This window comes from Vicia villosa, unplaced genomic scaffold (assembly GCF_029867415.1).
Source record: "Vicia villosa cultivar HV-30 ecotype Madison, WI unplaced genomic scaffold, Vvil1.0 ctg.000832F_1_1, whole genome shotgun sequence".
In the NCBI taxonomy this organism is placed as follows: domain Eukaryota; kingdom Viridiplantae; phylum Streptophyta; class Magnoliopsida; order Fabales; family Fabaceae; genus Vicia; species Vicia villosa.
This window is the reverse complement of record NW_026705366.1, coordinates 601575-673663: the sequence shown is the minus strand read 5'-3', so window position 1 is coordinate 673663 and position 72089 is coordinate 601575. Positions and strand designations below refer to the sequence as shown.

At 33.2% G+C, this 72089-nt stretch overlaps 4 protein-coding genes across 4 annotated transcripts; 1 reads left to right on the top strand and 3 right to left on the bottom strand.

Annotated features, from left to right (window-relative positions):
* Positions 1 to 33310: 33310 nt before the first annotated feature.
* LOC131631481 (uncharacterized) lies at positions 33311 to 34500 on the bottom strand. The gene is made up of 4 exons (XM_058902274.1): positions 34391 to 34500; positions 33928 to 34305; positions 33737 to 33813; positions 33311 to 33377 (listed from the first exon to the last, which is right to left on the bottom strand). Exons 1-4 carry the CDS (start codon positions 34445 to 34447, stop codon positions 33311 to 33313), a joined length of 579 nt encoding a protein of 192 aa, XP_058758257.1. The 5' UTR covers positions 34448 to 34500.
* Positions 34501 to 34528: 28 nt separating this feature from the next.
* LOC131631480 (uncharacterized) lies at positions 34529 to 36031 on the bottom strand. Its single transcript, XM_058902273.1, has 6 exons — positions 35929 to 36031; positions 35421 to 35492; positions 35068 to 35318; positions 34775 to 34981; positions 34607 to 34689; positions 34529 to 34532 (listed from the first exon to the last, which is right to left on the bottom strand). Exons 1-6 carry the CDS (start codon positions 36029 to 36031, stop codon positions 34529 to 34531), a joined length of 720 nt encoding a protein of 239 aa, XP_058758256.1.
* A 1013-nt stretch (positions 36032 to 37044) lies between these two features.
* On the bottom strand, positions 37045 to 40743 carry LOC131631479 (uncharacterized). The gene is made up of 4 exons (XM_058902272.1): positions 38471 to 40743; positions 38228 to 38374; positions 37902 to 37989; positions 37045 to 37806 (listed from the first exon to the last, which is right to left on the bottom strand). Exons 1-4 carry the CDS (start codon positions 40741 to 40743, stop codon positions 37045 to 37047), a joined length of 3270 nt encoding a protein of 1089 aa, XP_058758255.1.
* Positions 40744 to 44148: 3405 nt separating this feature from the next.
* Positions 44149 to 48819, top strand: LOC131631487 (cytokinin dehydrogenase 3-like). The gene is made up of 5 exons (XM_058902282.1): positions 44149 to 44926; positions 46451 to 46578; positions 47186 to 47449; positions 47825 to 48093; positions 48187 to 48819. Exons 1-5 carry the CDS (start codon positions 44272 to 44274, stop codon positions 48488 to 48490), a joined length of 1620 nt encoding a protein of 539 aa, XP_058758265.1. The 5' UTR covers positions 44149 to 44271; the 3' UTR covers positions 48491 to 48819.
* Positions 48820 to 72089: the final 23270 nt, after the last annotated feature.

Genomic DNA, 72089 nt, shown 5'->3' with positions numbered 1-72089 from the left:
TCGAAGAAGGTGGTTGCACAGTATGGGGACAGCTCCTCGATGTACCTTACAAGTCCGTTAAGCTAGGCCTGGGCTATGCTAATAGAAATCAAAAGAACGATCAAAATCCTCGTTCTGGAGTAAATGCTATTGAAGACGATGGAGTATTCTTGAACCATATTATTCAGCCATATCCAAATGAAGTTCCACCTGTTTCTATGGAAGTTTGGGATACTTTGGGAGAACCAAGCGGCGGGTATGATTTTCTAGTAAAGTATACTGCACCTCAGAGTTCTTTTATTGCTATGAAAGACATTACCCCAACCAGATGGGGTGATCAGTTTGAAGATAGCAAAAGTTTCACAAGTTCCATCACCGAGCAATACCAAGGTCCACCTAGTCCAAAAGAAGTTTGGGATACACTAGGAGAACCAAGTGGCAAGTATGACTTTATGGTGAAGTATTCTGCTCCCCTGAGTTCGCGGATCGCCATTGAAGATATCACTCCAACTGGATGGGACAACCATTTCGAAGAACATATGGCATTCACAAACCCTGACACTCTTGAAGAAGTTGGGGAGACACCAAATAATGAGAATGATTTCCTGACACAATACCCTTTTCCCCAGGATGCACAAGTCTCTCTTGAAGACATCATTCCAACTGGATGGGACAATCTTATCGGGTATCTCGCTCAGCCAACAGAGGTATCTCAGCCTGGGCTCTCGTATCTAGCAGAGTATCTTACTTATCTCGAAGGATCAACAGCTCATTTCCCCACCAAAGAAATCAATGTTGTGGAAGATGAGGAAGACAAATGCAACTGGAGCAGCTGGATACTCCCTACTCACAACAATGGATTGACCAACTGGGAAGCTGAGGATGTGATCTCCTTTGATCAGGAGTAAAATTTCCTGTTTTCGTTGTTTTTATGTGCAAAGATAAAAATGGTTCTTGTACTATCGAACCATGAACTTGAAAGTCATGTGCCTTGCCCGAAGCACACTGGTCCTTTTATAAGGGTTTGTCATATCATGATCATGTTCATTCAATAAAATCATGGAACGTTTGCATATTCAAATTTTGTGATCCTTTTTCTTTCTTTGCTTTATTCATTTTTCAAATTGCTGTGTTCTTACACACACCCACATAAATAAATGCAGATTCACATTCACTCTGGATCCTGTTGATAACGATTCTGCTATTGCCAGTCATGACTTCGAAAATCCGATTTACCAAACTGAGGACGAAAGTGAGGAAGATTGTGAAGTGCCAAAAGAACTTGCAAGGATGCTATAACAAGAAGAAAAGACTATACAGCCGCATGAAGAACCAATTGAAGTTATCAACTTGGGTAGTGACGAAGAAAAGAAAGAAGTCAAGATAGGGGCTGATCTAGAAGACAGTGTCAAGCAAAGACTGATTCAAATGTTACAAGACTACGTTGAGATATTCGCCTGGTCCTATGAAGATATGCCCGGCCTTGACACAGATATTGTGGTTCATCGCCTGCCGATCAAAGAAGGTAGCACTCCGGTTAAGCCGAAACTGCAGAGGGGTAGGCCCGATATGTCAAAGAAGATCAAAAACGAGGTTGAGAAGAAATTCTATGCTGGCTTTCTGAAAGTTGTGAGTTATCCTCCTTGGATAGCTAACATAGTGCCTGTGCCTATAAAAGACGGGAAAGTCAGAATGTGTGTAGACTACTGAGATCTTAACCGGGCAATCCCCAAAGATGATTTCCCTTTACCTCACATCGATGTACTAGTTGACAATACCGCACAATGCAAGGTATTCTCCTTCAGGGATGGATTCTCAGGGTACAATCAAATCAAGATGGCACCCGAAGACATGGAAAAAACAACCTTCACAACACCCTGGGGAACCTTTTGTTACAAAGTAATGCCCTTTGGTTTAAAGAATGCGGGAGCTACATATCAGCGTGCAATGGTAGCTCTGTTCCATGATATGATTCATCAGGAGATAGAGGTTTATGTCGATGAAATGATTGCAAAGTCCAACACCGGAGAAGAACATCTGGGTCATCTGCACAAGCTGTTTGACAAACTCAAGAAATACAGGTTGCGACTGAATCCGAACAAGTGTACCTTTGGAGTAAGATCCGGTAAACTTTTAGGTTTGATCGTCAGCAGCAAAGGTATTGAAGTTGATCCTACCAAGGTCAAAGCCATTCAAGAAATGTCTATACCCCGTACCGAGAAACAATTCAGAGGATTCTTGGGACGTCTGAATTACATCGCCAGATTTATTGCCCATATGACTACTACTTGTGTGGCGATCTTCAAACTGTTGAAGAAAGATCAAGTGGAAAGATGGAATGACAAATGCCAGTTAGCCTTTGATAAGATCAAAGAGTATCTCCAAAAACCGCCAATCTTCTTACCACCAGTGGAAGGAAGACCTTTGATAATGTACCTAACTGTGTTAGAAGATTCGATGGGGTGTGTACTGGGGCAACATGACGAGTCCGGCCGGAAGGAGCATGCAATCTACTATCTTAGCAAAAAGTTTACCGATTGTGAAACAAGATACTCACTGCTCGAGAAAACTTGTTGTGCCTTAGCATGGGCGGCTCGCCGACTAAGACAGTATATGCTAAATCATACCACTTTCCTAATCTCCAAAATGGATCCTATCAATTATGTGTTCGAAAAACCTGCTCTCTCTGGAAGAATAGCAAGATGGCAAATGATCTTAACAGAGAGTATGACATCCAGTACACTTCACAAAAAGCAATCAAAGGAAGTGTGGTAGCTGATCATCTGGCTCATCAAGCAGTAGATGATTATCAAGCATTAAATTTTGACTTCCCAGATGAAGACATTATGCAAGTTACCAACTATGAACAACCAGGACCGGAGGAAGGACTCGAGCCAGGATCCCGATGGACTATGGTTTTTGATGGAGCTTCTAATGCACTTGGCAATGGCATCGGAGCTGTGATCATTTCCCCTGCAGGAGGTTATACACCATTCACTGCCAGATTATGCTTCAACTGCACTAACAATTTAGCCGAGTATGAAGCATGTATTCTGGGTCTCAAAGTTGCAATCGATCTAAGAATCAAATTCCTGGAGGTCTACGGAGACTCGGCACTTGTGATTTATCAAGTCAAAGAAGAGTGGGACACGAAGCACCCGAATCTAATTCCTTACAAAGAATATGTGCTGAGCTTGATTCCTTACTTTGAAGAAATCACTTTTGAACACATCCCGCGCGAAGAAAATCAACTGGCTGATGCCTTAGCTACCATGTCATCTATGTTCAAAGTCAGGTGGGACAATGAGGCGCCGATGATCACCATTTACAGACAGGATGAACCAGCCTATTGCAATGCGATCGATATCGAAGGAATGGAAGAAAAACCATGGTTCCATGAAGTAAAAAGGTATCTCGAAGCTCAGGAATACCCTGAAGGGGCATCCATTAACGACAGAAAGTTTCTAAGAAGATTTTCTGCCAAATTCTTTCTAAGTAATGGAACCTTATACAAACGCAACCATGACTCAACTTTGCTTCGTTGTGTAAACAAGAAAGAAGCAGAACAGATTATGGAAGACATACACGATGGTGCCTTTGGTACTCATTCAAGTGGACATACAATGGCTAAAAAGATTCTGAGAGCAGGTTATTACTGGTCTACCATGGAGACAGACTGCCATCGTCACTCCAGAACCTGTCACAAATGTCAGATATATGCCGACAAAGTACATGTACCTCCAGTCCCGCTAAACGTCCTGACGGCTCCTTGACCTTTTGCAATGTGGGGTATTGATATGATCGGAGAAATCAAGCCTATTGCCTCCAATGCACATCGTTTTATCCTAGTCGCTATTGACTACTTCACAAAATGGGTAGAAGCCGCTTCATTTGATTCTGTCACCAAGAATGTGGTGGCCCGATTTATCAAGCACAATCTCATTTGTCGGTATGGCATCCCTGAAAGGATCATCACAGACAATGGCACAAATTTAAACAACAAAATGATCATTGAACTCTGCACACAGTTCAAGATCAAACATCATAATTCATCTCCATATCGACCAAAGATGAATGGCGCGGTGGAAGCTGCCAACAAGAACATCAAGAAGATCATACAAAAGATGAAAGTAACCTACAAAGACTGGCATGAGATGTTACCTTTTTCATGGTTATCGCACATCAGCGCGTACTTCAACAGGGGCAACTCCATTTTCCTTAGTCTATGGTATGGAGGCAGTTCTTCCAATTGAAATTCAGGTTCCTTCCCTAAGGATTATGAAAGAAGTTGATCTAGACGAAGACGATTGGATTCAGACTCGGTTGGACCAGATAAACTTGATTGATGAAAAGAGGCTCGCAGCTATTTGTCATGGTCAGTTGTACCAGAAACGTATGATCAAAGCCTTCAACAAGAAAGTCAAAAGTCAGGCATACCAAACCGGAGGCTTGGTTGTCAAACGCATCATCTTACCACAAGGTGACCCCAGGGGCAAGTGGACTCCCACTTATGAGGGACAATTTGTAATCAAGAAAATATTCTCCGGCGGTGCCATGTTGCTTACCACTATGGATGGCGAGGATTTCCCACACCCTGTAAATGTGGACATAGTCAAAAAATACTTCGCTTAAAGAAAAGCTCGCTAAGTTGAAAACCTGAAAGGGCGACTTAGGCAAAAAATGAGCGTCTCGGTGGATTGAAAACCTGAAAAGGCGATCCAGGAAAAAATTAGAGACTAAATAAATATTATCCCGGTAGGCTGAAAACCTGAAAAGGCAGCCTAGGCAAAAGTTAGGGAATAAAGCATACAACTATGTTCCGATCACCTGCCTACTCACCTTCAAGGTTCAACACATCAAAGACACCGATCAGTCCAACTACTTTCTTCCAACAAGTGAGGGATGAGATGCTCGAAGAAAGATTGGCAATAGCAGAATTGAAACTTTACTAGATTATTTTCACATAGCTATTTCCCTACTTTTCAAAACTTTATGACAATTTTCTACTACTAGGATTTTTGTCTCCTTGTACTAATCAGCCTATCATGGCTCTTTTTCAAAAAAATCAATACAGATCATGCTCAAAATCAACATTTTCACTTTTTCTGTTTTGAATACGTAAACGTGCCAAATGATAATTTTGAATGAACATGTGCATTTGAATATGATTGATGTTTACCAGAAAAACAGGAATAGTATTCAGGTAATGTCCCAATCATTTGGACATCATCCCGAAACCAGCATCAGAAGAAAAATCCCCAACAGAAATGCATTTCTCAGCAAATTCCTCAATGAGATTTTTCTCTCCAACAAAGTGATTCGAGAAATCTCATTCCCCAGCAGGGCTGTTCCAGAGTGCTATCCCCATAAAGTGTGGTCTCACGCCAGGACTTGGTCAAATAGTGCATCGAAGGATTATGCATCTTCCTCATTCCCACTTTAAAGGGCATCAAAGTCAGAATCTTCAAATTACCTTTCATCCCCAAGCGGTAGTCAAAGATCCTTCAACAGAGCACCCCGGTCCTCAAAGAAGGTCCCCAGCCGAGTGTACTCGAACAAGAAGGCAAAGATCTTCAGCAATCGCAATGCCTTCATTTCCAAATGGCTAGCAGGGATTTATTTTCCCAACCAGAAGCTTGATACGCTCATACATCATACATCATACATCATACATTATACACATATTCATACACAGCATATACATGCATATTTCTCCTTTAGTTCAAAAATCGCATACATTACATACATCATAAACAATGCATATCACTAACTTGATTTTTTCAGGCGGACGGATAGCTTCAAAGATATTCTCAATTACATGCAGTATTCCCCTGAATTCTATTCAGACAATCGGTCCTCTCAGATATAATCAAGCCGAAGATTCATTCTGAAGAGATCTCTCTTTCCAAATCACCTATCAACTCAAAAACAAGCAACACAGATCTAAAGCTGATACCTCAGACGGTTCCAGAACGATCTACCATCAAAGATCTAAAGTCGATACCTCAGACGGTTCCAGAACGATCTACCATCAAAGATCTAAATTCGATACCTCAGACGGTTCCTTAATGATCTACCTTGAAAGATCTAAAGCTGATACCTCAGACGGTTCCTCATAGATCAACTTTCAAAATCTAAAGCGGAAAAACTTTGGACAGTTCCGTAACGATCATCCTCTAAGATTTAAAGCGGTAACCTCGGACGGTTCCGTAACGGTCAACGCAGAGGTTTTCAAATCCTTCATGAAGATATAATCAATGGATTCATTCTGGTGAACAAACCATCAAATACATTTGCCAGATGGCATCTGAAAGCCCATCTCAGGTAATGTTTCAATCTGCCGACAACATGTCTCAAACAACATTCAAAAGCAATTTCCAACATCTCTTCCGGTGGAGGTAAGTGCAAATTTTCAGGGCATCTAAAATATTCAATCATCTTCTACCTTCAGATTTCAAACAATCTCTTCAGGTTTAAGAAGATTGAATAGGGGCAACTGTTATACCCCAAAATTTGCCCGCATCTTTTTTCAAAGAAAGAAGACAACAGACTTCTGTCTAAAAATTGGGAGTTTCATATAATCTTGGATTTTTATTCCATAAATATCCTGATTTATGAATACTTGGTTTTTAGAATTTTTCTTATACGGTATTTTGGCTCGCTGTTGAAGATATTCTTACACAAACGCCAAGTACTGTTTATTACTTCACACACGCTGTTTATTTGAGATTTATTTGCAGATAAATAGTACTGACGCAATTAACACAACAAAAAAAACAACAAAAAGAAAAATTAACTTTGACTATTGAATTTTCACATTAATACCTGAACAGTCAGTTGACAGTCAAACCCGCTGACAGTGCAATTCTCCGTGTTTTGTACCATCAATCAAATCAATATTTTGCATTTCAAAATTCCAAGATTTTTGTTCTAGAAGTCTTCTGAATATCACATGATTAGCAGAGACTCAACACTGCACAAAAATCAGGTACGCTTAACTGTCTCCTACACGAACAATCCCTAACTAGGGTTTCTTGTTTTTTCAGGAGAACAAGTTTTTGAGTCCTCAAATGGATTTCATGGACCTCCATATATCTCAAAGTACCACCATACAAATTTTCAAACTTCAATTCGCTCAGACGCACAGTCAGCAGCTCAAACAGTCAACAGACGACCCGTTTGACCAAAAAAGTCAACAGACAGTCAAAAATGAAATTTTTTGTCAACATCCATATTTTGTCAAAAGATTCATCATTTGATAATTAGTTGATCATAATTCATCAAGGAAAGATCAAAAATCAACAAAACCCTAAGTTTCAAAATTAGGGTTTTCTCCTAAAAAGTCAACTGAACTTTGACTGGTCATAACTCTCTCATCCTTCATCCAAAAAATTCAAACCAAAGCTCATTTTGAAGGAAATTCAATTATCTTTCAAATTCAATTGGTCCCATGGTCATTAGATTCACCATTTCAAAAATATGAACCAAGACATTACAGGTCATTTTCAAAGTCAACAAAAGGTCACTTTTTTCAGAAGGACACACAAGAAGCATGGAAAATCATTTTGGTATGAGACCAAATACATTTGTTAGAGGACTCTCTGAGGTTTCTAAAAAGTACAAGAACTTCTTCATATGATAAAAATTGAGGGATTTATGCCTTGTTGAAGTTGGCCATTTTTTGGGAAAATGCATGAAATCAACATTGATCAAAAATGTTTTTTTTTCAAAAGGGTCCAAGTTTTCATGATCCAAACATGTTCCCCATAATGTGAAGGGCCTCCCACGACCAAGCCAAGGCCCATAGCATTTTTGTTTCTTTTTTGGTTTAATTTTATCATATTTAAAGTTAAATTGAAAAAGAAATGATGCAAGATTCTTATCCAAAGCTTTGTCCCTTGCATGAGTCATCAAGATAGCTTATTTTCTGCAACAAAGGGAAGTACAAAGTGGGCTTGGAGCAAGAGAAGTGAAGAAGAGGAAGCTTTGGTCAAAATTTCAAAGATTTTTAATATTTAAAAATAAAAAATTCAACAAAAGCAATCAATGCTTCTTGGCTTAGATTTTAAGCACATTTTAGCTTATAAATAAAGTAGTATGCTTCATCAATGTAACACACACGAAATATAGCAAGGAAATAGCATAAACTCACTTCATATTTCAAAGAAAAATCAAAGAAACTTTAAATTTTCGTGTTTAAATTTGTAGCTAGTTTCAAAACAAACTAAGTCCATAAATCATCTCCTGGGACTTGTTTGAGTAAGTTTAGATCAATAGCCAAGTTCATAAGGGCCTGAAACTCGAGCTCTCTCACTCTCCGATTTGGTAAACTTTCATTAATTTCAAACTCTCCATTTATGCGTTGTTATCATGTCTAACGGTTATGGTTGAGTTTATAATGATCATTAGACCAGGTTTGAACCCTAGCATGAGAGTTCTAACGTCCAGAACATAGGTTGCCATTGTCAACCGTGTGTTCATGTTCTTCTTCGAATCTCTTGAACCAGGCACTTTCAGTCCAAACTAACCTCACCAATGGATTCCCAGACCTCGATTTAGGGGGGTAGGGTCTTCCTTTGGTATTTATCTAACGTATTTTTGCAGTTGGAAGATGCCCTAGCCGGAGAAGATGACCGGAATCACTGTTTCGGCGGTCAACAGATCCTGGTGTGGTTGACTGATTCACGTGGCTCTTTCCAATCGTTTCATTGGCCAGTCAACAAGTCCAGGTCTTGCGTGGCGGAGGGAAGAGCTTTGATTGGTTCGTTTGAATAAAGCTGGGTCCCACTTCACTTAAGTTTAGAAAAAACATGGGTTGGGCCTGCACGCGTTTGCTTTTCACACACCCCTCTTGAGCCCAGTTTCCACAAAAACAACTGATTTCAGTTCAATATCCAAACTGCTTAATATACCTCCCTGCATATTTAACTAATAATTTTAATTTTTTGCATTTAATTTAAAATCAACCAATTAAAAAACATAAAAAATATTTTCTTTTTACCATTAATTTGATAAAATTCTTAATTAATTTTTTCCATAAAAATATTTTATTTTTCGTAATAATTAAAATATTTTGCTTAATTAATTAGTATATATTTATATATTTGCTTTTTAATTATTTCAACCAATCAAAAAATCATAAAAAATTTGTTCTTTATATTAAATTTAGTTTATATATTTTAGACTAATTTTGTACATATTTAGAATATTTTTCTCTTTAAGTTATAATTATTTGTATAATTATGTATTATTTAACTTAATGGTTTTCAAAATCAATTTCAAAAAATCCAAAAAAATTAGTTTTATTTTAAAACTAATTGACAAGCATTTTGAACATATTTTAAACTTAATTTTTAGGTTTAAATTTTATTTCCACCTCTTTCTCATTTTAATTAAATTAATCATGCACTAATTCTAATTAAAATCAATCATCAAAAAATCCAAAAAAAAAGAATATTTCTTTTATCTTATTGCAATTTAAATTCCTAGATCAAGTGTATAGGTTGTCAAATTCATGTAAATAGCGTAGTTTACATTTCCCGCACAACCGATGTAATAGCGTAGATTTACTTTCCGCATTTTACATTTCCGCATTTTAATTTCTATACATATAAAATTGTGTGTATGTCAAAGATAAAAAATTAAATCGTTAGGTCACTAACTTCAAAGATAAAATATCTGAAATCAAAACACAATCACACTTGTACCTCTTAGGGTAATCCCTCTTTTACTCTTTTCAAAAATCAAAATCAAATTCTACTGTTTCAAATGCAAAATCGAACTTTCGTTTACATCCGGTGAAAGGAGAATTTTCTAAAGGAAATAGGAAAAGACCTTATAACTTAGGGTAGACCTCCTAATTTGCTTGCTCAAATCAAAACAAATAAATGTCTCATATACCGTTGTTTTTCAAAATAAAACTTTCAAAGAAAGACAATACTTGGTATATATCCAAACAAGGATCATTACGAAGTTAACGTTCTTTTTTTCAAAACATCTTTCGAAAGATAAAATACTTTGTATACATTCGTGTATCTCTCCACGAGAGGTACGGTAAAAAACCGAGGGCGACACAGTTCAACTAACAGCTACTGATTCCAATAAAAAATCACCCAAAATCTCATTCCAGGCCAATTCCAACACATATTAGTGATACCTAGCATGTTACTACTCATGGGCAATCATTATAACATCATTCAACACAACAATTCATAAAAACCTAATTGATTTCACTCAAAACCTAACATTTATCAAGAAATGATTCAATACATATAACCCCTAAATCCCACCATAAACTATCATCATACATCCCTTTAGAATGAAAGAACCCCACCCTTACCTTGGATGGATTGAAGGAACCTCTAGATCTTCAATGGGTTCTCCTAGTTTCTCCTCTTCCTCCTTTCTTTTATTTCCCAAATAACCTCTATTTCTCATAAAACCCTAGTTTTGTTAAACACCTTACTATTTTATTATTACTAATGGGCTCTAATTAACACCCCACTCTTACTAATACAAACTTAGGCCCAAATGCCAATTGTCTTACTAACTTAAGTTATTTACTAACAACATTATCTTAAAACAAATCAATTAATCACGTAATCACTTAATTCACATATAATCACACAAATAATACGAAAATTTACCAATCATACAATTAAATAAATAAAGCAATTAAAAACGGGGCGTTACAACTCTCCCCCACTTAGAGTATTTTCGTCCTCGAAAATACCTGAAACAAACAACTCGGGATAAGACTCCCGCATCTTGCTTTCCAACTCCCACGTCATACTCTCGGCGGCGGCACCTGACCAAACAACCTTCACCAAGGCAATCTCTTTGCCTCAGAGAATCTTCGTTTCCCGATCATCAATCCACTCCGGCATAGTCTCCACCGTGAGATTATCCCACACTTGTACGTCATCCATACTAATCACATGAGAAGGGTCAGAAATATACTTCCAAAGTTGCGACACATGAAACACGTCATGCAAATTCGAAAGATTTGGCGGTAACGCCACCTGATACGCCACATTACCAATCCGGTCCAAAATCTGATACGGTCCAATGAAACGTGAAGTAAGCTTCTTTGATTTCAACGCACGTCCAACACCAGTCACCGGTGTGACTCTCAAAAACACATGATCACCAGCTTGGAATTCCAAATCCTTCCTTCGCTTATCATGGTAACTTTTCTGCCTACTATGAGAAGTCTTCATCTTCTCACGGATCAACTTCACTTTCTCGGTAGTCTCCCGAAAAATCTCAGGTCCAAGATCTACACCCTCACCGGATTCATGCCAACACAATGGAATCCTACACCTCCGACCATACAATGCCTCGAAAGGTGCCATACCAATACTCGAATGGTAACTATTGTTGTAAGTGAACTTGATCAAAGAAAGATAGGTATCCAACAAATCTCCATGCTCAAGTACACAAGCTCTCAACAAGTACTCCAATGGCTGAATAGTTCTCTCCGTCTGACCATCCGTTTGAGGATGATACGCCGAACTCAACTTCAACTTAGAACCAACGCTCCTTGCAAACTATTCCAAAAATCAGAAGTAAACCACGGATCCCATTTTGAAACAATACAAAAAGGAACGCCATGTAACTTAACAATCACACTGGTATAGATCTTAGCCAACCTCGAAATAGGATAAGTAATGTTAATAGGAATAAAGTGAGCCGACTTTGTAATCCTATCAACAATCACCCAAATTGAATCATGTCCCCTCGACGTATTCGACAAACCTGTCACAAAGTCCATAAAAATGCTATCCCATTTCCGTTCCAGAATTTCCAACGGTTGCATCAATCCTGCAGGTTTCTGATGTTCAACTTTCGATTTCTGACAAGTCAAACATGCACACACAAACTGAGCTATGTCACGCTTCATTCCAGGCCACTAAAACAACTTTGTCGCAGGACTCAAGGTTCTAGACAAAGGTTATACTACTGCTGATCATGTTAAGAAGATCATTAGAAGTCAACCTAAGAAATGAAGACCTATGGTAACTGCGTTAAAACTCGCTAAGGATCTGAACAACATAACTCATGAGGAACTTGTCAGTTCTCTAAGGAGTCATGAGATAGAGCTGGAAGAAAACGAACCTCAAAAAAGAGGAAAATAAATTACTCTAAGGTCAAAATTAGAAAGGACTAAGTCTAAAGAGAGCAAAGTCCTTCAAGCTGAAGATTGTGGATATTCTGACGATGGAGTTTCTGATGATGAAGACGATGGACATTCATTCTTGAAGTGTCCTGGTTCTTTGCATTCATAACATACTATGCTTTTCTTTCCAGATCTTTTGTGTCTAGAAGATTTTCCTTTTTCAGCTTTCTTAAAGCTTTTAAATCTTCTTTGCTTGTTTTTCCAGAGTTGATTTACTCTTCTAGAAAGAAGAGATAACTCGTCTTCTTCTTCAGACTCTAAGTCGTCAGATCTTTCTTCTTTAGCCTGAAAAGCGTTAGTACAATTTTTATTGTTAGATTTTAAAGCAATAGATTTACCTTTCCTTTGAGGTTCATTTGCGTCAAGTTTAATTTTATGACTTCTTAGAGCGCTTATGAGCTCTTCAAGGGATACTTCATTCAGATTCTTAGCTATCTTGAAAGCTGTAACCATTGGTCTCCATATTCTGGGCAAACTTTGGATTATCTTCTTGACATGGTCAGCTTTAGTGTAGCCTTTGTCTAGAACTCTCAGTCCAGCTGTCAGAGTCTGGAATCTAGAAAACATTGCTTTAATATTTTCATCATCTTCCATCTTGAAAGCCTCATACTTCTGGATGAGAGCCAGAGCTTTGATCTCCTTGACTTGAGTGTTCCCTTCATGAGTCATTTTCAAAGATTCAAACATCTCATGATTTGTTTCCCTGTTAGTTATCTTTTCATACTCAGCATGAGATATAACATTTAACAATATGGTTCTTGCTTTATGATGATTTTTGAAATCTTTCTTTTGTGAATCACTCATAGCTTGTCTGCTGATTTTGACTCCACCAGTTTCTGGATGTTTGTAACCATTCAACACCAAGTCCCATAGGTCACCATCTTGACATAGAAAGTAGCTCTCTAGCCTATCTTTCTAATATTCCATATTTTCACCATCAAAGATTGGTAGTCGGTTGAATCCGTTGAAGCTATTTCTACCATTGTTGTTTTGTTCAGTAGTGGTTGGTACTGGAGTTGCCATTTGCGTGTTTTTCTCCTGAATCTTTTGTCTAACATTGTTAAGTATTTGCACCTAGAACTAGGCTCTGATACCAATTGAAGGAGTGAAAAACACTTAGAAAGGGGGGGGGGGATTGAATAAGGGTTGTTTCTTTTCTGCAATTAAAAATAATGAACACAATTATTTTTATCCTGATTCGTTTGAACTCAAACTACCTCCAGTCCACCCTCACAGGTGATTTACCTCCACTGAGGATTTAATCCACTAATAAAATAAATTGATTACAATGGTTCTCCACTTAGATCAACCTCTAAGTCTTCTTGAGTCTACAGATCACAACTTGATCACTCAAGGAAATTTCTTTTACAAAGATATAATCAAAAATACAGAGATAATAATGCTTCTAAAAAGCTGTAATCACTAAGTTATTTTTCTCTTAAGCTTATGATCTAGAACTCACTAAATATATAAAATTAGGTGAGCTTGAAGATGAAGATGCTTGTTGTGTTCTAGAACTTAGCGTGAAAGAATGTTATGCGTTATATGTTGTAACCTTTCTCTTGGGCAGAACAGATCCTTTTATAAGTGTTGAGAATGTGACCGTTTAACAGTTCTACATTTAATGCTTTGCGTGTACAGTACATACTGCATTTAATGTTACATGCTTTTGTCAACTACCTCGAGCCTTGCTTCAACTGCTTTTTCTGACTATGCCTTTTGTAGCCATGCTTCTAACGTTCCTTTTATCAGACAGACAGACTGGCCTATTTAGCATTTCATCATTTACTTTCTTCTGGAATCAGACTTTGTGATTTGCTTTATACATTAGAGTTTCCAGCGTTTGGTGCAAGTTAGAACTTCAGCGCTTCAGACTATGGAAGTTCCTTTGAGCGTGATACTTTTAGACTAATAGACATGTTTTGACAACTTCAAGACCATGTTCTGATGTCTTCAAGACCATGTTCTGATGTAGCCATCTAGAACATCTGGGTTAGAGCATCTGAAGGATAAGATATTGCATACTCTTTTACACTTTTCCTGAAATGGAAAACGTAATTTATTAGAGTACCACATTGTCTTATACAAAATTCATTTCTAATGTTATCATCAAAACTAGAAAATATGATCAGAACATTTCATGTTCTAACAATTTGTACCTCACAATGAAAGTAAAGTTGTTAGTATGATGTGTAAATATGATGAATGAATATTAGGCACAAGAGTTAAAGTTCATACAAAAGATAAATTCATAAGTATGCATCCACATAATCATGCAAAAAAATAAACCATACAAGTATTCATGAATTAAAATGCAATCAAGACTAAATGCAATTATGATGCAAATGTGCTAATGTTAAATCAAGATCAATTTTGTAATGAATCAAGCCCAAGTTCTATCAGCCCATTATAATTAATAGTAGTGAGTCACTATCCTTTAGAAGGATCTAGATAATGGAATTAGTTTATGTTTATGTTATAAATATGTGATTGGTGAATGCAATAAGCATAAATGAAATGAATGAAAAAGTTTGTTTTATGGTTGTTAGCATTTTTTAGTGTAGTTTCTCTTAGTAGAAAAATCATGTTCATAACAAATGGTGCTTTCATTGCCATGAATTCTCCTCCTTACCATTCTTATCATCACTACCAAAATGATTCTACAACTATCAACACCCATACTTTGTTAAAACTCACAACCTCCATGGAATCACCTCAAAACCCATGTTCTTACACTAAATCCATTATTCAACAAATTTTGGATTCTCAACAGATTTGTCTCCAAACAATGTCCAATTGTGTTAACACACTTTCTTCCATTAATGCTGATCTATCATCATTAAACCATCACCAACACCTCAAAAATTATGCTTATCTTGTTCGTTCTCACGACTCTATACCAGATCCAACTTCGTATTCACACACACCATTTTTCAACGACAACCGGAAAATACTCACTCAATCAGCAATCATTATTACCATTCCCATTCTACCTTATTCTTGGAACCAATTGGTAATTGTAAGAACAAAGCAGCAACATTGCAACACATAGAAGAAGGGAGGAAAACAACAAGTATAGAGGATTTACAAAGAAGTCAACCCATGCTTGAAGAAACGACACCAAAATTAAAGTGTGGTGATGATCTGAAATATTGTGAAGTGTTTGCAGGTGTAGAAACTCAAGTGGTGGGAGAATTGGTTCACTTCGAACCAGGAATTAAGTGAAGAATAGAAAAGGAAGTGAAGCATAAGATGCACAACCAACCTCCACTTCCGAAGCCACCCGATTCATCTTCGCCGGAACCACCTTTTTCCGAAACTTCTAGCCACAGCGTCTCTCACGGATGTGACCTTGCTACAACATGGACCACCACTAATGCAACCAAATATGGTAATTTGTAACCCAAATCATCCGGAACCAGAACCGTCGGACACTGGTCAGCTTACATTGTCAATACCATGGCGAGTCCTAACGCAATAAAAAGAAATACTATGAATATCACAATGAACAGGAAACCAATTCTTGAAAGAAAAAAAGAGTCAAGGGTAATATTGGAAATTCACGAGTGGGATCACATTCTAACCCTACCGGATCATCAGAACCATTCTTGGAAGAAAATTGCAAATTGGGCTAAATCATTGCTTAGCCCAAATGTTGCAAAAAATACCTTCCACACGCGGGTTACCCTTGTCCTACCCAACCCAAGCTAGTACCAAATGGAAAGCCAATGAGAAGGCACAAATCGATTTTCCTTCAATCTCGTCCCCTCAACTGAACACTTCACCTCCGTTACGATAATCTTGGAATAGGACATCGTCTCAACCTCCAACTATCCCGGTGAGTTTGAACCTTTCTCTGCAAATTTCAGTTACTTACATGCGGCTCCCTCCATACAAGTCACTTCCACAATATTTTGAAATCATATATTTTGTATCTTTAATAACTCTCATGGTCGGGCCTCAATTCAACAATAAAAGGTTTCATGATGATGTCGGTTTTGCGATTCTGCCTAACCCCCCATATCATATTGTTGATGGGCTTTTGTGTTGTGGAGAAAGTGAAGTTGAAAGTTTCATTAAGAGTTTTAGTCTATCAACATTGAACATTCAACATGTTTTTCACTATGATCAATTTTCATTTTCTTGAATCACAAAATTTTGGCTTGCAAGAAAATCAAGTATAACTCCAAATAGAAAAGCCTGTGTGAATTTCTTAATTAAAAGTGGTGAAGAGATCTTTTTGGCTCTTATCAAATGTGATGCTTTTGAAGGTGAGAATAAAACTTCAAATGTAGAAGCGTCTTTAATAGAAGTGGTTCAATTTCATGCTAAAACTTTCCAAATAGTGAGTGAAACTGTGAAGAAAATTAAGAAGAAAAATTGTCCTCTTAGAAGAGATTTCACATTAATACTAGAATTGGATTGTATTCCTAACTTAGAGAAGGACGAAAAGGAACATAAAAGGATATAGAAGGAACGAATCTACCAGGGTGAACGGAAAAATGGTGATGCATTTCGCATGTTGCTGAAAGAATATAACGCGAAAATTAAAATGGTGATGCATTTCGCATGTTCTTACTACTAAAACACAATGGGGAAATTATTTCGTGAAGGTGGAAAAGTAGTCTTGTTATCAAGCCATTGTATCAAATACATTTGATTCTACTCTGAGAGATTTATATGAGAATATCTTTGAAGATCTTGAAAAGAAGTATCATAAAAGCAGTGCGACTTTTAGAGGGATTTGTAGCAAAATGATAAATGCAATTAATACTTCTCTTTCCGGAGTTTATTCAAGACAAGATGGATGGTCTATAATTCTAATTCGAGGTAATAAGGTAGTTCAATCACAAACTGATGTTGTGAAGCAATATTTTTCTTTGGTGATCAAGAGATTTTTCTATGAGCATATTATAACATGGATCAAGTAAATTATTTTTCAGTTCTTTGTGGCTGTTTTAGGAATTCAAGAAAAGGGCTCAATGAGCTTCTCTTTGAACTATGATTTTGTATCAAGATTAAGACTAATAGAGGAGTTCCTTAGCAAATACAAAAGCAATTACATATTCACATGTATCAAGGATGTTGGCCATAGAAACATAGGCATGGATTACCTTGAACATGTGGTTGGGACATGTCTACACTAGAGGAGTCTTTCTCTTCATAATAAGAGATCTATGATAGTTTATCGTAGCGAGAAGGCTCTACAACCTTGAGGACAAGGTTATTTTTCAAGATCAGTGGAATGTAATGAATCAAACCCAAGTTCTAAAGATCAGTGGAATGTAATGAATCAAACCCAAGTTCTATCAGCCTATTCAAATTAATAGTAGTGAGTCACTATCCTTTAGGAGGATCTAGATAATGGAATTAGTTTACGTTTATGTTATTAATATGTGATTGGTGAATGTAATGAGTATCAATGAAATGAATGAAAAAATTAATTTTACAGTTATTAGTATTTTTTAGTGTAGTTTCTGTTAGTAGCAAAATCATGTTCATAACAAATTCAATCTAAAAAAATGGATACTAAATCCTAATTAGTAGAAGTATTCTAAAAATAAATTCAAGTAGAAAAATTTAACTAAAAAAATTTTAGTTATCAACAAGTTAGAAATAAACATAATGGACTCTAGAGTTCTAAATTATTTTTCAAAATAGTCTATGAAATTAAATTATTTCTCAAAATAGTCTATGAAATTTACTGACAAATAGGTAGTGTAATAATAAAGGTCACCTGAAACTAATTATCAATGTTTTGATTGAAACTTCACTTATCAATGGTTAGGAATTGATTTGGGGATTAGTTGCGGGTCACCTTTTTCGACTCTTGGATCAAGTGTTATCAATGGTGGAGGTTTGTTGAGAAATTGGTAGAAAATTTATTCGATTTTGTGTTAGTTTGGAAATTTTAAGGAAGTTGAGGTTGGTTAGGGAAGTTAAGGATAAATGGGTAAATGCATGAGTTTGAGAATAAATAGGTAGTTGAAGGAAGTTAGAGGCAAAATATATTGAGGTTTAACATAAGCACCAAGTCTCTATGTAAGACTAATGGTCACTTAAAATAACTTGATTTTGTATTGAATTTGCATTTGAATTCCACACTTTTTGCCTTGAGTTTTTGTGAATTAAGCCATGCCTTTGAATGCTTTGTTTGAGAAGTGATTTTGTTGAAAAAAAGTGCTTTTGTTGGTGGTAAAATTATGATTTTTTTACTTCAGCAAAAATTAGGGAATGTTGCAAAAACAAACATTACCATGCCAAAAAAAAATTTAAGTGTAAAATACTCATTTTTTCTTAACTTTCGCGCAACTTTCGGATGACTTTGATTCATGATACTTGCTGACTAATCGACGTGTCTTTTCTCTAGTAGAAACGTGAACTTCACGGTGAAAGAATGAGCGCAAACCGATGTGGGAAAGTGGAGATAGAGCCATGTCAAGAAGGCTTGATGAAAATTGTATTTTGTTGGAAATTCTCATGTAACATAAACATGACATAAGTCATTTTTCACATGAATGCTGATGAATCTTGATTGAATCATCATGGGATAGGTCTAGGAAAATTAGGGATAAAAAATAGAGCCGGTGGTGAAAAGTTGATTGAAAGTCAATAGTTGACCAAAAAGTCAACATTTGACCAAAAAGTCAACAGCTGACTAAAAAGTCAGCTGAACAAAAATGTATTTTTTTTAATCCTTTTTTCTTGTAGCTCTCTCTCATGACTTGTATCCCAAGCGATTCATTATGTATCTTGAATTTAATTCCAATGAATGGAACATTTTCTTTTATTCCAATTTTTCCTTTTTCTTCAAATTCGAGCAATTTTCCGAATTAAGTGATAACTCTGACAACCACGAATCTCAAATAAAGAGATGATATGCACCACACGTATATATGGGAAATAAACCTGAATAATTACCAGATAACATCTACCAAGAAAACTACTTCGAACCGATTAAAACCAAAATTATCGAACCTTGATTTGAGGATTGTGTTATGCAAAATACGATGCATGGTGTCATAAATGCACGACCTAATTGAATGAATTGATGTAGATGATTTTAACTTAAGCCAAATGAATTAAAAAGTGTAGGAAAAATTTGGGATATGACTGTAGGTATGGAGATAATACCATTGTTATTAAACTAATGATCCTGATGTTATTGATTGTCTTAGTATTTTAATCATGACAACACTAATAATTGTTGAACACGGTGGTGATATATTTCCAACTCTCAGATGATGGTGATTAACTTAAAGATATATCAAGCCTCATCAAGTAAAATATTTAAAGTTCTCGTGAAGTGTTTATATGATTGTTGAATCTGGAAAAGGAGCTTGAAGCTCTAGAGTTGTGAAAGAGAACAAGTGTGAAAGCTCATCTAGTCGCGTATATCTAAGTGACTAGAGTCTTATAAAAATAGAGTAAATCCTAAGCTACTAAAGAAACACATACACACATACTAAAACCCTCGAGAAGCCTTTCTTGATTTGATAAACCACATTAAAATGTTTTAAAGGCCTAGCCAATTGATTAGGAAATTGTCTGGTTAATTATGAGCTACTTTACCATTGAATAATCGATTACCCTAGTGTTATAACCAATTATTTCACTTTGTAACGCAAAAAAAATTGATTGGAACAAGTCTCTAAATGATTGAAAACAACTAGAAATCAAAACATGTCATTTGTGACTTTTACAATCGACTATTCACTTGCAATAATCGATTATGTTAATTAACCATCACATTAAAATGTCCCACGAATTAATTCCCGTTTGATCGATATTTTCTCCTTTATAAAGGAGGATTCTCCTCATTTGAAAATATATCAGAAATCAAGTTTCTCCTATGTCTTTCTATATTATTACTCTCTTCCTCTCTCTTTGATATTTTTCTTTACCAAAAGTTGTCTCAGTGCCTTATGAGTGAAAACAACTTGTGGGGAAGTTTGTACAAGTGTTGTGCCCTTGTTTTGTTATTTCAAGAGTGTGATTCTCTTGAAGGTTCTTGTTTGGTTCTAGAGATAAACTTGTGAAAATATCTATTTTGTTCTATAACTTAGCAAGGTAAAATTTATTTTAAGTTATTGAGATTAGCTGCTAAAATCTCAACTCAATTTGTGAACTCAGTCCGTGGAAAAGCTCTTGTTTTATCGGGGGATATGCTAATGTAAAATATCCCGATATGCTTGTAGTGAAGGTTTGTGGGCATAACCTAAAAAAGCTCAAGTAATTATTAAAATTTCCAAAAGATCTCTTGGGGAGAGGAATATGCCAAGATTCGGCCAGACCTCTATAAATCTCAGTGCCATCTCACTAACCACAACATTTTGTTTACTATCATACCAATAGCAACAACAACAACAACAACAAATATAAATTCAGTGAGGTAATTCAACTAGTATATGGTATTTAAGTTTTTTTTACAAGTAAAGATTTGTTTTTAAATTGAGTACTAGGGTTACTCAATCTAAATACAAAAAGTGAAAAGACTAACCAACATAACTAGATAAAACAAATAATTGGATTGTGATATCAATTCCGTAAGACAAAACCAACATGCCCTAATTGACTTTCTCACAGCCAATCCCTAGACAAAATCTTATCTAACTTTAAAATATGAGAAGGCCTTTGATGCCCCCCTTGAATGGAGTATTATTTATAACCAACCAAATAGCTCAAGCCACTACTAACAAAATAATGAACCTATATTTTTTCCGGATTTTTCCATTCAACAAAGAGCCAAAAGCTTCAAAGTGGGAATGCAAAACAAGTTGAGGTAAAAAGTGATCTAAACCTATCCAATCAAAAGTGTTCTTCTAAACTAACTCAGCCACAGGAAGACAGAAAAAATATGAAGAAAAGATTCGTCTTGACTGAGACATAGAGGACAAACAAGATCATGAATGCCATGAAGCACACCTCTACTTGCCAATTCATCTTTAGTTAGAGTCTTCTTAACATAAGGCTCGAGGCAAAGAAATGAATATTGGAAAGAACCTTAGAACGCCAAATGAGACTAAGAGTTGCATCTAGATTAGAATCAAAAGGAGAAGAATGAAAAGCATTTGTTGAACAAATTGAATAAGTCGACTTTATTGAGAATCCATTGGAATCATGCCACAAAGTAAAAGCATATGCTATTATAACATTTGGAGAATAATTCATGAGAATAGCTTGCAACTGTTTCCATTCAACCTTTGTGTATTCCGGAACAAGAGAAGCATCAACGATGCAGTTCCAACTCCAAGAACCTATCATCAACATACATGCATTATTAATCAACAGTCTATTTTCACCAATGGTTCGAAACAAAATTGGAAAGACATCTTTAAGCGGTTGAGGATCGATCCATATGAACCTCCAAAAATTGATTTTTCCCCTGAACCCTGTTTGCAAGATAAGCTATCAAGAAACCATTCAACGGATCCATCCTTTGAGACAAACATCAAATTCAGATCATGCCACCATATGGAAGTAAATCTATAGCAGCTAACTCGGTTTTTGTCAAGCTTAATTCATATAGGGTCACCATATTCAAAAGAAAGCAGATGCAACCAAGGTAAATTCTGATTCGAAATGATTTTACATGCCCACTTGCATAGAAGAGAATTGTTGAATGATTCACAATGTTTGAGTCTGAGGACTTCATCCGATTTGGGTCTGCACACAAAATCCCAGGAAACCCAATTTATTCTTCTTTTACCTTTTCTCCTTTCTAAAGAAAAGTTGACTAAGTCCTTATGATTTCCTTTATCACTAATTTGGGAGCCTTATAGAAAGAAAAAGATACAGGGGAATAGATTTGAGAACAGAATTGAGCAATACAACCCAACCACCAAAGGATATGAATTTACTCTTCCAACTTAAGAGCCTAGCATGTATTATGTCTAACATAAGAGTCCAAGAACTACGTCTTCTTGGATTAATATCAATTGGGATACCGAGGAATTTAAACGGAAGTTGAGACACCGAACACAAAAAAAAAAACTGAAACAAAATACAAGAAAGCGAAATTAGTATTGAACCCCAAAGTTCGACTTTTCTGAAAGTTAATTCTAAGACCGAATGCCATTTCAAAACTTCAAAAAATAACTTTTAACGACCAAATATTATCCCAACCAAAATCCCCTAAAATAATTGTATCATATCCAAAATTTAATGAATGTAAATTGTTAGGTTATACTTCAATTCCTAAACATCAATATTTATTTTTATTTATGTATTATTATAAAAAAATTGTTAATATTTATGAATCAACCCATACAAACTTTGTGTTTGTTAAAAAGGGACAACAATCAATAGAATCAAACAATAATTAATATTTTTAGACATTTTTATCTTTTGATTTTCTTTTTAAATCTATTTCTTAGTTCACTTGCTTAAAATTCTAAATATTGTATTTAACATTCTTTTGAATAGTTAATAAATTTATAATCGAAGGACATAATTGTTTTCTTTGAAGAAAAATATATCATTGAAAATCAATCTTTAATTTCCCACCAAATTTAAAGCCAACAAAGGAACATAATTATGGCACCCCTCTAAAAATAAGGTTGCTAATGTCTTCTAATGTCGCTTTTGATACTCATATCTAACCACCACAGCTTGATACCATGGTAATTAACAACAACAAAAACTATGATTATTAATTTGATTTAATATTGATACATTGCACACACACATACATTGTATCCTAGAGCCCCTGCATGTGTAATGTTTTTCTTAATTTATCATGAATCACTAGTAATAAAAAGTGTTGAGGATTCAGTCTCAGTCATTGATGGTGGCAACACATTACATCTATCTTCTATTAATATTTTCCATCATATGGATTGTGGACCTACATGTCCAACAAGATGTAAATTAATGTCTTGTCGTATTTATATAGAACAAACAAAAAGTTATTTAACAAATTTATTTATTTTTCTATATTTGTTTGAAAAGATAGGAGATATTCGTTTTCATTAGGTACAAGACCAAAATAACACTATTACAACATGTGGGAGGGTAAACATACTTGTTTCACATCAAAAAAAAAAAAAAAAAGGTAAACATACTTGTTTTTTACCTATCAATTTTCATTTAACGTGAGTAAACATACTAATTATTATTAATTACAACAACCCCCACTTGTTTTAATAATGACCAGATCAATTCCAACAAAAGAGAAAAAAATGTAAATATTGGTAAGTATCTTTCTATTTGAACTTAACTTTAGTAAGGACAACAAAAAGTCTAATCGGGATGTTAGGTAGCAATGCTTTGAACTGTTATTCCTTGTGATTAGACCTGTAACACCCTTCTAAACCCCACGGAAATTTATAAAATAATTTTCAGAGTAAAACATGAAAACAAGGGTGCCACAATTCAATTTAAAACAAATTATCATAAATTCATTGTCATGCTTTCACTAAGGAACAATTTGTCATGATACATAAACATCTCATGTTTACACAGCGGAAAATTCAACATACGGATAAGCATAACATCATCTATGCAATATCCCACATATTTTAATACAATAACAACACGATAGAGTATCATCATAAACTCTAATCTAACGTTCCCCCAGTGTTACAATATCAGAGCATGACACCTGACGCTACACTAATACACTGACTTATGAGCTAATCCTCACCAAGTCGAAAGCAGCTATCCTCAATCTGAAAATGTCAACAGTAAGGGTGAGTCTCATCACAGTTAACAAATATTATTGCATCTTAAATAACAACACATCATAGTTATATTATTCACCCAATTCATCATATTCAGATTATCAGGAACATCCATCATTTTACACAAACGTCAACAAAACACATCTTTCAAACAGACAATCATATTCAACATTAATTCAACAAAACACACAACCAACACGTCATCAATATTTACAACACTGGAATACTTCCAATCATGTTATAAAAGTATGCATATGTATGAACTGACACTATGCATGTGGTACCAAAATTCGTGAATCATATTCACAGGACTTCTCTCCGCGATACTGCCCTTTAATCGCTCACACCCCACATGGGCACACGATTAACCTCATCGCTCACACCCCCATGGGCACACGATGACTGCTTACTAATCTCCGCACAATGGGAATTAGCCACCAACGATCCACTCATCAACGGGATCCATCATCAAATGCATATGAATGAATGAAAAACACATAACATACTTAAAAACATCATCGAATCACGATGAACAACTCATCTCAACACCACATCACCAATAAGTATGCACATGTTTTTCAACATCATTCATTCACAATCAATCATCATCATCATCATTAGAGAACATACATGTGTCCACATCAATCATCGTCATCAATAAGAAGAACACACATGTATCCACATCATTCCAAAACAAATCAATCAACATCATACAATTCTCAACAATTCATCACATCATAATGTTTCTCAAAACAACATCTTATATTGTCACATTTCATCATATATGTCCACAATATATCATCCAATGAAACGAATCATCACATGATTAATATTTCAACGTATCATGTATCTAACACATCTCATCACGTACATGTACAATACATCATTCACCAAGAAATAAAATCATATTTAAAATAATTGGATTCACACCTCATTCCATCATTTAAACACGTAGGCTATCTCATAAGATTCATCGTGCTCGAAACGGCACTAAAAACGGACCTACGGTTCGAAAGTTACACATCATTTAACTTTTCCAAGAAAGCAACTAACGCTACAGCACGCGGCGCAACCAAAGTTCGCGGCGCGACCTGAAGCACACAAGCACGTTCGCGGCGCCAACCTATGCACGCGGCGCGGAACGAGAAAAAGTTACGCCTTCGCGGCGCCAACACGGGGACGCGGCGCGAACTGGCGATTTCACAGACTATCGGGTCTGCGTCAGATCCTGCGATCTGACTCAATCTGAGTCCAAAACTGACTCTAAACATCATATGCAGGCAGTTAATCATCAATTGCATCACTATTCATCATCACACATCAAAACAACACATAATCTATCAATAATTCATGCAATTTTCATCAATTCATAACCTCCCTAAACCTAACATATGATCCAATTGACTCAACAACATCCCTAATCAATATTATTATCTAAGAACACGATAATAGATGATAACCAGAGAGTCCCCCTTACCTTAGCCAAGAGTTCTTGATCTTTTGTCCTCTTCCTCTTTGGTTCCTCTTTACGTTCCTCAGCTCTTCTCTTCCACTTCTCATCTTTCACGTTCTGACTCCTTTTTCCTCATTTCCCAATTTTCCTTATTTTATGAAACATAACATTTTAGTTAGTAAAGACTTTACTAACATAATACCCCCTCTTTACTAACACCACACTTGGCCCAATAGCCTATCTCATATTTCTTTCCAAATAATTCCACAAAATACTGAATAATTCCAAATAATAATTTAATTTCCAATTAAATTAAATTTAGAAAATATGGGGTGTTACAAGACCGACGTTACCTTACACTCACTCTTTAATGGTTCTTCGCCTACATCTCGTGCCTAACACTATTTATGGCAATGTGTTTTTTCTATTTTGTAAATTTTTTCGTGAGAGAAACTCCAATTCTCACTTTGATACGACACCAACTCGAAATTCACATAGGTGAAGTTCATATTGTATATATTTTCTTAAGATACGTATTCTCGATATTAAACTTCATTAAGAGTTTGAAAACTCAACCCTCAACATACAATATTCAACATTATTAAATAATATCGCAGTAACATCCAAATCAACGGCTTGTTGTCACCCATTGAATCTTAGGTTACGGTTTTCTTAACTTCAAATTAGATTGCTACCAATGTTGAAACTCTTATTCAAGGAGTTTCAATCTCATACCTCTCAAGATAGTCTTTACGAAATCATTGGTCAGTGGTTTAGTAAATGAATTAGCCAAATTATAGCACGATCGTATATATGTGAGTGAAAGGATTACATCCTTAATAAATTTTCTCACGAAATAATGTCAAAGTCCTATGTGCCTAGAATTTCCATTATACACTTTACTGAATTCTCTAGCTAACTTAGTTTGGCTATCACACTGTATTAACACCTTTAAAACATTTTCTTTTGCCAATGAAATTTACAATAGAAGGTCACTCAACCATTCACCTTCTTGACCAGCGGAAACAAGAGCCACAAACTCTAATTCCATGGTCGAAAGAGTAATATATGTTTGTTTCTTTATATTCCAAGAAATTGCACCTCCAGCTAGTGTAAATATCTATCCAATTGTAAATTTATGATCTCCAACATACAATATCCAACTCGTATCGATATATGCTTTTAATATGGTAAGAAACCTACCATAATGGAGGTCAATTTTGTTATTTTAAAAAGATAATAAAAAATTCTTGTAATGGTCTTCCAATGCTCACCATTTGGATTGTTAGTAAATCTACTCATTTTACTAACTACAAATGCTATGTCGGATCTAGTACATTGCATCAAATACATTAGACAATCAATTTCATTTGCATATGTCAATTGAGCCATGACTCTTCCATCATTGTTTTGAATTCTGTTGACACTAGGATCAAATGGAGTACTTACTTACTTGAAACATAAGGGTTTGAACTTATCATGTACTTTCTCAACATAGTGTGTTTAACTAAGTTCATAACCCTCACTGCTTTACTTTACTTTGATCTCTAAAATTGTGTCAACTAGTCCAAGATCTTTCATCTTGAATGTGAAAGTGAGAAACCTCTTTGTTTCTAAAATTCCATTTATCTTGTTTCTAATGATCAACATGTAATCGAAATAAAGACAAAGGAATATCAAAATATTCTCACATAACTTTGTGTAAAAATAATTTTCATAAAACTTAGATGAAGAGGGTTTTTAGATGATCATGCATGATGATGCAAGAAGGTTTTTAGATGAAGTAAGATATGAAATTCAGAGAAATTTAAAGTAGTTAGTATGAGTTGCAATGAACGCCTTAGTCTTGTTGTCTTAAATCTTCACTTGATTTTATATGTTCATCCTTCTTGATCTTTATCATTGATGTGGATGACACTTTTGATCATTTCCTTCTTTGATAATCCTTATCGTCATCAAAACTGAACTAGATATAAGATGAATTCTTCATAATCTACCCTTTTGATGATGACAAACTCTTTGAATTTGTGTTTTGATAATGATTAAAAAATATACCTTTAATTTAGTGTCTCCCCCTTAATTGATGATTCATGCAATGACAGAGTCAAACTTTTGATATCATTGTTTTTGTGCTTGTTTTAACCCATACACGGATTTGACAAGCTTCTACATCTTTTGTTCATTACCAAGAATCACATAACCTTTCAGTGGTTCCATGTATATATTCTCATTGAGATCTCCATTTAGAAATTTCATTTTGACGTCCATTTGATGAACTATAAGGTCATTCAAAAAAACTAATGCAAACAATACTTCAATTGTCGTCGTGTTTATTACCGGGGCGTTAATATCTTCCTTTTGTCTCAAACCCTTGGCTACTAATCTAGCCTTATAGATGTTTTACAAACATAAACTAAATTATTTATTTAAAATGAATGCTTTATTCTTATAACGTTTTCGATATTAATACTCTAAATAAATATTTGACTAATTTTTTAAAATGCATGCAAATGACCTTCTTATGAATAGATAGTTTACATTTATCATCCATTGTCTCTATCCATTTTATTTTCTTTTAATACACTAAATATATGAGTGTTTATTTTTTCCATTAAAATTGCAGCCTCAAATTATGTACATTTTTATAATTCGAAATGACATAAATTTAAAAATTATATGTATTTTAATTGTGTATCTTTCACCATCATATAAATTTGATATTATCTCCTTTTTATATTAAATTATTGACTTGGATTCATGATGTAAATTCTTCTTATGTTCAAAATTTCTATCCTTTGCTTTTTGAAACGGGAGCCTCGATTGTCATTATTTGAGATAGTAGAAGATTGTTAGAAAATTAATTTAAATTAAGTGGATTAAGGCTAGAATTGTGAACGAATAACTTTTCTTATAGTATTTCAAGCACTCTCAAATTATCTTACAGTTTATAAACATGAATACTCAGGATAATTCAGCCTATACTCGAGTTTGCACAAGACAGTTGAAAATTCAAATGTAGGGAAGATGAAACCCGGAATTCTGTGTGAAGAGTATGGACTTTTCTAATTATAAATTTCATAATCCAGAATGCTCAATTTATAATCTAAAGTGGTGATGTTTCACAGGGTTGAAATTCTTGATGAAACACTTTCAACAATACTTTTATTAAGTGTTGTACTATTTCGTCTATAGCAACAATTCAAAAGCATTGCACATTCTGACTGTATTCTACAACACTTTATGAGCATTGTCTATTTTCGAATTTAAAATTCAAACTATCTACTGCAACACTTCACAAAAGCATTGTCTATTTTTAAATTCAAAATACAAACAGCCTAAAGTAACACTTCACAAGTATTGCCTATTTCTGAATTCAAAAAACAACATCTGTTTACCTTATTTTTTGTCATTTTAAAACACACCTATAATGGTTAATTATTATTAATTACAACATAGCTTGGATTTTAGGTAGTTGATGATTTTTTTTAAAACATATAGAAAATAACGATAAAAAATCATATTAATGATAAAAAACCAAATCTATTCAATATGGTATTTGATTAAAAAATATGAAAATTTAACTCAAACCTATGATAATGATAAACGTGAAAGTGAATGGTGAAATTTATTTAGAGCTTCACGTTATTAAAGTTTTTAGACTATTGAACATATAAATGCTTTTAGACAACGTCATTTAGCTCTCTTTTAGAATGAGATCTAAATTTATTTAACAAAAAGAATTAAAAATTAAAAAAATTATTTATATTCTGAAATTATTAAAAATTTTAGAATATTGATGAATTTTTTTAATAAGAGACGGTTTGGTATAACTTTTAAAAAATGTAATTTTTATTTTTTATTTTCATAATTACTTTAATGCAATGGTATTTAAAATAGTAGAAAATATTCTGAATATATTTTTTATTAATTAAAAAAATTTAATATAATAAAAATTGTATAATTTAAAATAAATTTTTATTTAAATCTCTTTTTAAAATCTTATCGAGTTATCATACAAAACAATCTTTACAATTACAAGCAATATTTTAAAATATATATTCATAAATAAAATTCAAATATTTTTTTTTTTGAAGTATTTTTATAAAACTATATGTTACTATAAAAAGTCATTTTAAAAAGAAGTCTAAGAAACTACCATAAAACCACATTCAATCCCCATTTTTATTGAATAAACATTTGAAGTCACTATTAATCGCATTTATTAGTCATGCATGAATCACATGTTTTGTCAAAGATGACACCCTTCAACTTGAACCATTAATAAGAGTAATACCAACATTCAAAAAATAAATATTAAATAATAAAAATATTCCACAGAGCCATATGCATGGTGGTTATATATGGTTTTATTTTTTTTGTTTGATAGCTCCTCGTACCTGCGAGATCTATAGGTCAAAGATTGTTCCTTGAATGTTATTTCATATTCAAATTTAATTTTTCTTTACCAATCAAAGTCTTTGTTTAGAACATGAGATCATATATTTGTCTTTGGTTAATTGTTTAATATGTTTGGTAGATATTTGAACAGTTTTAAATATGTAACCTATGTTATGGGACTCTGTGGTATAGATAATAGACTCTAGTTGATATGAAATAGTATAGTATGATAAAAGCATTGGATTTGATTTTATCCCAAATCTAGATTATATTAAATTTTAATAATGGTTTTTAGTGTTGATTTTTTAAATATAATTGTGTAATAGTAATAAAGAAAATCAATCTTGGTTCTGGCTATAGTGGGTTTCTTCTTTTTTTTCTTTTTCCCATCAAAAGGGGACAAACACAACAAATAGAACCTAGCTAGCTAGAACCCTTGCAAGAAAGAAATACATGCAAAATATGCTATAAGGAATATAATTGGGAAATCTATAAGAAATAAAAAACCATACAAGTCATGGGCATGGTAATTTTAATATTTGGATAAAGCACTTGCCACTTGATTGTCATTTTTCAAAACTTTCACGCAATCTGAGGGTCAGCAAAGATTCTTGAAATTCTTCATATGACCTCCACTTGAAGTTCGATTAGATCACAATCTTTAGAACCAGTGCATCTAATGTGTATGTATTTTGCTATTTCTATAAACTTTTACTTTTTCTTAATCAACAAAAGAAAGTTTTATAATATTAATGGATGTATATTTTTAGTGAGGTATAGGGAAAAACAAATAATTTACATATTTTATAATAAATTTATGGTTCTCTTTACGACAGTTATATTCTGTAATCATGGTGAAATGTTAATTATATTTAAAATAAATTATTGTTGATGGGTCTCAAACTCATGACCTAAATATATTTCACAATGGTTGTGTAATATAACCGTTGTGACAACTAGCACGCTAGCTAGCATATCATCACGGTCGTGCGACCGTAGTGGAAAGTATCATACATAAAATCACCTTTATCTTATAATAGTTGGTCCGACGTTGTGGTATCCTTTTTTCAATTGTTGTGGTATCACTTTTACGTATTATTGGTATTCTGGTGTTCCTCACCGCACCAAATGTTATGTAGGCCCGAGATCCAACGTCTCGTCAGACACAATTATAAAAAATCCCAAAATCAATTTCTTTTCTTTCGTCTCGCATAATTAGAAGATCACATGTAAACATCACACTAACATTCTTTCGCAAGACTAACTAAAAGGATCCTGTCGAATGCAACGGATGTAAGGGTACTTTTTATGTAATCTCTCAGTTATTGTATCATTTATCGTTGTTTGAGAGTTTAATCGATTTTTTCCCTTTTCTTTTAAAATAAATAAAATTTAAGAACGATTTTATTAAATTTCGAGCGTGCAATACACTCGGATACTTTTTACGTAATCTCTCAGTTATTGTATCATTTTATTCACATTATAGCTAGATGTTTGGCCTTTAGCTTGACATAGCATGTTAAAGGTTTAGATGACATAATACTTGAAAATGACATTATAACTGAACAAAATCTTCAACTTAATATAAGCAGATTTTGAAAAACCAATTAAGCTCAATAAAAAAAAAAATCCTATTAGTCCCACAAAACCAATCACGCATTTAATGACAATGCATGATTTACAACCTTTCCACACATAATCTTTAAAATTCTATTAGAATCTTTTGTCAGTGTCTTTCTTGCAAATGTATGTGTGGTTGGTGTATTCCAAATAATTCCTTACATCAATTATTTCCTTCATAGTAAGATCTAATTATTGATTTTTGGGTTAAATAAGTTTTTGGTCCCTATAAATATTGCAGTTTTCATTTTTAGTCCCTCCTGCCTTTAGGCAACGGTTTTTACAAGAAAACCGTTGCCAAAACCAGCTAAAACCGTTGCCAAAACACAAGAGGGACTAAAAATGAAATTGCAATATTTAAAGGGACCAAAAACTTATTTAACCCTTGATTTTTTTAAAAATTATTCTTACATCAATAACCCCTTCAATGGAAGCTATAGCTAGCCACAATTAAATAAAATAATTATCAACTAGTAGTTATCTGGATTCTCTTGCGTGTGCTTGGCATACAATTGTTTTCTTCCCATTTTCTTGTAAAATGCATGTCAGGTGCTTTTAAATTTTAATATTTAAATTGTCACTTGCAAACAAAAATTGAAAAAAAAAATTAGGTATACTTCAACTAATAATAATTGATTAAAATAATATGAAACCCAACTTTACCAAATTTAATAATAGTATGGAATCTATGATCTTTATTTTGTTTGGCTCAGAAGATGTTGAATCTGGAAGAAAATCATGTTAGTATTGTAATAGTCTAGTATTATAGAGACATTCAAAGTGACTTTATCTGTAGAAAGACAGGCACATATATTTTTCTTGGGTTATGGTTTGGTTCCATTTCCAATCTATGATATTGATTACGTGTTTCAAATATAAAGAGAGTATATCTAACAAAATCTTTGGGCAAAGGAAAATCTGTTGTGATGTATCTTTCTTGGTTTGCATTGACATTACATTACATTACATTACCCTTCCATGAACAAGAAAAGTTGAATGGAACATACCTTGTTTCATCATAAGTACTCTGGTCCCCAAAACTAAATCTTGGAAGATCCTCTTCATAATTACCCAATTTTGAGGATATTCCAATTTGGGTAATATTAAATAATTTGAAATAGTGTGTAATGTATATACATCAATTAATAGATAAATACCAATACCAACATTCGATTGGTTGGGCTGTACAAGATTAATTTGGCATCAATCTTAAATAAGTGGTTAGAGTTTAGATATATAATTCTTAAAGAAAAGTCAGTTGATATGAGATGATTCATTTATGATCGACCTCAAATATGTGCAATTACAATCACTACAAGAAAAATGAGTTTTTGCAGCGACAAAAGTTGTTGAGAAAAATACGAAATTGCTGCAAAATGTATTTTTTGCAACGAAAAAAATGTCGTTGCATATCGTTGGTATAAGTGCCGTTGCAAAAAGTTTTGCAACGACATTTGATGTCGCTGTCATAACAAATGTTTTTATAACAATAATTATTGCTGCCTTATTTGATCAAGTACAATGCCCATAGTCGTTGCCAAAAGCTGTTTTTTGTCAACAACTAAAGATATTGTCGAAAATCATTTTTGTCGACGATATGAGTTGTTGCCATATAATCTATACCTCAACCATAAAAGTAGTTGGCATAAATTAGATTTCGCAACAATTTATGTCATTAATAAAAATGTAATTATATTTTTAAACTTCCTTTTAAAATTAGCATCATTATTTTCATTTAAATTGTCATTATTATTTAAAAATACATAATTTAACAATATAAATCACAAGATTGATAATATTTTTTTCAAGAAATGTTAACAATAATTAATATAATATTAAATTAAAAAATACCACAAATTATCCCAATTGACATAAAAATTTAAATTTCTAAAAACATCAAAAACTAAATATTAATAAACAACCTTGTTCCCATAAAAATAAAAATAAAAATAAAAATTACATAGTTAATAAATGAAATTATGACTCTCGCCAACATGATTATTAACTCTTCTTTATATCTTTGCTTCGAAGCCTTCTTGGTGAAGTAGTTGAAGTACTCTTACTTGACCTACAATTTCAAAACAATAAAAAATTAATGTACAAGTTTCTTTTACAATACATTCTTTTGCAATAGAAAAAAAAACTAATATAGTAAAAAGTCACATCAAAGTAAAAAATGAACAAATATGCACACATTGTCAAAACTCTTTGTTACACAAAAATACTAGTTCACCTACTCCTAGAGTAATAATGTTGCTCCCAACTTTTTACATAAAACACAATTAACTTCCCATGAAACTATATATCAATAGCAATCTTAAAGAGCACTTGTATAAGACATTATCATTAAATATAACTCTTATAATAAATAAACTATACTTAAAATATTCATACCACATATGCAAGACACTAGAAAATCCTACTTACAATTTTTCTGTAGTCATGTTATTAACTTTGTGATTAGATTCAAAAGTTGTATTCGGTGTACTAGAAGATTGTCCTCCCTGTAAAAATATTCAAAATACACTAATGACATATTCAATATAATAAATTAAAAAATTATATAAAACTACTAATTTATTATATTTTGTAATAAAAAGAACAATTTATATACTTACTTGAAAATTCATCATTTTATAAAACATATTTGCCATTTTTTCTTCAAATTGCGTCTTTATTTTTTCTTCGAGTTGTCTTTGACTCTCTTCAAACTTTGCAGTCATTTCTTCCCTCAATTTTTGCTCTTCTTGGAGTTGAGTTTCTACATCTTTTAATTTCATTTCCATATCATGCCTCTTTTCACACTCCTTTTCTAATTCTTCATGTAAGCCAATAACAGATTTACCCTTTTGTGGTTTTATTCCAGCTCCTAAGCCACGACAATATCCAGATCTTTCTCCTACAACTGATTTAAAAGCAATATTTATAAGCTTGTCTTTATCTTCGTCCACATATCCGGCTTCTTCAAAATCATTATAAGCTTCTCCAACCTTTGTCTATTACAAAATGTTAATTATAATTAGAAATAACAAAATTTATTACAATTATATATGTTTTGCAAATTAGGTAAATATATCATACATGTACTTCCTTAGAGGCATCATTTATCCATTCTCCATTGCTATTTGTGTGGGTCATTCGCCATAAATCTTGATAGTTTGGCTCTTTTTGAGTTTCTGGATCTCTCTGTACATAAATTTATATCATCACAAAATATAATTATCTATTAGTCATCAACTCAACAAAAAATATACCAAAAAAATTGATTTTATAAATCTATTGTTTACCGCATCATACCTAACAGCTTGAAATGACTTCCTTCCACATCTATGATTCATAACTTGTTTTGTTTTATTTAATTTGTTCCTTTCACTAATTGCCTGAAAATATTAAAAAACAAATATAACACTTTTTATATTTAAAACTAAGTCATCCATATTTTTATTAGATTTAATAGAAACATACCTTATAGTTAGCACTTGAAAAATAATCCACCAAATACTTCCAATCTTCCTCACTTATATCATCTGGCTTATGTTCTAAAGCTGTCTCATTTGTGTTGTATTGGCTAAAGTGTCGATGGAATCTACATCTATGATTTCGATAGAGTCTTTTAGCAGTATCGAGAATGACATCCCTGTTGTGTGTTGTATTATCAATGTCAAAAGTATCCTGCAGTTAATAATTGGAAAATAAACTATTGTAAGTACTTCATAAAAGAAATAAAATAAAATAAAAATGTACAATTTATAATTTACCAAAACTTTTGAAACTATCTTGTCATGTACATCTTGTGGTACTTTTCTCCACCTTTTGACATTAAAAGGAGCATTCTTTAGGACAACTATTGAAATCTCAGTCACAAAATTTGCAGCTCCTGGTCCAACAGCTACCATTTTATCACTTGGAATAACAACTTGCAATTTTCCAATAGAGCTCTTCTTTTTCTTTTTTACAATACCTAAGCCAATAGTTCTTCCTCTTCCAATTTTTCTTGTATTTGTATGTTCTATTGTATTTTGATCCAAAAATTAAGTTTATGAGAATTATAATGTGAACTTTTAAGATAGAAATATAAGAACAAATAGTATATGAATAGGGAAATAAGTACCTTCTTGTTGCTTACTTGTATTTGAAGAATTTGGAATTTGTAAATCCGGACCTTGATTTGGGGGAGCCATGACTATATAGAGAATGACAAAACATGAACAAATCAATTACAAAATTGATTAAGATGAAAATGGATGAAATCTTAAAATATGCATTTACCTTGAAAAAGAATAAAATAACCTGATTATGAAAGAAATTGAAGCTGGTTAGAAAAGAAATTAAAAAGTAGTGAAGAAGAAGTTCTCATAAGAGAAGATAATGGGTAACAGTTATCTAAGAGATAATGCTCTTCTAAAAATTGTCAAAAAAATTTAGCGCTAAAAATTACCTCCAATTTAATTGCTGTATAATTTAATTGATTGGGAAAAAATTGTTAATTAATTTTATCTAGATCACTATTCTTTTTACGTGTTTCATTCCTTTCTCTTGCACCCTTTCATAACTTGACACATCATCCATTAAATCACATATTCACCCTTTTGAATCTCATTTAAATATTCCTTAATTACTTTCATCAGCATTATCACCCATTAAATTCTCCTTTCCATAACTTCTTATTACCTTTTCAACACTCAATTCAATAATCTCCCAATAATACCGCACAAGTAGCATTAAATTTATTTATTTATTTTTGACTTATTCTTTATATCTCTTTCAATCAATTGCTTAATTATTTATTGTTAATTAATTAATTAAAAAATTTACTAAAAAATAGAAAAACTTTAACTATAAATTCCACTATCTCTCCCAATTAGTATTAATGACTAAAATATAGGCACGTAATTTTCCTTGAATCCCAACAAAAATGGTTTTTTATTAAAAAACAACATGGTTTATAGTTTATATCCTTCTTAGAATATCTATAATTAATAATTAAATAAAATAATAATAATGGTTTAAAAATATGATATGAAACTTTCTATAAGAAACACGGTTATAATTATTTTATTATTATTCTGTCAAAAAATTAGTTTATTATTATAATAATATTATTTATTTTTTCAATCAAAACAAGCCGTATAAAAATTTAATCACACATTGAAATTTAGAGAATCCTGTGGTTAATAAAATCAACATATTCTGTGCATCACAGAAATTAATTAATTAATTAATTAATTTAAAAGGCTAAAATATAGGAAGTACAGTATAGTATAGTTTATTGTAATTTCTTCATATTATTTTTATTATTAATTAATGTAAAAAGGCTAAAATATAAGAAGTATATTAAAGTTTTATTCTTATATGAGTAGTTAGTCATGAATTTATACAACTCACTAACCGATTAACTCACAATTATATATAAAATTTTCATATGCAACTTTCATTACTTATTTCATATATACAAAAACTAATTTTTATAATTATATTGAATTAAATCTCTATTAAAATTGTTGATAAAAAATTGGTTCTCTTAATATTGTAGAGATTTATAAGAATCAATTTTAATATAAACAAATGTTACTTAAATAAATAAAATGTTAATAATGCGTACAAATTAAACACATAATTAAATTAAAATAAGTGAGAATATTAATAATAGATTAAAAAATCCTAAATTTAATGGTTGTGCCAATTTTTATATTTGGAAGACATATTTATAAATAAAATAATATAAAAAACTATTTTTATTCAGAGTCAGAATCTTCCGTATCTGAATAGTCGTCCTCATCTGTTGAAGATTGGTATTCGTAATCATCAGTATCATAGTCACTTGCATCATTTGCTACTTTGAGCTCTTCTTCTTCGATAATAGTATGTTCATAGCTTGTTCCACCAATATCATTTCGGTTTAAAATCTCTCTTTGGTCCAATGACGATGTTTCTAATGCCTTATATGTATTGTTATTGTTGAACTCATTTAGTTGATATGGCTCTGAGTCATCTTCATCTTGAGGAAAATCATAAACATTCCTTGGTTTTACTTTTACCACAGTATACCAATTTTGATTGTTATTCTGCTTGACATAATAAACTGACCCAGCTTGTGAACCTAAAACAAATGGATCGTTTCTGTAAAATATCTTTGTGATATCTAGACTAATAAATCCATACTCATCTTTTTTATATCCTCTTCTTTGATTTCGAACTTGAGAAGGAGCCTCAAACCAATCACATTTTAACAATATCACAGAGTTATTATCCAAATACCTTACTTCAACGATTTTTTTAATCATTCCATAATATTCAACGTGTCCGGATAACTCGTCTCCTTTCACAACCACACCACTATTTTGAGTTTTTAAGTGTTGCTCAACACTTTTTGCACGAAATTTGAAATTATTAAGGATGTATCCATTGTGGATGAGTACCCGAGAATCTGGCCCTCTTGATAACGCAATAAGTTGGTCATTGATCCTTCCATCTTGTAACTGTTTTAATCTGATAACCTGCATATATAATATTATTGTTGAAGAAAATCAATTTATAAATCAATTAACAACATGACTTAGAGCAGTTGATTTTTATTATAAATGACACTTACTTCATTTTCAAACCACTTGTGAAATTGATTCATATGCCTCTTCTCAACATTTATATTACTTTCATTTCTTATCTTTGTCATATGCTCCCTTGTATTATTAAAAATACAAACTTGTTAGAAAAAAATATGGTTAGTTATAATTTTTATATTGAAGTAAAGTTAGAGTAAGCTACTTACTCAATCCAAGGTCTGACTTCTTCACAATTTTGTAATATGTAAAAATGAGCCTGGAGAATTTCAGAAAGACTCATATTTTCCCAAGAATCACCGCCTATAGGTCGACCATTTTTTTTAAACACTGATAAGCTTGTGCAATTTTCACTTACACAATCCATATAGGTTGATTTAGTCTAGAGTCCATATCAACCAAATATCTAGCACAAAATGTCATACACTCTTCAGCTAGATACCCTTCTGCTATTGAACCTTCAGGTGCTTTGTTACGCACATAATTTTTTAGTACTCGTAAAAATCTGGAAGAAAACACACAATAATTATTTATGCATATATGTATTGATTGAAAACTAAAATATTTAAACTTTATACATCAAAATATTGTGCTAACTAACCTTTCAATAGGATACATCCATCTATATTGAACTGGACCTCCGAGTTTTGCTTCATTTGCCAAATGAATCGGTAGATGAACCATAACATCAAAAAAAGATGGTGGAAAAATGCGCTCTAACTTACAAAGGGTTATTGCCATATGCTTCTCTAAGCAGTCTAATTCATCAACTTTTAACTCTTTAGAGCACAAGTCACCAAAGAATAGTGATAACTCAATTAATGGATCACATGCATCTTTAGGAAGTAACCCCCTTATGGCAAGTGGAACAATTCTCTCAAAAAGAACATGATAATCATGACTTTTAAGTCCGGAAATCTTGCATTCCTTTGCATTTATACAACGACCTATATTTGAGGCATAAGAGTCGGGAAACCTAACATCTTTCAATATTTGACAAAATTTAGCCTTTTCTATCGATGACATCGTGTAACGAGCTGGAGGAATAACATACTTGTCTCCATTTCTAATAGGACATAGTGACTTTTTGAATCCCATGTGTTTCAAATCTAGCCGAGATTTTAAAGTATCTTTTGTTTTTCCATCAATATTCAACAATGTCCCAATAACACTTTCACAAATATTTTTTTCTATATGCATCACATCTAGATTATGCCTTAATAATATAGTTTTCCAATAAGGTAATTGGAAAAATATACTTTTTTTCTTCCAATTATGTTTTTCACCTTCATTCCGCTTTCGTTTTCTTATGGTTTTACCAAAGATCACTGGTTGTATATTTTCATGTTGCGCTATGACTTCATCTCCTGTCAATGGTTGTGGTGCATGTCTAACCTCTTTTGTATTGTCAAATGAGCTCTTATTATTACGCCAAGGGTGGTTAGTAGGTAAAAATCTACGGTGACCCATGTAGCATTGCTTGAAACTATATTTTAAATGACATGAGATGGTTTCTTTGTTGCAACAAGGACAAGCTAATGATCCTTTAGTACTCCATCCAGATAGCATCCCGTAAGCTGGAAAATCATTTATAGTCCATAACAAGGCTGCATGTAATTGAAAATTACTGCTTGAAGAAGCATCATAGGTTTCAATACCCACATCCCATAATTCCTTTAAGTCATCAATTAGTGGTTGAAGGTAAACATCAATATCATTTCCAGGACTAGTTGGTCCTGAAATAAGTAATGATAACATAAAATTGGGTTGTTTCATACATAACCAGGGAGGTAAGTTGTAAGGAACTAAAACCACAGGCCACATACTATAATTGGGGCTCATCATACCGAAGGGATTAAAACCATCTGATGCTAGACCAAGTCTTATATTACGTGCATCTGCAGAGAAAAACTTGTGTTGATCATCAAATCTTTTCCATGTCAAAGAGTCAGCTGGGTGCCTCAAAATTCCGTCATCAATTCTTTTATCTTTATGCCATTTCATGTCTTGTGCAATTTGTTTTGACATAAACAATCTTTGTAGTCTTGGTTTTATGGGAAAGTAACGAACTATCTTATTAGGGACATTATTCTTCTTCGTATTTTCTTTCCATCTACTTTTCTCACAAATAGGACATTCGTCAAGATTTTCGTAGTCTTTTCCTCTATACAAAATACAATCATTAGCACAAGCATCTATCTTGACATAATCAAGTCCAAGATCCTTTATAATCTTTTTAACTTCATATATTGAGCTAGGAAGCACATTACCTTCGGGAAAAGCTTCAGCCAATAGCTTTAACAGTGAGTCAAGTGAGGTATTGCTCCATCCATAAAGACATTTCATTTGGAAAAGTCGCATAATAAAAGATAACTTGGAGAATTTTTTACAACCTGGATATAATTTTTGTTCAGCATCTTTCACTAATCCATAAAATCTTTTAGCTTCCTTATTTGGCTCTTCATTGACATTACTAGACATAGGATGATCAAACACCTTTTCACTATGCGCGTTAAATGATTGATGCATGTCATAAAGCATGGTGAAAGTTTGGGCATCATCACTTCTTTCATTTTCAACATCATTGTTAATATCATTATCTTGAAAATCACTATCACTTGATGAATCACTTGAAGATTCTCCATGATACTCCCAATTCACATAACTTGGCTCAAATCCCCACTCATGCAAATCATGATCCACATCATCTCTTGTCTTGAAATTGACATTATTGCATCTGCAACACGGACACCTAATTGTTTTTGGAGGCTTATTCCCAGAAAAAGCAAAATCTAAAAAATCGTCCATTCCTTTTAAGTATTCTGGTAAGCTTCTATCTCTAAGTTTGATCCATCTTTTATTTTGCTTGGTCATTACCACGCGTTCCTGTGATTTTAAAATAATATATACACAATATTTAAAATATATGACAAAGGAATCATTCATATAATTAAAATTATATGTAACTCAAATTTAATATTTTCATAAAAATAATTATTAAAATTACAAATAGAAAAATATGGCAATGTTTCACATCAAATTTTATTTTTAAAGCATACGTTTAAGATTCTTTTTTCAAAAAAAGTTTAAATTAGCTTCTTATTTCCTTCCAAACTGTATGATGAAAATAAAGATCGCAGACACCTTTAAAATAAAAGTTGTATTTACTTCCGAATAACATATCATATTTTTCTAATTCACAAAAATAAATCATTCTATTGAACACATAATCATTAAAAATTAATTTTTTTTCTTTTATGAAAATAAAAATGGAACTAACACACAAATGATATTATCATATTCAAAGAGAGGCAATAGTCAATAGATTTAAAACAATATAAAATACAATAACGTGAGATAAGAAAATTTTACCCAATCTCTCTCAAATAAATGTTGAGTTATGGTTGTCTAACACTTCTTCTTTTTCTTTCTTTTTGTGTAGTCTTGAACTTTTTTTCTCAATTGGTGAATGGTGGTTGTTATTCACTCATTAGATTTTTATAGTCTCTTTTTTTAATTAATTTTTTATTCTAATTATTAAAAATATACGGTCAATAAATAGATCCTATTTTTTAGAACTAACTTAATTTCAAATTTACAATAAATGAACAAAACCTAAAAAATTTAGGTTTTAAATTTGAATATCTAACATAATTATCTTATCTCTTCCTAAGTTTTTTAAAAAAACAAATACTTAAAAAAACAAACCTTAATGGGCCACCTAAAAAGGAAATACGTGGAAATTAGAAGCATACTAAATATTTTAGTTTCCTTAATTATAGACAAATTCAAGTGAATATCTAACCACTATTGAACATGTAAATGAATTACACAATCTAATTCTTGTATTGGTGTGAAAATTTAAAATCTGTAAACCATAAGAGTTGATTTAATGTAAAATTAAAACTGCCCATTTTTAAACCGTTAAAGTTAATTTATTAGTTTATTATTATTTTATTTTATTTAATTATGTTTTGCTTTTGACATAAATACTTCTTCAAACAACATGTTGTATATATTTTGACCATGTCCATCAAATATTTTATATTTTTTTCAAAATTTTCATGTTTTATTATTTTTTTATTTTGGACATAAATATATCATTAATTTATAAATTTATAAATTTTGTATTATTTACTAAATATTTTATTCTATTTTTTATTTTAAAATATTTTTATTTTTGATTGTAGATATAAATATCTTAATAAACAATAAACTACACTAAAATTTTGCCATTTAAAATTTTTTAAATATTATTTTTAATTAGTTATCTTTCATCACAATTAGATATTAATATATTTGCCTTTGGGTTTAAACAAAATGCACAAATATGTTAGATCATCTTCTTTTTTTTATTTGGTTCGATATAAATTTTAACTATTTTCTTGATATATCATTTACCATACTCAAAACAAATATGATAAAAAAATATTTTTCAAGAAATTATAACTTTTTCATAAGAGAATTATTTTTAAAAGTGAGTAATATTTTCAGCAATAAAGAAATTGTTGCGGAAAGATAATTTAGTACAGTCACTTCAAATAGTTACTATATGTGTCTATAAAATCATATTTTTCTAGCGATAATATGTTTTTTTGGGATAAGTTATTTTCTCTTAGAAATAATGCTATATTTGAGAGATGTATAAAGTTATCACAACAACTAATATTAGTCATCGCAACATGCAAATTAAAAAGTTAAATTATTTTTAGCGGCTATAGTAATTGTTGCGATAAGTCATTTTTCTCAACGATAATATGATTGTCGAGAAAAATAATAATTTATTGCTACGACTTACATTAGTTGCTGCAATATATATATATTAAAAAGTTGAATTATTTCCAGCGACAATAATAATTGTTGCGATAAGTCACTTTTCTCAGCGATAATATGATTGTTGAGAAAAAGAGTAACTTATTATTACGACTCAAATTTGTTGTTGCTATATGCATGATATTGTCAGCAAATTGAAAGTCGTTGCAAAAAAGTCGCTGCCAAATATCTAATTTCTTGTAGTGAATTATGATGTATTGTTTTTTTTAGTGTGAGAACTCTTACGACGTTGTCATTTAAAAATTTGTTTCGTCGGTTTCGATGTGGATGATGTGGTTGACAAAATCCTACAGTTGTCTTGGTGTTGTCATTCTATGGGGTCAAAATCCATATATATATATATATATATATATATATATATATATATATATATATATATATATATATATATATATATATATATATATATATATATATATATATATATATTTCAAAGTCGGTTTTTAGTAAACATATGATGAATTGTATTTAGTTGTTTTTAAGTAAAATGTTCAAATATGAGAAATCGTAATTTAACATCAATTTACTTTATTTTATTTTTCTTTAACACTTTTGATTTTTTAACTTTAATGATCATATATTTTTATAGAGTCTAAAAATTAATGTATAACAATGTTGTATTTTACTTCAATGTATATTATTTCTTAAAAAATAAATCTTGGCTTCATAAGAGGTAGCGATGTATTTTATTATCCATTTGTCTCATATTTTTATATAATCTTTAAAGATTATAATTATTGATATTAAAAAAAGTGGACAATTCTGCTGCAATTCAATTTCAATTTTTTGAAATATATAAATACCAATAATCATTAATAGAAGGAATTAACTTGTGGGTTGGTTTACTAGGAATCTTGTGATGACGATGACGGTACAAATATACACAAACAGAGTCCTAGAAAACAATCACCACACCAATGCTTCACTGCTTGATAATTAATTATATATTTGTGTTTTCATTTTATTGCTTCACACAACAAATACTACATGACGTTTCAAAAAGACGGACAAATATAATCTATGATATCCTTCGATCGTATCTTTGAATTTGACATTTACCCATTTCTCTTTTTACACTACGTACAATCATCGGTTTCTCTTTTTCCTATAGTACACAAGTACGTAAAAGATTTGTTCTCTTTTTTTAAATACTAGAAAAACGAAATAGTGCCTCAAAGTATTTAAATTGTTTCTTGGAGGTTCGTTAATTAAGAATTATTGCAAAAAGATCTATAAATTTAGTTTTTAAGATGATTGAATAGTTAATAACATACATAAAAATAAAGTTTATATATTGAATTAACAACTGTCATAAAATCTTTTCCCCCTGCAAGTTATAATAAAGTCAAGCAATTTTCAATTATTAAACCTAAAAGACAAAAGATTCTTCTCTCTCTCTAAACACACACTATTTCCATCTTTTATCATGCAAAGTCTTCTTCTATTCTATTTATAGCCCCCTCCCTCTTTCCCCTTCTCTCATCACCAAACCTCATCACTTCATCACAAAACCAAAAACAATTTCTCTCATATTCATTCTCTCCATCCACACAAAAAAAAAAAAAGGCCATGAGTTACCCTTTTCCAATATACTTCATTCTCTTAATAATAACCATCCCACGTTTAATATCCACTGTTGGAAAAACCGAGCAATGGAAATCATCACTACCAACAGAGTTATCCACAACAAACAACAACATATCTGAAAAAATCATAACCAACCCAAAAGCCCTTGAAGAAGCTTCAACCGACTACGGCAACCTCGTACACGAATTACCAGCCGCGGTGTTTCGTCCGACAACTGTGAACGACATAGCAACTCTCATCAAGCTGTCGTTCAACAGTTCTGTCCCTTTTCGTATAGCGGCAAGAGGACAAGGTCATTCGACGCGCGGACAAGCCATGGCACGTGACGGAGTCGTTGTGGACATAAAAGGGTTAAGAGAAAGAGGAGATGTTAGGAATAATATTAAAATGAAAAATGTTAATGAGGGGATTAAGGTATTTGGAGATGCTAAGGTTGGATACTATGTGGATGTTGGTGGGGAACAACTGTGGATTGATGTTTTATATGAAACACTTGAATATGGACTTGCACCTGTTTCTTGGACTGATTATCTTTACTTGACTGTTGGTGGAACACTCTCTAATGCTGGAATTAGTGGACAAACGTTTCGTTATGGACCTCAAATTTCCACTGTTCATCAATTGGATGTTGTTACTGGTATGTATATACATCAACATTTTCTTCTGCATCTAATATATTTTTCTTTTATAAGTTCACGAAGTGGTAATAACAGCTAAAAATTCACACATACAACTATGAGATCAAGAGTTTGAACTTTGGTGTTGGTGTCTAACTTAATGATAGTTTATATTAAGATTATTTGTGACTAGGGTTAAATTCAGAGTTCATATACTCAATGATTTAACTAATGGTTGTGGTCGCATAAAAGTTTGCGATTTCAATTGATATAGGTGTTACGATACTGATTACGGTCATCACGGTGTAAATTAACCATAATTTATTTTTTATAATAAAAATTGTGAATAACATTATTGGTATCAACACTTTCTAATAAGGTTTTGTCGTGGCCGTTTATTGGTATCGTTTGCTTGATGATATATTAGATCGATGTAAATTGCTTTGTAAATTATAGTTGAAATTTATGATTTTTTTTTTTCAAGAGTCAGGACCTGTTGTGTCACAATCCATTTGATTTTAGATAAAAACAGATAGAAATGGAGAAACTAAGGAACTTCCATGTGCATGTTGGCTTTACAATGCACAGTGACATATAAAGGAAAACTTTTCTAACTTCTTTTTATAAAAAGACATATCTTAAGATTTAACAAATAATCTGTTTTAGTTTTAGTATCATAAAGACTTTCATTAGATTCCATCACAGAACTTTTATAGCTTTATTTTTTATTATAAAGTTTCTTATATGTTGTTTTGGATTGTTTTTTATTATTAAATTTCTCCTATTTACTATTACTACCAAATTTCGTGGTTGTTAAGAGATTCTTGTTCTGATATTTTGGAGAAGTTAATAAGTAATTTCCACCCGGTCATGTTTTTGAAAAATTCTAAACCTATGCACACAGTTCACATTGTCGACATAGTCTAGTCCTATTTTTTCTTTTTATTTTATAGGCTGTTGGTTTTATATGTTGTTTGGTCCAAGTCTACTTAGGTCAATTCCTTAACTATAATAATTTTAATTAAAATAATAAATATTTTGAACTTTACCCGTATGCTTTTTAAGGAATATGTATGCATGCAAGTAGTTTATTGTTTATTATATATTATGTTATCATATAAAATTGTATATAATACTTTTTCCAATTTAAATTTATTTAGAAAAGAGAGCCGTTATGAAGGTATACAATACGGATTATCGTATAAAATTCAAAATTTAACACATGTAAATTATGATTAAAAATCCTTCGTAAAATATTTGTCATGGTTAAATCAAAACAAAATAGAACCATGTTTTAATTTTTCTCTCTCTCAAAATTTAATTTATATATGGTCTTCAAAAACTTCAGACTGCTTTATTTTTCTCGAAAACTCACACATCAAATGTAGAGATGTAAATAATTTGTATATTAAATATTTATGGAGTTCTTTACTATATATGATACTTGATTATAAACCATATGATACATAAATATTTCTTTTTTGTAGTCAAATAATTAATTTAAATACTTAATAAAATTTGATTATTTGGTACTTTTTTTTCAGGAAAAGGAGAATTTGTAACATGCTCTAAACAGAAGAATTCAGAACTATTTCACGGTGTCCTTGGTGGTTTAGGACAATTTGGAATAATCACAAAGGCAAGAATAGCTCTTGAGGCAGCACCAAAGAGGGTACGTACACTTTTCAAAATAGAAGAAAAAATAGACTAAATTTTTTTGTCTTGTTGCTAGCTTCTTCTTCCAACCATTCATAATAATCCCAATTCTTCTATGTTGTCACATTAATTGTTCAACCATATATCAAAATCAAACTTTACAAGAGCATCTAATTATTGTCCTTGTAGTGTAGTATTTTACACATCCATGAACAAAAAAAATACAAAATTAAATAATGCGACAATTAAGTTATAGCCACATGTATAGATAATGTAAGATTCATAAGAATGAAAACAATTAAATAGTTGTTTTGAAAAAAGGAGAAAAATTTCAGAAGTACTTTTATAATGATTGTGACTGTATATGAGACCTTAATAAGTGATTGTGCCAATAAAAAGGGCCATATAATTATTTTTGTCCTCGTTGTCCTTTATTTTGTATTCTTTACATGTGCATGACTATGTTTTTGTTTCCACTATAATACTTCTAGAATCAATTAAAAGCAGAAAAAAAATCCAAAAAAGTTGAATGTATTTAATTCAAGTTTTGATTGAAATACATTTGATATTAAGATATTTGAATGAATATATTAATGGTGAATTTTTATTTGATTTTCATGCAGGTAAAATGGATTAGACTTTTGTATAGTGATTTTACAGATTTTACTAAAGATCAAGAAAGTTTAATTTTAAGCAAAAAGAGTAAATTGGATTATTTGGAAGGGATGGTGTTAATGCATCAAGGACCCATAAATAATTGGAGATCTTCTTTCTTCCCTTTAACCGACCATCACAGGATACTTTCCCTAGTTACTCAACATAGGGTCCTCTATTGTTTGGAAATTGCCAAATACTATGATCACCATTCTCAAAACACTCTCAACAAGGTACATTCTATTTTTTAATTATTACTTTTTTTAATATATTTTTTTTGGTCTAGTAGTTTAATTATCGGACCTCTACCCGAGTATCTATAGTTTGAATCTGCATCTCAGCAGTTGAATGTCTATATCATATCAATTACAGTTCAATATCTTTTCCGTTATCAAATGCAATTGAATGTCTCTGTAGTTAAATGTCTCTGTCGCTATCAACTACAGTTGAATATCTTTGCAATTGAATGTCTCTGATTCTATTTACTGTAGTTGAATGTCTTTGTTGCTATCAACTGCAGTTGAATGTCTCTGTAGTTGAATATCTCTATAATTGAATGTCTCTATTGCTATCAACTGGACTAATTTATATTTTTCATGTTTGTGTAGGAAATTCAAACATTGGTACAAGGACTAAACTATATCCCTGGATTTTATTATGAAAAAAATGTATCATTTGTTGAGTTCTTGAATAGAGTGAGAAGTGGAGAGTTGAAGCTTCAATCACAAGGACTATGGGATGTTCCTCATCCATGGCTTAACATGTTTGTTCCAAAATCAAGAATCATGGATTTTAATCTAGGTGTTTTCAACAACATAATTCAAAAAAGAAACATCACCACAGGACCTGTCTTAGTTTATCCAATGAATAGAAACAAGTAAGCACTTAATTAACCTATAAAAAGCTAATTAATTAAACTAAAATCTAGTTATGAGGAATCAATTAATCAATTAAATTATTTTTTTTTCAGGTGGGACAGTAAGATGTCAGCAACAATACCAGATAATGAGGATGAAATATTTTATGCCGTTGGATTTTTGCACTCAAGTGGATTTGATAACTGGAAAGCCTTTGATGCACAAAACATAGAAATTTTGAAATTTTGCAAAGATGCTGAAATTAAGTATAAGTTATATCTTCCCCACTACAGCACACAGGAAGAGTGGAGAAACCATTTTGGACCTAAAAAATGGAAAAGTTTTGTACAAAGAAAATATGAGTTTGATCCAAGAATGATTCTATCACCTGGACAAAGAATCTTCAACAATAATTAAAACCATAAAATATTTATGATGGGACTGCATGCATAGCTGGATCATCAGAGGTGTATATGATATGATCTAAATTCTAAACCTTTGATGAGAATCTGAATCATATAGCTTTTTTTTGTACTTTGGAATTTAATTTTGGTAGAGGGTGGGGTTATGTGTGCTGCATGAATTTGGCACATATATAAATCAGGTTATTCATACCTTAGATATGTTAGGTTGACACAATCATTTGTAAAATATGCACATATCTAGCTGTATCTTTTTTGTTCTCTCTCTGTAGTACATATTAGTATTCTCTCTAATAATTATTATAAATTTTTTCACTTTTTAAAGAGTTAAAAGGTAGTGCACTGACAGTGTAAAACTATTTTACACTGTCATCCAATAGGGAGTCATGAATGTGCCATGTTATTAAAGTTTTTTTTAAATAAAAGAATGTTTTAATTGGATGCATGGTGGTGATTGGTTGACAATGTAAAAATATTTTACACTGTCAGTGCATGATCCCTTTTCTCCTTTTTAAATACATTAAATCATCAATACATTTGAATTATATAAATTAAATACATTGATAATTCATTGCACCTAACTTTAATCCAATTCCTTCATCCGATCGAACTAGAACTAAAATTACTAATCTTGTTAAAAAAGAAAATTTGTTTTTTAAATATATTAAATAATAAATATATAAAATCATAGTCCAAATATATTAACTATATAACATATTTAAAAAGTGATTTTTTTCTATAATAAAAAATCAAGAACAGCCAACTAAAGATTTAAAGCACAAGAGATTATTTATATAGACTAGGAATATAATGATAAAATTTGATGCTATAATCCTTATAGGGTATTTAATATTTAATAAGATTTTAAAGACATGAATAATTAGGATGATGAAGGAATATAGCCTACACTTCTCTTTATTTATGTAGGGAGGAATTAGGGGATATTTTTAATTGTCTAGATTAATTTTTTAATTCAAAGTTTCGATCAGATTCTAAACATTTTCCTTCTTTTTCCAGCAAAGTTTAAATAATGTCCTCGAATAACTAAGTCAATTAGACAACAAAATACAAAAAAGAATATATGGTGACACTGCACATTTGGGAATGAGGAATGCAATGACAACATCAATAATTATTAAAAATAAAAAAGTTGATACAATATCTCAATTCTCAAGGCCCCCTAGAGAATTTTTTACCATATGCAATAAAATAAAAATTAACTACCACTTATGATTCTCGTGTTTGGGGATATGCCTTCTTGATAAATGTTACCATATTAACGCAATACGACATTTGAGATTTAAAGAAAAGTAAGTTAAAAAAAAACATATACTATTACAAATAATATATTTTATAATAAAATTTTCATGTCACCTAACAAAAAAATTGAGATATAATACCTAGACGCACTAATTTTTTTTTTAAAACTAAATATCACATTTTTCTTCAATTTCTAAATAAAACTGAGGGAAAAAATAATCTAGGAATACTTCGAATCCCAACAAATATAATATATGTTTTTATTTCTTTAAAAATAGTGTCTTTCTTTTTTATTTTATTTTTATTTATAATATAAACGATCTATTCCTTCGGTTTCAATAATAACCAAATGGTTGGATAATCAAATTTTATTATAAAAGCACTCGTTAATAAAATTTTATCCTAAACCTAACTTAGATGTGGCCGTTCTAAATTTGTATGCATCATTCTTTGGGATGGATTATGAGACAAAAAAAAAATCTTCAATGTTATGTGTTGTATGTTGTTCTTCTATTTTGAACAAAACATTTTTTCCGCTCTTGCAATCTGTCTTACATAATGGTATCAATGTTGTTGTTGTATTTTTTTTGGAATAACCTTCCTATGTTGTCAATCAAAGAAAACAACATTGTTTTCCTCGGCTGACAATATTGAGAAATTTATTCCTAAATATGTTGTAAATTGCAAGCACAAAAATATTGGTGCATGACAAAAAATTGAAATGGATAGAAGACACGTTACTTTCAATTTTTATCATTCATCATTTTTTGCAAGTAATATTCTACCTCGATTTTTTGATTAAACCGAGGGGTTTCGTTATTTTATTTTTTAATTAAAAAAGAAAAAACCTTTCGCATCGGTTTTAAAAAAGAACCGAGGGGTTTTGTTACTCAGCTACAACAATGAATCTATGTCCTACATTCATAAAGTAACCACACTCAAGATATTGCCAAGACATCCACCATTATATATCTTGTTCTCTTTCTTGTGAAAACATTTGCTCAAGATAATGAAATCTTGGAACTTAAAGAAGTTTGTAAATGTTCTATGGAAGGAATTGCAAGTGCAGAAAAAAGATTTTCCCATGGTTAGAACAGATAACTTATCAAAAGTTGAATGCATGCAATCCATTGAACTTAAAAAGAATACGCACATAAGTATACAACAAAATCTGGATAACAACAAAGATTTATTGTTCTCCAAGAATAACGGCAACAATGATGAATCTGATTTGTAAAAATATTGATTTGTTGTAAATAATGTATTTTATTATTCCGTGTAAACAATGTAATTTATTTATTTTTAAAGTTATTTTCCCTTGATGTTTAACAGAACCCGAGAGGTATGTGGTGCTTTGGATTTTATTGTATTTTTTACCTTGGTTTTGAGTCAATACCGAGAGAAAATATAAGTGTGTTTATTTAGTTTCTTCATTGTCCTTAAACAAATATTTGTCGTCCATTTAATGAGTATCAACGCTCAAGACACTACCATTAGTTATCCGCGTGAAACCTATAAGATATCAATTATTAAAGCATTATGAATATCTAAATTGATAATGAAACATTCATAATGAAAATTTTGAAACTTAAAGAAGCTTGGTAAAGTTCTCTATGATAGATTGCAAGAGCATAAAATTATTTGGATTCAAAGTTTGAGTTCTTAAATAATCATATAACTGAATATTTATTTTATTTTTCTAACCTTTTTTTTATATTAGAAACAAATGCATGCAAAAGCCATTGAAAATATACTTGCATCCAACATTTGATCTTCCTCAAGATTCAATAATTCGAAGATCCAACATCTCATCTTCACTGACAATGATGACGATGAATCAGATTCAAAATTTATTTTCTATGTTTACTTCAATATTCTGTGTAAACAATGTAATATTCGTTGTAAACAAACTACTTTGTATAAACAATGTAATATTTTTTTAAAAAAATATTTTTTTTCTTTCGCCTCGATGTTGGTCATAAACCGACAGGCATGTGGCGCTAATTTTGAAAATATAAAAAAGCATTTGTTGGGGATCGAACCAACGACCATCTCAACTATCCCCTCAGTTATTCAGAAATTGAGGATTTAAGTGACAAGTTATCATGACGCTCTTCGTTACCTCGCCTCAATAACCAAAGTTATATCAACTTCCAGTTCGAGATTAAATGTGCTTTTTGTAGTATTGAGTATTGACACAAGATTTACGTGGAAAACCCTTCCAATATGAAAGGTAGAAAACTACGGGAACTCATGAGAAATGTTCCACTATGTGAAATAAATAGTACAAAAAATCCTTTATAAATAGTACAAAAAATCCTTTTATAGTAACGAGGACTAAAAACAATATTTTCTCTCAATACTCCCTCAAATGGAACAAGAATCCTCAACAAAATACACTCAAGTGTGTTACAAAATGTGTTTCTTTTTTAATTGTTCTCTCATGTTCTCTTTTAAGACATATACATGATGTATATATTGTCTTTATTTCTCAATTCCTAATGGTGAATTAAACTAACATGTGACAGTAAGTAAGCAAGAGGTGTGAAACATGCAACATGTGTGACATGTAATGCTTGGAGACAATCTCTTAATCACAAAAAAAGAGGTGTTGTAAGTTGCAGAAGAGATCTTCATAATTAAGGATTTAATATTGGCAAGAAATTAAATTACTTATAAATGAAGAAAGTGAATGAGAACCAAACATGATCTAACAATGAAGATAATACTTTCTTTTTACTATAACTAGTTGTTAGGAATCCAAGATTTGGATTCTAAAGAAACAACATTATTTATTAGAAAATATGAAATAACATGAGAATGAATTCTCTTCAAGAGTTTCCTCTTTACAATAGAGTTGCTACATTTACAAATAATTATAATATTTTATGATCATCAACTCTACATAATATTAAGAGTATGTGAGGTGATTTTTCAAATTTTGAGACTTGAAGGAATCTAAAGAAACATCTTAAAATTAAAGTAGGTTAAGAGAGGTTGACATGTTGGTTAGAGAGGAACTCTTACTTCTCTCTAATCAAATAGAGTTTCAACCATAATTACTAAATCAACACACACGCGCACACACACATAATTAAACCATATCATACATCTATCACAACAATCATATAATGGGGTTTAGGAGGAAGAAAAATATCGAGCTTGGATGCACAAAGGTAAGGAGATGAGGGAGTCATAATCAGAACAACCATAACAAGAGGTGCGGTGCTTAAAAGGGAACAAATGGAAGAACTATACGAGATGTAAAGAACAACTTTTGTTTATTTACTAAAATACTAAGGGATAAGAGAGCAAAATAAATGTACGCTATATTCAAATATTATGGAGACATTATAGATGTTGTTAATCCAGCCAAGAGAGATAGGAGATGGAAGAGATATGGATATGTCATATTCCAAAACTTCCATGAAGAAAGAATGTCGTTTATAAAGTTGGATAACATTATCATTGGGGGGAGAAAGATCAATGCTAATATATCGAGATTTAAAAAGGATAAGAATGAAAGAGGAAATAGAGGAAAGAAATATGTTAATCATCAAAGGAGGGATGGTTATCAGAGGAAAAACATAACAAGAAGAAAAAGATTGCAACATAATGAGGGAGATAGGAGATATTATGCTTAAGTGGTGGGGAATGAACAAAATAGAAGAAGATTCATAGACACACAATCAAAGGTGACCAAGATTCCATTTACAAAACTGGAGTTCAATAAGGTTGAAAAGGAAGTGGAACGATTTTAAAAAGCATATATCGAAATTGTAGAGAACCTAGGCATGACATATAACATACATGAAACATTTCATGTGAAGGGGGTTTTCTCTATAAAATCAACTCTTTTAGGTGCTAATCTATATCTTCTAGAGGAAATAAAAGAAGGGGAAGTCAAAACTATTGTAGAGAATACAAGGGAGTGGGTGAGTCAATGGTTACAGGAGATAAAACCATGACACCCAGAAGATGTAGACAATGAAAGATTAACATGGTGGAGATAGTACAGGCTACCTCGTTATGCTTGGTCCCCAAAGTTATTTGAATTCATGACATCATTAATAGGCATGTACGTGTGTTCAGGATCGTACTTTTTCTTGAAGGTGGGAGGATTCTCCCTCTGAAAAGTCGCGAAGCTATAGGATTCATCATGCGCACCAACGTTAGACTGACTCTACGTAGCCTGAGCCATCGCTTCCAAGGAAACAGCAATCGCAACATCGTTTCTTCCAGCCATCTTCTGCTTCACACCATACAACAACCAATGGTCAGAAACTAAATTGACAATAATCTTTTGTGAAACGATACTACTGACTCGACAACATGGTCGGACGGACCAACCTGCTCTGATACTACTAATGTAACACCCCAATTTACCCCGTCGAATATTAATAAAATCAGAGTAATAAAATTCCATTCAATACAAACCAGGATGTCACATTTCTTCTTAATACAAACAATTGCTCGTAATATTAACAGATACATAACACGTTAAGTCGGATGAACCGATCAAATCAATATAGTCTTCAAAAATATCTTTAATTACGCAGCGGAAATTATTCATAATTCAATTAAAATCAACTTAACAACTTAGTTCAATATTTGTCAACATCATTATTTATAAAAGCCTCAACAATCAAATTAAATCCAACAAAGAATCAAATAACGTTGACCCCCCCCCCCTCTAGTATTACGTATCAGAGCAACGACACCGACTCGAACTAACGGAAGGTAATTATCCTTCACTCCTACTAACCTGCATGTTACCGACATAGGGGTAACATTCAAATAGAAAGGGTGAGATATCATAACAATATAAATAAGCGCGTGATAACAAGTATATGAAGAATAACGTCATACATAATTCACCACTTCACAACACATCAATATCATTACTCAACAAGTAGTATACAAGTATTCAACAACAACAGCTCATCATCGCATTGTTAGTTATACAAAGATTCATCATCCAACGGCTCATCATCATTCATCACTATGTAAAATGCAATGAAACCAACAACTATGCGAATGCATGTGGTACTAACAGGGCATAAGCCTTCATCTCAATTGCCACTCAATAGAGGCAGGAACAAGGTATAAGACTTCATCTTAATTTGCAAATCCAAGCCATCTTACAGAGCATAAGCCCCCATCGTGAATGCAATGTATGCGAGACAACATGCAACAACACAATCATGTTGCCACAAAACCTTTAACAAATGCCAACATAGGTCATCACTTCTTTGTCATCACAAAACCACATCATACAATCACAAACAACATCTAGCAAACAATATTAGAAAGAATTTATTAAGCAATTATCTATTTAAATGCAAAAACATAGAAATGCAAGTAAACGGTTTTCATCAAAAATCGGTTCAAAAGCCATTCAAGCGACTCTAGTAAATTCTGGAAAATTCACTAAAATTCTTGATAAATCATTATTAACCAAGACCCAATTCATTTTTTTTAAATTATAAACATTTTATAACCTAGCTCGCTAAGTGAAGTTGTAGCGCTCTTAGAGAGGACTTGGCAGAGACCAAGCCTTCATAAATCTCGCTAAGCGGACCTGCAATTATGCAGAAAAATTCTACAACTATTTCACTAATGCCACAACCACTAAATCCCCCATAAATCTATCTTACACAGTTCGTTTTTATGAAAGAATCATATATTCATGTTCCTTTGTTCATATAGCATTTATTGGGATCCTAAAATCATGATTCTATGACGTCACCTTCGACACCAAATTTACAGTCAAAACAAATTTTTTTACGAAACACAACGACAAAACCAAATTTCGTGCAATATAAGCCATATAATACACATACATCATATAGCAACAAGAATCATCAATCATCATGCATCAATTTTATCAATTTCATGGGAATCCGTCTTCAAAACCTAAGTTATCAATACAAATCCAAAACTCCCATTCTTACATGCAAACCATCATACCCAACCTTATAGAGTTAGAAACCCACCCTTACCTTGGATTGAAGGTTGCTCTACCCTTTCAATGGAATCCTTGCCCTAGCCTTTTTGTGCCTCTTCTCTTTCACGTTCTCCGTTTTCATGTTCTCCTAATTTTCCCAATTTTATTCTTCCTCTTATTTTAGTTAACCTTTTACTAACTTTTATTTCACTTATAGGCTTAACCAACACACCCCTACTAATTCTTTTGCTAACACAACTTAAGGCCCCAATAACAGTTTACTCATATTTTTATTATTATTATTATTCAACTATCTACTAAAATAGCATATATACTAATAATTCACAATTAAATCGACATTTCACCAAATAATTCATAAACACATGGTTAAATAATTAGATAAAATAATGGGACGTTACATGTTGAATCTTATTTCCTGACAAACAAGTCATGTGTGTCCTCTCCATTCATTGTAGGCTATATGCACCCGAATATTTGTCTAATTATTTATGAGACAAATCATATACTCTTTGTGTAACACCCCATAATTTCCCTTAATTAATTTAAACTTAAATTAAATTATTTATCAGAATTACTTGGCATTTTATTGGAATTATTGGAGAATTATGGAAAATGAGGCTATTGGGCTAGTGTTGTGATTAGTAAAGGGGAGGTGCTAAGTGGTAGGCCCTTACTAAAGTGAATTTTGTTTTCATAAAATAAGGAAATTGAGAAATAGAAAGAAAAGGGCAAAAGAAGAGAAAGAAACAGAGAACATGAAAGCTGAAGAGGTGCGAAAGTGCGAAGAAGAGGAAGAACCCAAGATCAACTTCGAGGTAAGGGGAGACTTTTCCATTTAATTTCTATTATCGGTTCATGTGTGAAATATTGATTGAATGCTATTTGTTTTAATTGGCATATTGGCTAGGTTTGTGGCATTGAAACTTTTAGGCTCAATTCACGATTTATGATGCAATTGGTTGTTGTGAATGATGACTGTTGTTAAAAATAAATTATAGATGGTGTTTAGCAACTGAAATTGGTTTTATCATGGTGTGGATTCGTATTGGGATGAAAGGTTGATGAGTAGAGGGACTGAAACGCTGTCAAAACTGTGTTTTTTTGTTTATGGGCACGTTGTAACCGGGTAGCAGCCATGCTGTGACCGGTTTCCGCGTGGAAAATAGAGAAACTGGGAGTTTTTTAGTGCTGTAACTGGGTAACAGCCCTGCTGTAACCAATTACAGGTGAGTTTTGAAAATAACAAATAGAATTACGTAAATGCGTAACCGGGTAACAGCCCTACTGTAACCGGTTACACCTGACAACTTTTCAAAAATCTCATTTATTAAATAATTCATAACTTTCGAACCGTAAGTCCGTTTTGAGCGCTGTTTTGTGCGTTGGAAAGGTAATTTAATTTTCTATATAATAAAATAACTTAAAGAGCAGTAGCTCAATTTTATTTTAAAAATCCGGTATTTGTGGTGGTGAATTACACTTGCATGTACAAGTAATGAATGTGTTTATGCAGCGGTGTTGCGGCAATATATTTGCTCTATTGACGTTGTGGTTGGCGTGATGTAATTATTACATGATTGTTGGATGATGTTAGAATATGAATGCATTATTCGGTGTTAATTTGGTTAGTTGAATTATGATAAATGGTGTTCATTTATTATTACCGTTGATGATTAGCATGCTTAAGGAAGTGCATGCATACATAATCATAATTGTGGCTGTTCCTGATGGTGTTAGATCAGCAGTAGCTAATTCCCATTGTTCGGAATTAGTGAGTGGAAGTAGTCGTATCCTTGACGATGATGGATCGGTGAGATGGGTTGATCCCATTGATTGGCACCACATGCATGTAGTTGCATTGCATTAGGATATGTGTATCATATAACATGAATGGAAGATGTCCAATGTTATAGTATGATGTGATTGATTGTATTAATTTTTGTAAATCTGAATATATTCAATTGGATGAATATTATGCATGATATCTCGTTGTTTATGAGCTTATAACATTGATTAATTGCGAATGAGACTCACCCTTACTGTTGATATTTTTCAAATTAAGGAGTAGCGGCTTGTGCTTGGTGAGGATAACTCGTAGAGTTACTTCGTTTAGTTTGGTTATGTCAGTTTCAAAGCATAGTCGGTCATTGTGACCAGAGTCTTGTTATTATTCCCTTGTATGTGACTAGTGTGTGTCTCACTGTCGATACTTTTGTTCTAACAGAATTGTTTTGTGGTTAGCAGAACAATGGCTAGAAGAGGTGGAAGGAATGATGATGCTATTATAGAGGCTCTGGGTATGATTGGTGGTGTACTAGGAAGGAATGCCAATGGAGCTGGGATTGGTGCTAACTGGCGGTTGGGGGAGTTTCAGAGGAACAATCCTCTGTTGTTCAAAGGCACTCACGATCTTGGTGGTGCTCAGAAGTGGCTGAAGGAAATCGCAAGGATCTTCCGGGTGATCGATTGCGCTGAAAATTTGAAGGTGAGGTATGGTACTCACATGTTGTCTGAGGAAGCTGCTGACTGGTGGGTTGCTAGTAGAGATGAACTTGAGGCTGTTGGTGTAGCAATTACTAGGGCTGTGTTCAGAAGAGAAATCATGAGAAGGTACTTTCCTGAGGATGTTCGGGGAAGGAAAAAGATTGAATTTCTAGAGTTGAAGCAGGGAATATGACTATTCCTGAGTATGCTTCCAAGTTTGTTAAGCTGGCGAAGTATTACGTGCACTACAACAATGATGAGGCTAGCGAATTCTCAAAGTGTGTTAAGTTTGAGAATGGCCTCCATGAAGAAATCAAGCAAGGTATCAGATACTAGAGGATTCGTAGATTTAATGACTTGGTAGATTGTAGTAGGATCTATGAAGAGGATAATCTTAAGCTGAAGTTATCTCACTCTCGCGAGTTGGTTCAAAAGAAAGGAAAGCAGTCTATGGATAAGGGTAAGCCATATGGAAAAGGTAATCTGAAGACTGGCGGTTGGAAGATGCCTAGTGGGGGAGACTCTAGTGCTTCGATTAGATGCTTTAAGTGCGGTGAACCTGGACATCATATCCATGAATGTAAGAGTCAGGAGAAGAAGTGCTATAGGTGCGGTAAAGTGGGTCATCTTGTTATTGATTGCAAGGGGAAGGCTGTGACTTTCTTTAATTATGGAGAAGAAGGTCACATTAATACACAGTGTCCTAAGCCGAGGAAGAATCAAGCTGGCGGTAAGGTTTTCGCCTTATCTGGTTCCGAGACTACTCCTGAGGATCGATTGATTAAAGGTACGTGTTTTATCCGTGGCACACCTTTAATTGCAATTATATATACTGGAGCAACTCATTCTTTTATTTCTATGGACTCTGTTAAAAGATTGAATTTAGAATTATCTGAAATAAATGGAAGTATAGTTATTGACACTCCTGCGTCGTGTTTAGTGACTACTTTGTTTGCTTGTTTAAATTGCCCTATTGATATATTTGGTAGAGAGTTCAGAATGGACTTAGTGTGCCTTCCGCTCGAACAACTTGATGTCATCTTGGGAATGAATTGGTTGCAATTCAAATGGGTTCACATCAACTGTTTTACGAAGACGGTAATTTTTCATGAAAAAGTTAGTGTTGAGGACTTGGCGATGACTGTGAGACAGGTGAATGAAGCGGTTAAAGACGGGACAATCGTGTTTATGTTGTTTACATCTATGGAAGTGAAAGGAAAGGCAGTAAGCAGTGAATTACCAGTGGTATGTGATTTTCCGGAAGTTTTTCCAGAAGATGTTAGAGAGTTGCCACCTGAGAGAGAAGTGGAATTTGCAATTGAATTGATTCCTGGAACTAGTCCTGTGTCGATGGAGCCTTATTGTATGTCAGCATCTGAGTTGGATGAATTGAATAGTCAATTAGAAGAGTTGCTTGAGAAGGAATTTATTCGTCCTAGTGTTTCTCTATGGGGTGCGCCAGTGTTGCTGGTAAAGAAGAAAGAAGGTTCTATGAGATTGTGTGTGGATTACAGACAACTGCATAAATTTAATATCAAGAATCAATATCCCTTGCCGAGGATTGATGATTTAATGGATCAGCTGGTTAGAGCAAGTGTATTTAGTAAAATTGATTTGAGGTCTGGATATCATCAAATTCGTGTGAAGGCTGGCGATATTCAGAAGACTGCATTCAGAACAAGGTATGGTCATTACGAGTATACAATGATGCCATTTCGAGTAACTAATGCACCTGGTGTTTTTATGGAATATATGAATAGGATTTCTCATCCTTATCTCGACAAGTTTGTGGTGGTGTTTATAGATGACATTCTGATATATTCCAAGAGCAAAGAAGAACACGCGGAACATCTGAGAGTTGTGTTGGAATTGTTAAAGGAAAAGAAGCTTTATGCGAAATTGTCGAAGTGCGAATTCTGGTTAAGTGAAGTAAGCTTTCTTGGTCATGTGATTTTCAAGAATGGTATTGTTGTAGACCCTACTAAAGTAGAAGCGGTATCTCAATGGGAAGCGCCGAAGTCGGTATCAGAGATTCATAGTTTTTTCGGTCTTGCTGGTTACTATAGGAAGTTTATTGAAGTATTTTTGAAGTTAGCATTTCCGTTAACTAAATTGACAAGGAAGGGTCAAACATTTATTTGGGATTCGGAGTGTGAAGAAGGATTCCAAGAACTAAAGAGAAGGTTGACTAGTGCGCCAATCTTGATTTTGCCGAATCCGGCAGAATCTTTTGTAGTATATTGTGATGCTTCGTTGATGGGATTAGGTGGTGTTTTGATGCAGAACCAACAGGTTGTGGCTTATGCGTCGAGACAACTTAAAGTGCATGAAAGGAATTATCCAACTCATGATTTGGAATTGGCAGCCGTGGTCTTTATATTGAAATTATGGAGGCATTATTTGTATGGTTCGAGGTTTGAAGTATTCAATGATCACAAGAGTTTGAAGCTCCTCTTTGATCAGCAGGAGCTTAATATGAGGCAGAGAAGATGGTTAGAATTTCTTAAGGATTATGATTTTGGATTGAATTATCATCCGGGTAAAGCGAACGTTGTTGTTGATGCTTTGAGAAGGAAGTCTTTGCATATGTCTATGTTAATGGTGCACGAATTGGATTTAATTGAACAATTCATAGATTTGAGTCTAGTATGCGAAGGTACTCCTAACAGTGTTAAATTGGGTATGTTAAAGCTGACAAGTGGTATTCTTGATGAGATTAGAGCGAGTCAGAAAACTGATATTGAGTTGGTTGATAAATTGACTTTGATTAACTAAGGCAAATGAGGTGAATTTAGAATTGACGAGAATAATATCTTGAGGTTTGGTGATCGAGTATGTGTTCCTGATGCTGCTGAACTTAAGAAGAGTTTTCTTGAAGAGGGACACCGTAGTGGATTGAGTATTCATTCTGGTGCTACCAAGATGTATCATGATTTGAAGAAGTTGTTTTTGTGGCCTGGAATGAAAAAGGAGATTGCTGAGTTTTTTTATTCCTGTTTAGCTTGCTAGAAGTTGAAAATTGAACATCAGAAGCCGTATGGATTTATGCAACCATTGTTTATTCCTGAATGGAAGTGGGATAGTATATCTATGGATTTTGTTTATGGATTGCCGAGGACAGTTAAGAATTGTGAAGCTATTTGGGTGATTGAGGATAAATTGACGAAGTCTGCTCACTTTATACCGATGAGAATGGATTACTCGATGGAGAAATTAGCTCAGTTGTTTATTGAGAGGATAGTGAGTTTGCATGGTGTTCCTTCGATTATTGTGTCAGATAAAGACCCGAGGTTTACATCAAAATTCTGGGAAGGTTTGTAGAAGGCTTTAGGTACTAAGTTGAGATTAAGTTCTGCTTATCATTCGCAGACTGATGGTCAGACAGAGAGAATGATTCAATCGTTGGAAGATTTATTGCGCGCTTGTGTGTTAGAGAAAGGCGGTGCTTGGGATAGTTACCTACCTTTGATTGAATTTACATACAACAATAGCTATCATTCGAGTATTGGTATGGCTCCGTTTGAGGCTTTGTATGGTCGGAGGTGTAGGACGATGTTGTGCTGGTATGAATCTGGTGAGAGTGTTGTAATTGGACCAGAAATCGTTCAAGAGACTACAGAGAAAATTAAGATGATTCAGGAGAAGATGAAAGCTTCTCAGAGTCGTCAGAAGAGTTACCATAACAAGAGGCGGAGAACACTCGAGTTTCAAGAGGGAGATCATGTGTTTCTGAGAGTTACTCCTATGACTGGTGTTGGTCGAGCTTTGAAGTCAAAGAAGTTGACGCTGCATTTCATTAGTCTGTTTCAAATTATGGAGAGAGTGGGAGAGGTAGCATATCGTATTGCTCTACCGCCGACACTTGCGAATTTGCACGATGTGTTCCATGTGTCGCAATTGAGAAAGTATATTGCTGATCCTTCTCATGTGATCCAAGTGGATGATGTACAGGTGAAAGACAACTTGACTGTTGAGACATTTCCTTTGAGGATTGAAGATCGAAAGCTGAAACAGTTATGTGGTAAAGAGATAGCTTTGGTTAGAGTAGCTTGGGGAGGACCGGCAAGTGGTAATGTTACCTGGGAGCTGGAGAGTCGAATGAAGCACTCCTATCCTGAACTCTTCACTTGAGGTATGTTTTTGAGGACGAAAACTCTTTTAGTGGGGGGGAGTTGTAACACCCCATAATTTCCCTTAATTAATTTAAATTGAAATTAAATTATTTATCGGAATTACTTGGCATTTTATTGGAATTATCGGAGAATTATGGAAAATGAGGCTATTGGGCCAGTGTTTTGATTAATAAAGGGGAGGTGCTAAGTGGTAGGCCCTTACTAAAGTTAATTTTGTTTTTCATAAAATAAGGAAATTGAGAAATAGAAAGCAAAGGGCAAAAGAAGAGAAAGAAACAGAGAACGTGAAAGCTGAAGAGGTACGAAAGTGCGAAGAAGAGGAAGAACCCAAGATCAACTTCAGGGTAAGGGGAAAAACTTCGAGGTAAGGAAGAACGTGTATGCTATTTGTTTCAATTGGGATATAGGCTAGGTTTGTGGTATTGAAACTTTTAGGCTCAATTCACGATTTATGATGCAATTGGTTATTGTGAATGATGAATGTTGTTAAAAATGGATTGTAGTGTGTTATGATAGTGTTTAGTAACTTAAATTGGTTATGTCTTGATGTGGATTCGTATTGGGATGAAAGGGTGATGAGTAGAGGGACTGAAATGCTGTTAAAACTGAGTTTTTTTGGTTCTGGGCACGTTGTAACCGGGTAGCAGCCATGCTGTAACCGGTTACCGCATGGAAAAATAGAGAAACTGGGAGTTTTTGAATGCTGTAAGCGGGTAACAGCCCTGCTGTAACCGATTACAGGCGAGTTTTGAAAATAACGAATAAAGTACGTAAACGCGTAACCGGGTAACAGCCCTGCTATAACCGGTTACACCTGACAACTTTTCAAAAATCTCATTTCTTAAATAATTCATAACTTTCGAACCGTAAGTCCGTTTTGAGCGCCGTTTTGTGCATTGGAAAGGTAATTTAATTTTCTATCTAATAAAATTACTTAAAGAGCAGTAGCTCAATTTTATTTTAAAAATCAGTTATTTGTGATGGTGAATTACACTTGTATGTACAAGTAATGAATGTGTTTATGCAGCGGTGTTTTGGCAATATATTTACTCTGTTGACGTTGTGGTTGGCGTGATGTAATTATTACATGATTGTTGAATGATGTTAGAATATAAATGCTTTATTCGGTGTTAATTTGGTTTGTTGAATTATGATAAATGGTGTTCATTTATTATTACTGTTGATGATTAACATGCTTAAGGAATTGCATGCATACATAATCATAATTGTGGTTGTTCCTGATGGTGTTGGATCAGCGGTAGATAATTCCCATTGTGCAGAATTAGTGAGTGGAAGTAGCCGTATCCTTGACTATGGTGGATCGGTGAGATGGGTTGATCCCATGGATTGGTACCACATGCATGTAGTTGCATTGCATTAGGATATGTGTATCATATAACTGAATGGAAGATGTCCAATGTTATAATATGATGTGATTGATTGTATTAATTTTTTTAAATCTGAATATATTCAATTGGATGAATATTATGCATGATATCTCGTTGTTTATGAGCTTATAACAATGATTAATTGTGAATGAGACTCACCCTTATTGTTGATATTTTTCAGATTAAGGCGTAGCGGCTTGTGCTTTATGAGGATAATTCGTAGAGTTACTTCGTTTAGTTCGGTTGTGTCAGTGTCATGTTATAGTCTTGTAACTTTGGGGGACGTTTATTTTAGAGGTGTTTGCCGGATTATTTTCCTATGTTGGAATTCTATTTTGTTAGTTTTGAATCGGTGAATTTTGATGTGAATCCCGATTGTTTTATGTTATTCAATTTTTGAAGTATTCTGCTGTGTTAACATAACCACTGAATAATATGTTTGACGTTCCTCCTAATGCATGACATGGTTTAATATTTTAAAATTTTTCTGGAGTTGTAATACCCTTTTTATGTTTTACTCTGAATTTTGTTCGATATTCCGCGGGGGTTTAGAAGGGTGTTACACTTTGCAAGGAAAATCAATCTCATTCACTTAACGAGGTCTGATGTTGCCACAATGTGGTTGGTTGCCAACAAGATTGAGACAAATTGGGAAATTTTAGTGGTCCATCACATGTTAGGGAGAAAAAGAAAGGAATGTGATTTCCATAATGTGACTTGGTCATGAAGATCCGGGAACACATAAGTTACAACTTTAAAGGAGAGTAATTCATGCAAGATGTAACAAAAATAGGAGAATCGACACTAGGGATGATGCCGTGCAAAATTATCGATGGAAAATAATTCAAAATCCTCCCAAAGGAAAGAAAACAGGCGTGGAACAATAAGATCAAGAAGCTTCTATGAGTTTAGAAGATTTTGACTATGATATCCTTGAAACACCCTCAATTAAAGATTTATTCAGGGACTTTGTCAAAAGACTAAAGTGGAAAAATGAGAATATCAACTTTATGACCTTTCACTTCACCCAATACATAAGGCATCTACCTCTAATGTTGTTCATTGATGATGATGACGATACTAAAGAGCAGTCTCTCTTATTTATTTTAGCGGTGGTATTCAAGTGTGTTTAATTTTGCATATTTCTCTGCTTTATAGAATCTTCATATTTCCTAGTCTTTTTCCTTGTTAGTATATGATTTATAGTATTTGAACTAAAAAAGATATATTTTCCCTTCCTTAGTAAGTATGTGTGAACTATGTGCCCTCATAATTACAATTAGTTTCTAGAATCTTTACCCACCTTTTTGGTTATAACAAAAGGGAAAAGTATAATCTCAGGGGAAGTAGAGTATACTCTTAACTCATGTGAGGGGAAGTTTAACTTCCCCAAAATTTATCTATTTGTTTTATCTCTTACCACATCCTTGAGATATGCATTGTCATCATTGAAAAGGGGAGAAATATGGATCTATGTGCTTCTAGGTATAGTCATAAAGTTATCCAAGATGCAAGTCAACTAGTAATTACTTTGTTTTGTTAATGATAACACTTGAAGTAAATCCACTACTAAAGATATCTCAAGCGTTCAAATATGTAGAATATGGTTGATCAAGTCATCTTCCATCGTAAAGTTGTTCCTTTGAGGATAGAAAACCAATATTGTAGTCTAACGAATTACAAGTGAAGACTTAAGTTTCAAAGATCACAATGGTTTGACCTCTCAACTCTCTTATGATGGTAATTATGTAATACCCTTCTAAACCCCGCGGCAATTATTAATAAAATCAGAGTAAAAACATGCAACCAAGGATGTCACAATTAATTTAAACCCAAAACATATGTCATCTGTCATGCTTTATTAGGAAACGATTCACCAAATAACAAATCATGTTTATCACAGCGGAATAGTATAACATCACCAATACAAACCAGTGGAAACATAATCCAAAACCAAATAAAAGTAATTTGGTTAAACTCTAAAAACTATCGCCCCCCAGTGTTACACAATCAGAGCATGACTGACACGACACCAAACTAACGGATGAACTCTACAAGCCATCCTCACCGAGCAATAAGCCGCTACACCTCAATCTGAAAATATCAACATGTAAGGGTGAGTCTCGTTCACAATTAATAAATATTATGCATTCATAAGCAATAAAACATCATAATATATCATTCACCCAATTTGCAATATATTCAAATTTTCAATTATCATTCACCAATCACAACAAATACATCACCTAACATAACACTGAAATCCATTCAATCATGTTATGACAAAATGCATATGACCCAACTGACACTATGCATGTGGTACCAATAAGTCGTAGAATCAGTCCACCCGAACGATCTAAACGTTACCGAGATACAGTCTCACCGACACAAATTCCACACAATGGGAATTATGCCCACCATTGACCCAATCATCACCTGGATCCGTCACCAAAATGATTTATGAATGAATACACATATAACATACTTACCATCACCAATAACGATAAACAATTCATCTTAACACCACATCACCGAATAAAGTATGTACATGTCATAAACATCATTCAAATTGTTTTCATATTCATCATACAATCATAATAATAATCAAAATCAAGCCATCACCACATCAATTACATTGTTACACCTAACATCACATGCACACAATGTTTAATTCCATCAAACTAATTAAATCTAGATTTTAAAATAAAATCGGGGCACCGCCCATCCCATTACTTAATCATATAAATATTTACTTAGCTTTGCAACGCTCAAAACGGCATTCAAAAAGGATACACGGATCAAAAGATACGCTATTTCAAAGTTTAGAAAAAGTTGCATACAACAAGGTCCGCTCAGCGACCTTCAAGCGCGCTTATGCACCTGAAATTCAATAACCCCGCTTCAAGCGGCGTATGGAAGAAGCAAGCCACGTTGGGACCTCCTCTTAGCGGGCTAGGTCCGCTTAGCGAGTCATTTTATTTTTTTGAAAAGCGAACAACATCTGCTTAGCGAGCCAGAGGCCGCTTTGTGGACATGCGATTATGCAGAGTTTCACCTCTATGACAGATCTACGATTAAAAACATGCCAATTTTTTTGATAGGGACCAATGTTAGAACAAGAATTGTTCTGATCAATAATCTTAGTTTTGATGATAACAATGTATATGAATTTTGCTCAAGATAATGTGGTACTCTAATCCTATGCAATTTCCTTTTCAGGAAATATATAAAGAGTATGCACAAATCAGCGCTAAGAAGCTTTGACTCAGAAGGTTCAGTATGCAACTTCAGCTCATGGTCTGCAAGACATCAGAAGATGGTCAAGCAGAATCAGAACATGGTCTATAGAAGCATCAGAAGAACTTGAGTTCAGAAGCAGAAGCACTGAAGTCATGGAATCACGCTCAGAAGCATATCAAGATCAAAGGATCAGAAGATGCTCTGCACCAAGCTGTTTGTACTCTGATGATTTTCAACGTAGTATTTACAAAGAACCAATCAGAATCAAGTACTAGATGGCAGGCTACGCTGACTGACAAAAGGAACGTTAGAAGCTATTAAAGGCAATGTCAGTAGTCACGGCAAAAGCAAGGCTCGAGGTAGTTGACAAAACAGTGAAACATTAAATGCAATGTTGTACGGAATACGCAAAGCATTAAATGCTCCCAACGGTCATCTTCTCAAACGCCTATATAAATGAAGTTCTGATGAGAAGCAAGGTTACCATTTCTTGACAATTTCTGTGAATATTAACTTGCTGAAACGCTGTTCAACTCAAAGCTCAGAAACTTCATCTTCATCAAAGCTCACTACATTGCTGTTGTAATACTTTAGTGAGTCTAAGCTTAAATCTGTAAGAGAAATATCACAGTTTGTGATTATCGCTTTTAAGAAGCATTTGTAATACTCTTAGAATTTGTTTACATTAATTTGTAAAGGACTAGAGTGATCGGGTTGTGATCAGTATACTCTAGAGAAGTCTTAGAAGGTATCTAAGCAGTTGTTCCTAGAGTGATCAAGTTGTGATCAGAAGACTCTAGAAGACTTAGAAGTTGTCTAAGTGGAAAACCATTGTAATCTCGTGTGATTAGTGGATTAAATCCTCAGTTGAGGTAAATCACCTTGTCTAGGGTGGACTGGAGTAGTTTAGTTAACAGCAAACCAGGATAAAAATACTTGTGCAAATTATTTTTATCTTACGAGTTTTGAAACTACACTTATTCAACCCCCCCCCTTTCTAAGTGTTTTTCTATCCTTCAATTGGCATCAGAGCCTGGTTCTAAGGTGCAAGCACTTAACCGTGTTTAGAAAAGATTCAAGAAGAGAAAAGCGCTTCAGTAAAAGATGGATGGTGAAATTCAAACAAATACATCTACATCTTGCTCTGCTGAGCAATACAATGGTAATGGTAACAATGGTTACACTAGACCGCCAATATTCGATGGTGAAAACTTTGAATATTGGAAAGATAAATTGGAAAGTTACTTTCTTGGTCTGGATGCTAATCTATGGGATCTTCTGTTGGATGGTTACAAACATCCTGTTAAAACTACTGGTGTAAGGCTCACGAGAAGCGAAATGACTGATGATCAAAAGAAAGATTTCAAAAATCATCACAAATGCAGGACTGTTTTGCTGAATGCTATCTCTCATGCTGAGTATGAGAAGATATCTAACAGGGAAACGGCCCATGACATATATGAGTCCTTGAAAATGACTCATGAAGGAAATGCTCAAGTTAAGGAGACCAAAGCTCTTGCACTAATCCAGAAGTACGAAGCCTTCAAGATGGAGGATGATGAAGACATTGAGAAGATGTTTTCAAGATTTCAAACTCTGACTGCTGGATTAAGAGTTCTGGACAAAGGCTACACCAAAGCTGATCATGTAAAGAAGATCATCAGAAGCTTGCCCAGAAGATGGGGCCCAATGGTAACTGCATTCAAGATTGCGAAGAATCTGAATGAAGTTTCTTTGGAAGAGCTGATCAGTGCCCTGAGGAGTCATGAGATTAAACTTGACGCAAATGAACCTCAGAAGAAAGGTAAGTCTGTTGCATTAAAATCTAATTTTAAAAAATGCACTAACGCTTTTCAGGCTGAAGAAGAAGATTCTGAAGAATCAGAATCAGAAGAAGAAGAAGAAGATGAACTGTCCATGATTTCCAGAAGAGTCAATCAACTCTGGAAAAGCAAGCAAAGGAAGTTCAGGAGCTTCAAAAGCTCAAAGAAGCCTGAAAGAGGAGAATCTTCTGGAGGCAGAAGATATGACAAGAAAAAGGTTGTGTGCTATGAGTGCAATGAGCCAGGACACTTCAAAAGTGAGTGCCCAAAACTTCAGAAGGAAAATCCCAAGAAGAAATTTCATAATAAGAAAGGTCTTATGGCAACATGGGATGATTCAGAATCAGAATCAGACTCTGAAGATGAGCAGGCAAATCTGGCACTAATGGCCACAATGGATGATGAATCAGAATCTACATCAGAATCAGATTCTGAAGAGGTATTTTCTGAACTATCTAGAGAAGAGTTAGTTTCCAGTCTAACAGAACTTCTGGAACTCAAGTCTCAGATTAGTATCAAATACAAGAAGCTGAAAAAGCTATTTGAATTTGAAACTAAGAAGCTTGAAGTGGAGAATTCTGAACTGAAGGAAAAAGTTTTAAATTTATCCAAAAATACTGGATCTCCTTCTGTCTCTGAAAAATCTACTTCAAGTCTGAACAATATTCTGAAAGAATATGACTTAAGTTTCAGAAAGTTTTTATCTAGAAGTATTGGCAGAAGTCAACTTGCTTCTATGATATATGCTCTGTCAGGAAACAAAAGAGCTGGCATTGGTTATGAGGGTGAAATCCCATACAAGCTTGAATCTGTGGATGATATGAAAATATCATACAAGCCTCTGTATAACCAATTTAAATTTGGCCACTCCCATGATATTAGGCACACATCACATGCTCAAAGCTTTCACATAACACACACCAAGAAGCATGTGACAAAACCTAAGAAATATCATGGAACTCAGAACATAAACTATCATTTTGTTCCTCCTATTTCCTATAATGCTAAACCCAAGTTCAATCAGAACTTGAGGAAAACTAACAAGAAAGGACCCAAGAAGATGTGGGTACCTAAGGAAAAGATTATTCCTATTGCAGATATCCTTGGCTGCAAAGAAGGAAAAGCACAACATGTCATGGTACCTGGACTCTGGGTGCTTGCGACACATGACAGGAAGAAGGTCTATGTTCCAAGACCTGGTGCTTAAATCTGCTGGAGAAGTGAAGTTTGGAGGAGATCAGAAGGGCAAAATTATTGGCTCAGGAACTATAAAGTCTGGTAACTCTCCTTCTATTTCTAATGTTCTTCTAGTAGATGGTTTAGCTCATAACTTATTGTCCATAAGTCAATTAAGTGACAATGGTTATGACATGATCTTTAATCAAAATTCTTGCAAGGCTGTAAGTCAGAAGGATGGCTCAATCCTATTTACAGGCAAGAGAAAGAACAACATTTATAAGACAGATCTTCAGGATCTTAAGAATCAGAAGGTGACTTGTCTTATGTCTGTTTCTGAAGAGCAATGGGTCTGGCACAGGAGATTAGGACATGCTAGTTTGAGAAAGATTTCTCAGATTAACAAACTAAATCTTGTCAGAGGACTCCCAAATCTGAAATACAAATCAGATGCTCTTTGTGAAGCATGTCAGAAGGGCAAGTTCTCCAAACCTGCATTCAAGTCTAAGAATGTTGTCTCTTCCTCAAGGCCGTTAGAACTTTTGCACATTGATCTGTTTGGCCTTGTCAAAACAACATCTGTCAAAGGGAAGAAATATGGATTAGTCATCGTTGATGATTATAGCCGCTGGACATGGGTAAAGTTCTTGAAACACAAGGATGAGTCTCATTCAGTGTTCTTTGAATTCTGCACTCAGATCCAAACTAAGAAGGAGTGTAAAATCATAAAGGTCAGAAGTGATCATGGTGGTGAATTTGAGAACAAATTCTTTGAGAAGTTCTTCAAAGAAAATGGTATTGCCCATGATTTCTCTTGTCCTAGAACTCCACAACAAAATGGAGTTGTAGAACGAAAGAATAGGACTCTACAAGAAATGGCCAGAACCATGATCAACGAAACCAATATGGCTAAGCACTTCTGGGCAGAAGCAATAAACACTGCATGTTATATTCAGAATAGAATCTCTATAAGACCTATTCTAAATAAGACTCCATATGAATTGTGGAAGAACAGAAAGCCCAACATTTCATATTTTCATCCTTTTGGATGTGTTTGTTTTATTCTGAACACTAAAGATCATCTTGGTAAGTTTGATTCTAAGGCACAAAAATGTTTCCTTCTTGGATATTCTGAACGCTCTAAAGGCTACAGAGTATACAATACTGAAACATTGATTGTAGAAGAATCAATCAATATCAGGTTTGATGATAAGCTTGGTCTTGAAAAGCCAAAGCAGTTTGAGAATTTTGCAGATATTGATATTGATATCTCAGAAGTTGAAGAACCAAGAAGAAAAGTTTCAGAAGCTGAAAACCTAAGCAGCAAAGAATCAGAAGATCAGGTTGCTGCATCCTTGGAAAATCTGAGAATTTCTGAAGAACCAACTATCAGAAGATCATCTAGACTCACATCTGCTCACTCAGAAGATGTCATTATTGGAAAGAAAGACGATCCTATCAGAACAAGATCATTTCTAAAGAATGACAATCAGAAGTAGTGATCTGATTTAAAAGGCGTAAAGTTTTTTTTAAAATACAGTTGTCATCTATTTCCAGATGGTAACACGTGTCTACCCTATTTGGACAAACATGCGTGCAGTTGAGGAGGCGCCTTTCCTAGGTAACTGTTTTATCACTTCATTTGTCATAATTTCTCTCTCCTCTTGTCACGTAACATTAAATGCCATTCATCATTTCTTTATTTTATATTCTTCAAACGTTTCAGTTTTCCCTCTTTCATTTCCCTCTTTGCGTTCAGTTTTTCAACGTTTACCATCTTTCTCTGTCTTTCTGCATTTCTGCATAAACCCTAGTTTACTCATCTTCAACCTAGCATTCATCATGAACCCATCTTCAAGTAACTCTCGGTCTGAAGAAATGTCTTCATCTCAACTGGTTCTCAACAAGCTTGGCTTTGTTCCTCTGAAAACTTGCTCTCTGTCTCCATCGGAAATGGAAGTACTGTGTGAGTCCCCTGTGGACTTTGTTGACTTGGCTGCATATGATTTCAAGCCAGAAGCTAGGTTTATGGATCAAGGATGGGCTAACTATTTGGGTAGATTGGTTGGACCAGTCTTTCCCGCTCTTGTGAAAGATTTTTGGGCGCACGCAACCGTCACTC

Excerpts from the sequence above, each read along its gene's own strand:
- LOC131631487 (XM_058902282.1), top strand. The coding sequence starts at position 44,272 with ATGAGTTACCCTTTTCCAATATACTTCATTCTCTTAATAATAACCATC. Across the intron at positions 46,579-47,185 it reads TTGAGGCAGCACCAAAGAGG|GTAAAATGGATTAGACTTTT; the intron begins GTACGTACACTT and ends ATTTTCATGCAG. Across the intron at positions 47,450-47,824 it reads CTCAAAACACTCTCAACAAG|GAAATTCAAACATTGGTACA; the intron begins GTACATTCTATT and ends ATGTTTGTGTAG.
- LOC131631480 (XM_058902273.1), bottom strand. The coding sequence starts at position 36,031 with ATGCTACTTGTGCGGTATTATTGGGAGATTATTGAATTGAGTGTTGAA. Across the intron at positions 35,493-35,928 it reads GGGTGATAATGCTGATGAAA|TCATGGCTCCCCCAAATCAA; the intron begins GTAATTAAGGAA and ends TTCTCTATATAG. Across the intron at positions 34,690-34,774 it reads TTTCAAGTGCTAACTATAAG|GCAATTAGTGAAAGGAACAA; the intron begins GTATGTTTCTAT and ends TAATATTTTCAG.
- LOC131631481 (XM_058902274.1), bottom strand. The coding sequence starts at position 34,447 with ATGACCCACACAAATAGCAATGGAGAATGGATAAATGATGCCTCTAAG. Across the intron at positions 34,306-34,390 it reads ATGCCTCTAAGGAAGTACAT|ACAAAGGTTGGAGAAGCTTA; the intron begins GTATGATATATT and ends ATTTTGTAATAG. Across the intron at positions 33,814-33,927 it reads ATAAAATGATGAATTTTCAA|GGAGGACAATCTTCTAGTAC; the intron begins GTAAGTATATAA and ends ATATTTTTACAG.
- LOC131631479 (XM_058902272.1), bottom strand. The coding sequence starts at position 40,743 with ATGACCAAGCAAAATAAAAGATGGATCAAACTTAGAGATAGAAGCTTA. Across the intron at positions 38,375-38,470 it reads TGGATGTATCCTATTGAAAG|ATTTTTACGAGTACTAAAAA; the intron begins GTTAGTTAGCAC and ends GTTTTCTTCCAG. Across the intron at positions 37,990-38,227 it reads AATCAACCTATATGGATTGT|GGAGCATATGACAAAGATAA; the intron begins GTAAGTGAAAAT and ends TAATAATACAAG.